Source organism: Papaver somniferum, chromosome 7 (assembly GCF_003573695.1).
Source record: "Papaver somniferum cultivar HN1 chromosome 7, ASM357369v1, whole genome shotgun sequence".
In the NCBI taxonomy this organism is placed as follows: Eukaryota; Viridiplantae; Streptophyta; class Magnoliopsida; order Ranunculales; family Papaveraceae; genus Papaver; species Papaver somniferum.
The window spans coordinates 228,574,973-228,646,374 of record NC_039364.1 but is presented as its reverse complement, the minus strand read 5'-3'; the positions used below and the strand labels follow the sequence as shown (position 1 = coordinate 228,646,374).

Here is a 71,402-nt window from a genome sequence, read left to right as displayed (position 1 = left end):
AGGAAATACTACATCGTCTAAAACGAGGGTATCTCTAGTCAAATCCTCGTCCTTTTGAATAGGTGAATAATTATTAAAATTATTTGGATTTGAACTAGAAATAATATTATCATTGTAAAGCTCAATTGGAGTAACCATTTCCTGATTACTATTCCTACATAAGTATGATTCTCTATCAACACTATCCTCATCATAATAACATGAAAAAGATCGAACCTCATCAAAACAAGTAGTGTTACCAATTCTAACCTCGTCATCTTGATTATGCAAATAACTATCCTCATTTTTAAGGGTATTATTGGAAAAACTATATTGGAAAGTAAGATTATTTCGAGCAAGTCTTTCGTTCGTCTCAGCCATCAGCTTGAGGGATTCCTCTATAGAAAGTTCACTCATAATTGTAGTTCTTTCGTCTATAATTACACTATTCATCTCAGCTAACTTACGCGTCGACTCAGCTAACTCCCTGAGGGACTCTTCTAAAGTAGGAATAGGAACAGAGGGATCATAAAAAGGACTACTTTTCAATAGTTTGATTGTATCCTCTAGAGACGAAGAACTAGTACTATAATCTTCTTGCTCGTAAGACTGATGCATGTGTGGATAGTAATTGGGCTCACCAGGGTATGACCCATATCCTTCCAAAGGATGGCGTTCCCAACCACTATTCCCAACATGGTCATAAAAAGGATGACGTCCATATTCAAATTCAGGTCGATACTCATTGTATTGGCTTCTATCATACCAGTTCGACATTCTTATTTTCAAGGGAATTCTATACAATCACAAACAAGGCTGACTCGACCAAATCAAACCTATAAAATCTAGCAAACAACAAGCATGATGGCTCCACTTAGATTGTTTCTAGACTTGCTTCTATCTCTCGAAGGGGAATTCGTTACAATTTAAGCAAACCCCTCTGGAATCAATCCGAGTCAAAGTAAGTTGAATTGAGGCGAGGGAAGCTCAGTGGAGCTTTGATACCCAAGGCATCACCGCTATCACAAGGCGGCGCAGTCACGCATTCAACTCACAGAAACCATTATGAACTTCAAGGTGTGCTTAAGAAAGTAACCAATATCCTTCGAAAATTTTTCCTAATAAGCGCATTACCCTATCTGTCTCGTTCTATTCCAAATTTTAAAGCTTGGGTTCGCGTTAGGTTTTGTTTTCCTAAGGCGGGAAAGAAGGGAGCGGTGATGAAATCCGAACCCTTATCTTGTATTGTCCAGGCCTTTCCCTTTACTAGGAATTTAAAAACAGTCCAAATTCGTCCCCAATCAATGAATCACCTTAAGGAATACAGTAACTCGCTTACAGGAGATTCGCGAGTGTTTCGATGGACTTACCTCCCGTACCAGACGGGGGATGAACCGTTGAAGTCGACTCGGGCCACGACTCCTATGTCGTGTACGAACCCGAGGAGCCGAGACGATATAGTAATCGTCGTCCTTCCCTGCACACAGTTTATATAATTATTTTTTTTAATAATACCCTTCTGTAGGGTTAAAAAAGAATAAAGTCCAATTGTTTAAAGTCCAAAGTCCAAAATAAATAAATAAATAAAAATTACAGTTTTCCTCACACACTCTAAAAAAATTAAAAATTAAAAATTAAATCCTAAAATTGTCCTTTTTTCTTCTCTTTTCGCTTTTCGCTTTAAGCTTTTTCCTCTCCAAGTCCTTAGTGCTCCACTTCGAACCTGTAAATCAAAGAAAAAAAAAAAGTAAAAAGGAACAAATAATAAAAAAAAAAACTAAAAAACTAAATAAAAATAAATCTATAAACAAGTCCGCGTCGGCGGCGCCATTTTGTTTTAGTAGTTTTAATGCGGTAAATAAGAGTTCGTTGCTCGGACTTGTAAAGATTTAAAAATAAAGATATACAGAAAATATGTCACAAGATCAAGAGGAACCAGGACTCAGGATTCCAATGTGTTTCATATTCAAGTGGCTCAGAAAATAATCCTAGGCGATTATAGCTCAAAATAAAACAAATATTAACTCTATCTTTGCCAAATTAGATTCCAGAAAATATTACTTGTATATTATAAGCATGGCACATCAAGAATCCCTAGGACTAAGCATGTTCCATCAAACAAAATCACAAGTAATTAATTGAAATCATAAATCAATTAAAATCGGTGCAAAAAGTGAATTAAGAATTATTTAAATAACCACATGGCTGAAAAACAGCTTCCTCCATCATCCCAGTATTGGGGTTTAGCTACTCATAATAATCATGTTCTCAAAATACATACTTGATGCTCAAAATATGATTAAAAGAGTGAAAAATATAAAACTGTGAAACTACGACCCTCTATAAGCGTCCAGAGAAGAACGATACCAGGGAACTGCAGTAAAGTAACGATACTCCGCTGCTGTTGTTGATGCTGCGGAAAATAAGACTGCTCTGTGCAGTCTGTTCTTCGTGATCTTCAAGGTCCTCTAATGGCAGCAGCAGGCGGGAATTGCTGCTAATCCTTCTTTTTCGCTCCTCTGCGTCCCAAACCTTCCCCAAACTCTTGATAAAGCTTCTCTGAACTCCCACAGGACTTTTTATACTCGACAGGCCCAAAAATCCCTTGGTTTAATCCCGAATATCTTCTATTATTCTTCACGGCCTCGTCCGTTATTTCTTTCCCTGTGGACTCTGATTTCTCGTTAATAGCAGATATTTGGTTTTTAATAACTTTCCAAACTTTGTTAAGATAGGATAGAAGCAAATCTTATGATATCTTCTGCTGATTAATCACCATATCTTCGAAATATGTTCACGCTCTTGCTGTTGACGCTGTCTTCCTCCAACAGATTATCCAGCCCATTTTGATTAGTTAAACTGCCCAAACTAACTTTGTTTGATCAATACAAGTCCAGCCCAATCATTTACAGCGATTGAATCTCGTTAAAACATACCGAGAATTCAACTCCAAAATCTGCAGCGTCTTCATTAAGTATTCCCGCCAAAACCAAATTCAAACAAAGAAGATGACCTCCCCCTATCCAGTTCAGGGGTGCGAATAGCAAGTGGTCACCCCTTATCAAGTGGGTGCCCCTTATCCAAAGCAGAGAATCCGAATAACAAATGTCCTCCGGGGATGCTCCGCATAATTTTTCGAGCCGATTTTTCCAAAATTATTTATTTCCAAAAAAATACCTACAAACACACAAAACACCATAATAAGGACGAAAATGAGTACTAACAAAATACACAAAAGAGATGAAAATAGACACATAAATGCGTCTATCAACATGTCCATAGGATCGGTTCCCCTTTGCCTAAAAACGTGTTGCACATGTCCATAGGATCGGTTCCCCTTTCTACTAATAACTTGTTGCACCTCATACAAGGATCGATTCCCCTTTGTGATAGTTTGCACCTCTTACTAGGATCGGTTCCCCTTTACCCAGAGTCGGTCATACTAATAACACAAAATCGATCATACCATCTCAGGTGATTACTTAAGATCGGTTTCACTAATAAAAGTCATACCAATACAAAAGTCAGGCCTTTGTGAATAGTTTTACCAAGAACATAAACAAGTCATGAGCGGTTATACTAATCAGACATATTGGTAGTTCAAAAGATATGCAATGAATAACAATACAAATAACGCCTGACGATTTCTCTTTCTATTCACAAAACAAGTTCATGAATTTACTTCCTTAAAAAAAATGTAAAACATTGTTTCCTAGGATGAAATCTTCACCTTATACCCATACATAATCACAACAACATCCAAACGATTATGTCGATGTCTTATCTACAAAGTTTAATGGTTAAGCAATAAACCTCGTATTGTATTCCTTAATACTATGTCTAACCAGAGTATAATCATTCATGCTTCACAGTTTTGTTTTCAATATGCATGACTTGAAAGATACGTTTGGGAATGAAACAGTTCAAGTCAAATATCACTAACCTCAAGTGGAAGGATGATGTTGTCGTTGTAGCTCCTTACTTCTTCACTTCTTCAAGTCATGGAAATAATTATAATGTCTCATATCCTAATACTTTCAAGCTAACCTATACGAAATTGACTCTAGTACATAATCAGGCGACTCTTAAATGAGTTTTGTCTCACTAAAATATGACAACCAAACTTGACATACCAACGCTTGGTGGGTTCAACCGAGCTATGCTCTAACAAAGGTTACACGATTCTAAACTCTTTATTTCAATCATTGAAACATTATTCTATAACGACAATAGTCGTTTTCACACACTATTAGCATCAAAGCAATTTTCAAGGTATTGAAATAATCATTATCGAAACATTCCAAGTCTTACACCAAATGATTGTATCACACAAACCATGTAAGATGTTACTTGGAAATTTCTCATGATATAAGATGAAATTGGTCGAAGCGAAATCTTACCAACACATATTTCGAGAAATATGTAAGCGAGATATACTCAGCTCGAAATCTCAAATGTGTATATAGAAAATTATATCGTAATACGACTTATGTCTCAATATAGGAGATATAGTAGAAATAGACTTTCCAAGTGATAGATGAGTTTAAGTCTCCACGTACCTTTTGTCGATGAAGTTCCACAAGCTCTCCTTAGTAGTTATTCGTATTCAAGTGATAACTGCCGTGAAGTCTAAGCTCAACTACACAAACTATGTCCTAGTCCGAGATATCTATAAATAGGCTAGAAATCAATACTTATAGTTTTGATCACTAATATTGACAAACATGCTTGAGATAGCAACGCATGCGAGTTCGACCGAGCAGTGCTCTAACAGGTTAGATACCAAGGAATTAGTTGGGTTATCTCTAACTACATGATTCCATGTATCTTTTATGGTTTTTACACAAGAGTCTTCCTTTTGCCAAGTGTCATTAAATTTGAATGTGGCTTCACATTTTACAAAGCTATTATCTAGGTTTAGAGCAATGAGACTATGGTCAGATCCCACTGCAACTAGGTGAGTAATTTCTGCTTTTTGGAATTGAAGATTCCACTCAGCATTCACAACTGAATGTTAGCTTCATCTTTCCTATGATTGTTCTAAGTGAATTCATGACCTATAAATCCCAGGTCATAAAGACCTACACAATTTAGATCTTTTGATAGTATGCACAATCAGATTTCTTAAAAGGAAGACCCCCTATTTTTTGATCTTGACTGTAGATCATGTTCATGTCTCCTAGTAAGATCCAGGGGACAAAATTTATGTCTACATATTCAGAAATCTTTGTAATGTAGTCCCAAGCTATGTTTCTAGTTTAAGGATATGGACTACCATAGAAACAGGTTAGCAACCATTTCTTGGATTCTGTATTTGTTTGAACTAGAATGTTAATCATGTTAATATTTCATCTTTCAACTCATCATAAGAGAACTCCCCTTGAATACTATCTAAAAGATTAAGAGAGACTGAAAATCAGAGAGTTAAGAAACCGAGCTATCAATGCCTAGAGAAAGGATTAGAAGAAATTTTATCATCAAATAGTTTATAGAGGGTCTTCGGAAAGACGATATCTTAGATGTGAATCTACAACGTTAACTAGCAACTCAAGATCAGAAATACCATATTAGTTATTACCTGTTTCTACAAAACCAGCAGGACTATTCTTTGCATGTTTCTATTTTCGGCAAAACTTTAATTAGATTCAAAATAGATCTTAGAGAGGGGATTTTTGTAAAAAAACATTAAAATAGGATCAAGAAGAAATGATACTGAGCTCTTACAGTTTTTTTTATCCCTCTATTGTTATGCATCTGCTTTGAAACAAGAATGAAATGGAATACTAGAATAAAGACATTAATGCTTGAAATCTATAAATTGTTTCTTTGAGATTTGGCTGTGTAGAACATGAATCAGTTTGGGCTACATGTCCTTTTCCAGTAGAGTTACAATTTAACAGATCAACTACTTTTCTGGACATCTGTAAGGATTGGCTAGGAAAACTTAACCCAATTATTCCCTTAGAAATAATTATGACAAAAATTTGGTTTATATGGAAGGAAAGATGTAACATAACTTTTGAAAAGAAACAACAATCGTACATACAACTAGGTCTAGAAATACAGAGGCACTTGACCTTCTGGCATAAGGAGAAGTATCAAGTTACAAATAACTCAGACAGCCTCTCTGGCAAACCTAAGACTCTATGGAAGGCTCACAGGACTTCACAAAACAAAATCAATTTAGATGCAGCCTGGATTTCAATAAATGCACCAGCAAGTTTTTCCTTAATCCTCGGAAATGATGCAGGGAGCTTTGAACAAGGTAGAGTAGGACCAATCTCAGCATCAACCCCAGAAGAAGCAGAAGCTTTAGGGATTCTACGAGCAGCTAAATGGGCAAAAGAAGAAGGCTTTTCAAATTTAAGTGTAGAGGGAGACTGCAAGAAACTTTTTGATTTTACTATTATGGAGGAAGTAAAGCATGATTTTAATCTCTGTCAATTTTTTCTGGGTTTTTTTATGTATCAGCAAGCAATGTGGTGGACATCTTAGGTGAGGAAGCTAAACCTTTAAAACTGTTAACAATTGGAAGAATGAACCCCCGACTTGTATTATACAAGCTCTAAAAATAGATAAATCTAATGTTCGGGTTGAACCTAACATCCCAACATCCGATGGCTCTATTCATTTTGGTGTAACGGTTGCTAACTCCCCAAGTTAGCAAAACAAAAAAAAAAACAAAAAAAAAAACAAACAACAAATCGAAATATCCAAAATGCCCCCATGTAGTACAACCACGACAACTTCCCCGGCCACCCACATTAAAACAAAAGCAAAACAATGGCAAAATACGTAAAATTGTCGTAGTATACGAAATAAAAAAGATCAATAAAAAAGCTCCATCGAAAATGGGAATTCTGTCCCAGTCTCGAGTAGTGTTCTTCAACTTCAACAACAATTTTCTCACAAAAAACCCCTTAAATTCTCAACATCGACGACCATTTTCAATCATGGCCGGAAGTAGCAGCAGTAATGATGATTTTGTCAAAGGAAGAGTTCACCCCAATGGAGTTGCAATTATCACTCTTGATCGTCCTAAAGCTCTCAACGCTATGAATTTAGGTTATTATCCTTCTTCTTTCACTCAAATACTAAGATATTGAAAACCCATGTGTAATTCAATTACTACACTAGTCTAGAAGTCTGAATTCATCGTTGCTTACTAAAATGTAATTTAGGGTTTAATTGCGGTTAGCTCGATTTGTTCACTTATACTTGATGCTTATACAGATATGGATATTAAATACAAAAATTATCTTGATGAATGGGAAAATGATCCCAGAGTCAAGTGTGTGTTGGTTGAGAGCAGTTCATCTCGTGCATTCTCAGCAGGTAATACTCGAATAAATTGGTTCATTTCATTTTAATATTGGTTTCCGAAATGTATTTATATTTACAGTTTTACATAGATTAGTTCAGTTTTTTTTTTCTTTTTGTATTTTTTTCTGTATGGGGTTTGTTTTTAATCCATGGTGGCCGGTTGTATTGTTCTTGATCCATGCAGGAATGGATATTAAGGGGGTTGTTGCCGAAATCCAAAAGGACAAGAGTACACCAATTGTGCAGAAGGTCTAAATCATCTCTTATGGTACACGCATTAGATGCATGGTTGGTTGTATGCTCGATTCATATTCTTTTTTATGAGTCCAGCGTTGATATGGGTTTGTGGTGGTTCTTCTTGATTGTTATTCGAGATTAATATGATTCTCCATTTGTTGTTCGTTTGTCACCATTTTGTTTATTTTTTTTTGCCCCAATCGCATTAGTTCATACTCATCTAGTTGGGTATCTATGTTCCCTTAATGTTAATTTATTAAGTTATTTTTATTCATTTAGTTTTTCATGTTGTATTGATCATTTGCTATTTGGTGAACATAGTAGATCAAAAAACTGATCCCTGCATTAGAAGAAGACTAGGCCCCCGATTTTCCACCAGGATGGTATTTCAGCAGCTAAAGTTGGCCCACCCTACTTGTCTTGTCTATATCACACATTTTCCACCACGTTAGGCGCTATAACTTTTACGTGCATGTTGGATTTCCAATTTTAAATGCGCCCAAGTCAAATGCAGCTTTTATTCAAATCTTTACTGCGTCGTATGTGGTCTATCCTGGCTCTTGCTTGATCTGGTAGCTGGTGGCAACTACGTTTAATTTTAATGAAGAATGTGATGCACACTTCAGTGAACATAATTCGTATTAGCAAACCAATTAGTATATGCAGGAAATATTGCAGAAAATAGCTTTTCCAATTGTTGTAGGTAGTGTTATTTTTCTTAGCATCAGTTGATAGACACGTACGGGTAACCAAATATGGAGTTGCTTGTGTTTATGTCTAGTTTTTCAATATGGCAACAAAGCATGTTAGGTTCATAGAACTATCTGTGTGTTGGTCTTTAATTGGGCAGTACCAAGATAACTTTGGTACAACTTCATATATAATACATCCATAGAAAATTCACAAGGCCAAAAAAGCTATTTTTCGCAATATTTCTTGTCACACATTTTCCACCACCTAATGGGCTATGACTTCTATGTGCATGCTGGATTTCCAGTTTTGTACATGCCTTAGTCAAATGCAGCTTTTATATTCAAATTCGTTGTAGATGTTGGGAAATGTTTGACCTAATCCCACTGATGATACCAACTATTGGCAGGTTTTTGGCGCCGAATATTCTCTCATATGTAAAATTTCCTACTACAAAAAGCCATACATTAGCTTTATGGATGGGTTTACAATGGGTTTTGGAATTGGCCTATCTGGACATGGTCGTTACCGGATTGTAACTGAGGTACAATTGCGATCCTTCTGAAACTTTACTATAGATCACATCATTATGTCACACACTTGACCCATTAATAGCGTGCCACTAGCATCCTGACCGATGAGTACTAATGTTTCAGAGAACCGTTCTAGCTATGCCAGAAAATGGAATTGGCTTATTTCCGGATGTTGGATTTTCTTACATAGCGGCACATAGCCCAGGAGGAGGGTCCCTAGGTATGTTTTGAAGTTCGTCATACACGTGTATATGTAATTATTCTCATCCTGTATCGTGTTTTCAAGATGACATTGTTAGGCTATGATTCTTATGAGGCGTCTATTATTCGAGTTTCTACTGTCTTTTAGTGTTTCTGGTCGTTATGCAAGTGCTCCACTTAGTTTTCCACGCTGCTATTTCTTGATATCGTTTTTTAATGCCTATTATGCCTTAAATATTTGTGGAATGCGATCTTTGAATACCGTTTGCAACTTATCCCCATGCTGGAGTTGATACTATGTGTCCCAAGGGTTTTTTCTTCAGCTTCATGTGAGGCGAAATCTTACTTCACATATGTTTTTGATGTTGTACATGCCAATCCCTTGTCAACTCTATCATGATAGAGATTCGTCACTACATCAGACTAAGTTATACTTCGTCAACCATTTGGTAAGGGCCTTAGTTTTATATTGGTATGGTGGTTAGTGTTAGATGCTCATTGGAGGTTGCAAGCTAACACTCTTTATTTTTAATGTTATGGCAATTCCCTAACTGTCTAGGACTGACCTTCTGTCCAGAAAATACACAATAAAATATTTCACTGGTCATTTTATGTTTAAATGTAGCTAATTGCTCAATTTTTGCAGAAATTGCCTCATTTTAGCCTATTCAACTACATTTCAACAAAATAAAAAAAATGTAATACCTTCAACTTGTAGATTGACACACCTAAATTAAACAGAACCTGTTATGAAGTTCTAATATTTGCATCTTCTTGTCGTTTCTTATCCATACAAGACGTCTTGATCTTAGTTCACGATAGCATAATTTGTTTCCTTCCCCATATCTGACACCTCGGCCAAATTCACCTGCTATCGACTCAATCACTCTTACTCTTGTTACTCACATTAGTGACTAAGCTACGGTTACGGTAGGGTGCTAGTTGCTCTTTCTTTCAGTTTTGTCTCAGCAAGCATTGCCCATATGGCTATGTCATTGGGCTTCAAGCCTTCAACTATTTCTGGCATGCTATTTCTTTTCCTATTGAAAATAAAAATGTCTTTAGTCATGGTAGGAGTGCCGATATATAGAATACTGGGTAATCATCTTGGGTGAGATGTTTCTGAATCTTCAAGACTGACTTTTATGGATAGAAATCAAAGTATGGTTTGCAACTCTGCATACCTATGTCAAATTGTTTGAAAAACTTGGTATGACATTTTTACTCAAGTTATGAAGGTTTAACCATGATTGATAAAGCTTCCAGCCAAAGAGGTTTTCTATCAAACTGATTGGACAGTCACTTGTGGCACATAATGTTGATCTTGCTATAATGATTTAAAATATTTGTTAGTTTTTCTACCAAAAAAAAAAAAACGAATAAGGAAAAATTATATATTCCTTTTCTTTCTTTTTTTGCTTCCTGAAACGTGTTTTTTTTTTTCTTTTTCTCAAGGTGCTTATCTTGGACTAACTGGTAAAAGGATTTCATCCCCTGCCGATGCACTATTTGCGGGTCTTGGGACTCACTATGTGCCGTCGGGAAACTTGGGCTCATTAAAGAAGTCACTTCTTGAGTTTACCTTGTACGTCTTATCTCCATTATTGAAACTTGAAATTTTAATTGCTCTCTTTCTTGCTAATTATTGAGATGCAGATCTGTTAAACTTTTGTTATACCTGTTGTGTAAACAGTTCCAATGACCCAGATAACGATGTTAAGGCACTGGTTCAAGACTTCAGCAAGGCACCTGAATCAGAAGCCCAATTGAAGGGTCTTTTACCTGATATAGTTTCATCCTTTGACTCGCGTAAATCGGTCATTGAGATCATAGAAGAACTAAAGAAGCATCAACTGAGTACTGAATCTGCAGGTATGTTGGTTACGTTAAACTGCTTACTGTGTGCTCACGACAAAGTAAGAAAGTAAAAATAGAGTACAGTACACTGGCAATTTATCTTTAGTGGTTGTAAGATGATGAAATCTATGAGCATCTCTGCTTTCTGCCTTTGTGGACATTTAAGCTACTACTACATATCTCTTCCATGTTCTCAGAGCTTACATAGTTAACATTTTTAGTCCTCAGAAGAGAATATACTCCATTTGCTTTACGAACTTGCTCCCCTAGTGCTATGTGGCCCTATATGGGAAAGAACTTTTATTTTCTGCAAGCGCTTACTAAGATAGTAGTATAAGCAGTATTACCAGATCTAACAAGCTTCCAATAAGGAACTTGTGCTGGTTGATCGGCATAGTCAGAAAGAACTAGAGTACTCTTGAATTTGGGAGGTTCATTAAATTATAGTATACCTCCTGAAGAATGCCTACATCAACTTTTGTAGACTAGTAACACAGAAATTAAAAATCTGTACCTTGTTAGTTGTGTCTGGTGCTGTTCCCTTGTACAAATCCGCACATCATGGATGGTGGCATAAAAATGATATAGATGGATTGTGCATAAATCAACCCACACCTTTAATTTGATTAGAAATTATCCCATACATGCCTTTGTATGCAGGATGGTTGATTATTTTATTTTGTTTTTATGCAACTTGTACCAGTTTTCAACCAGTTCGCTGTTTATTATTTTGCAGTGGCGGAATGGGCAAATGAGGCACTTCAAGGGCTTGGGAAAGGGGCACCCTTTTCTCTCTGCGTCACAAATAACTATTTTTCTAGAGTTGCATCTGCAGTAGGAAAAAGAGACAACAGTTTATCTGAAGTGAGTTTTTAGTTTTTTACTCTAGTTTTCCTGTTCATCGTTGTGATTCATGCGAGAGCTCCAAACATTTTGAAGTATGTGATTTTGGATTTATTTTCCTTTAATTTGATTTTGCAGTTAAACGGTGTCATGAAAGCTGAATACCGCATCGCAGTAAGATCTGCACTCCGAAGTGATTTTGCTGAAGGTGTCCGCGCAGTTTTGGTGGACAAGGACCAGGTATTTTTTTCTCTGTGTTATCGCTTCATTACCATAAGTTGTTGATTGAATTAGAAGCATCCTTCCTTGCTCTAGATTCGATAGGTAATCTTGTACTTGTACAGGTTTCAGTATCAATTGAGATCCTAAATGATACTTGAAGGGTCTTATGAAGAGTTTCCATTTTCCCCAAGTCTGTATGTGTGTTTCTGTATTACATACTTGATAGGTTTATGTGCATCAGATATAAATGACTTTAGCATTCTTGCTCTGACATCTTTTGCAGAAACCAAATTGGAAGCCTTCGAGGGTTGAGGACGTTGATCCAAGTGAGGTGGAGGCTCTCTTTAAGCCATTCCACCAAGAACAAGAGGAACTAAAGGTATGATCGACATCATTACATCACAAAATCTAAGGACCAAGCCAAGAAGATAACAGCACATTGAGTTGGAAGCTGCTCAACATAGAGAAACAGAAATAAGACATGGGAAATGTTGCTCGTCAGTTCTCTCAAATAATTTGGATCTTGAACTTTTTAAAATCGTTCCTCGCCTCTGTAAATATTTTAATCCAATTGAAGTATTGAACTTGGCAAGCTTCAGTAGTCTATGTTACTTTTGCCAGTGTAAAATTGTCCGACACATGTAGTCAAATAATCATTTCAGTGAGTGTGATGAAGCAATTATAGTTTAAGCTGAACAATAACTTACATGGCCTCAAATTCCTTTTGTTCTCGTGCAACAAAAATCAGATCCCAGTCCATGACAGGACATGTGGTTGTTAATTAGCTGCAGATAAAATTTTCAATCAACTCTACATGAAAGGCTTTGGTGGAATCATACGGTATATTAGGTTGGAGTAGGAAGAACCAGAAGAGTTTGAATGGTAGCTAAGATTTTGGTGCAATTTCGATTTTGTGAGTTCATCTCTGGTCTTTTGTTTTAGATTTTCCAAACCTTATTCTAGTACCAAATAACAACCGCTCCTAAAAACCACAAAATATGATGACGTACTGTACTTGTATTCAAGGTCCTTACATATTGGCGACTCAACCAAATCATTCAACTACAGTAGCATTTAAAAAAGAGCTCATATCAGCACGTTCTCTTCAGAGAAATCTGAAAGTTGTGGGAACCCTATCCACATCGTGCTTATCATATCATTGCTCGATTGATACTTCGCTCCTGGAGATATTTAAACAAAGAAGTTTATCCTAACTGATGAATGTGGGACTATAGAATTTAAGATTGGATCTTTTGAAGTTCTATATATGTAATGACTCAAATCTTTCTGATTGTTTTGTTGTTGATCCTCTTTAAAATTTCATGAAGCAAGAAATGGATTAAAAGAAGAAATTTGATGAAACCTGTTGTATATGTGTGGGACCAGTAAAGAAGCTGCAGTCAATAGAAATGGAATTTATGGGGAAGTTGCGCTTCAAGATTTGCAATCAAAACCTGTTAGTGGCCGAACATGGACTGAAATTGGATTGTTAAATTAAAAGTTTCAAGGATAAAACAGTTTTCTGAATTTGAACGCCCCCGTCCTGTTGGTAAAAGTATTAGTTTTGAGAGAGAAAGGCTTTCACTATTCAGTGTGTTCTTACTGTTGCACGGAATGAAGCTATATCGAGAAAGCTCTGCAAGCTGGAGAACAACTTGTTCGCGTTACCCAGGAAACAAGTTTAAGCTTTATGGCTTTAGATTATGTGCGCACACCTGCTAACCAAGCAATTTTACCCATTCAATGTCAAATTGAACATAGATTTAGGGCAGTTTTTGTTTTCTGAAAGATTTGTTGGAATCCATACACAAAATCTTTCTGCATAAATGATACTGTCTGCCGATTAGAGCATGAACTATTTTTTATGATTCCTATTTACAAAAAAAATCCAATCGACCATGTTCTAATTTCTAACAATCCAGCTTTTTGCATAGAGGGCAGTGTTTCCTGTGTCTAAAACAATAACAGATCATTAGAATTTGTTGATTCAGATGGCTGGGAAGTAATTGCCATTGAGAAACACATATCAGTGAGCATGGTTCAAGTGCCGGCTCAGAAGAAGGTAGTGGAGTTTGAGGAAGAGAATAAGGACGGCAAAATCTTGTTTTTGATCGCATCGACGGTCTTCTCTGCGGAAAAAGCTCAAGCAAATTTTTTTAAGTGCATGTACCAGCTGCAACTTGCTGGCACCATTGTACGGCTGCTGAGTCCCACCTCTCGCCACAAGAAATACGTACTGAATATATATTTATTTATTTTTTCCTTTTACAGTGTTTGAATTTCTAATATGTTCACTTCACTAATCAGATGATCATTTAATTAATTCTGTTGTAGATACTCTTTCCGAGGAGGCAAAACACTACGCAGAATCAGTGCATCCGTAACATTCACATCCGAGACGTTACACATGCTCACTCTTTGGGAAATAAGCAACGGTCGGTCTCTCTTGTATCTCTCTTCTATCCAGTGTCTCCATTATCTAGGCATTTTGTTATGGGTGTTGTAATGAACGTCCACTAAAGTATCGAGACGTATGTATTGGTATATATGTGAGACATGTTATAAAAGTTTAATCTTAACAACAATGATTTTTCCCTCTCTTGCGAACTATATATCGAGCAAATAAAACCTGCCAATTTCTCAGTATTGTTACTGATACAAACCGAATCCGAGACTCAGCCTCCTTTTGTGATTCCGTATCTCCAAAAATCATATGCTTTAAAATTAGCGAACTAAAATGTGAGTCCACCTCCTAGGCAACTGTCATATAATAACTTTTGACAATCAAATTTGCATAAAATTGAAAAGTAGCATTACAGGTGACAATTGAATCTGCATAAACTACTTTAGCTTGCAGGAAAAATACTCTTCTATTGGCTCCACTCTAGGAAATTTAAGCGCAACAAAAAGAAGATGCATGAAAAGTGAACAATCACTCAAACAGTTTATGGCGTTGCTACCAAAACAGAGCACACAAATGCAATATCATGCCCAAAACTCAGACGGACTTCCAAAACTTTCCCAACCATTGCATATTAGACCACAGAACACAAACTCAATATTAACAACAACGATACTTGATCAAAATTTTATAAAATCTCCCTGACCTGTTGCGGGAAGTCCTCGAGCCCTATGTCCATACTCCCTTTGCTGCTTAGGAGCATGATTTCAAGCCTTTGCATAATTTCGGTAGGGGTGCGCCAGGCCTTGTGCAATTCAAAGGCGACCCACGAGAACCCCAGGCATTTACAGAAGTCTAAATAGTCTTTGCAGTATTGCAACGCCTTTAATAATCAAAATGCCCTTTGCAATAGTCAAACTTCAAAGATGCCAGGCCTTTGCCGTAGTAAAAATTTAAAGATTAGAACTGGTGGGGGTGCGCCAGGCCTTTGCAGTAGTGCAACGCAGAGGCGACACGTGAGAACCACAGCAGCAAGCTGCTGTGATAGGAACTCTCCCATGAAAAAAATTAATTTAATACCGTGCCATCCGATGGATGGCATATCAGATATTAAACTGATAAGAACAGATACTACACTTGATCTTAGCCAAAAGGCCGAGAAAGGTATGCTTCTTCCCCTTGACAACTTCGCCTTTTATACTGCCCAGTTTCCTTCAGCCCTCTGAAGTTAACCACTATGGGACTAAATTTTAAGCGCCCTCTACCTTGGATTAGTCATGGCCTTCCACGTTATCTTTTGACTTCACACAGAAACAACGAGGTTCACATAGCTTAAAATTCAACCAGATATAATTTGTAGGATGGTGGGACTGGTAAGAATACTCCTAGTGCAGATAACTTAGGTGTTCCGTTGTTAAAAAGATATTTGAAAAAGAAGAGTAAAAGCATAGCGGAAACTTTTTCCTTTTACTGCTGCATATCAGAAGACCAATGACCTTAAACCAGCTTGATCAATAGAGTGAGTTGAAGCTCTGGTGGATTGAAGAGAAGAGTTTCCAGAGAAACTTTTAAAACAACTCCCTATCAGATTGATAAAGAATGCTTCTGCAGAGACCTTCCAGCGGCGAAATTGCGAAAACCAGGACATCAGTAACTCTACAGTTCACAAAGAACTAAGCCTCTCCATGGAGTTCACAAAGGTGGAGTTAAAAAAGAACATCATTAACTCTACATGGTTTTAGAGAGTTACGAACTTCGAGTGACAAACTCCAAGGGTGGTAAGTTTCTTTTACAAGTCTTTTTCAAGGAGAAACATGAAATTACATTAGTCACTACTATACAGTAATCAACTGATTATATTCTCTTCATACCTGCAATGGAAGTAAAAAGTCTAGAATTTTGAGAATGGTCAAAGACCACAGTGAAATAATTTACGTTCTTGAGTTAAGACGTGTTAGTGCAAATGTTAATGCCAATGGATGGAGTGATTTTTTTCGCCTGATGAATACCACCATGCTCAAAAATGGCACGAAGCAATATATATGTTTCTTTTATGAATGTAGGAGTAACCAATGAAGATATCAAGGCATGCCGTGATTACATCTCTTTCTCTTTCTTAGCTTATCCTTTGGAAGTGGCCTAACACCTGTTGTTTGCATTCTCATTCAGGAGCTATATATTTTCTGAGATGGGAACTATGAACTGAAGAGGTACTCGGGCTGCGGTGCACTATTATCCCTTTTTCCATCAGGTCTGTATGATGTTTTTCTCAAAATAATATACTGACGGTCGCTTTTCAGAACTCTATCATATGAAGTAAGTAAGATTTCCTAATCATAAACTAAGTTCTTTTTCAAGTAATAAAATAAATCTAAACTGTACTAGGAATTCAAAGTCGGTTCAGTATTAGGGAATCCGTCCTAACAGAAGCCAACTTCTGTAAGCCTATAAATACTCAACCACACCTCTCTTAAAGTCTCATACCAAATATTCCCTGTCTCAATCTTTTTCTCTCTCAAACTTCTCAGATTTTTTTCTCCAAAATCTCTTTTCTCAAGCTCAAGAATGGCAGCCAGGATGTTCCGCTTTTGTCTGACTATATCTTTCTTGTTGCTTTTGGGTACATCTTTAAGTGTTAACGCTGATGATAGCGAGGATACTACCATGGTGATAGGGTGTCCCTTCACCTCCATATACAACTTTGATACACTGTCAAAGGTTACTGGAAATTATGAGGTGGTAGATTACATATCCTCAGCGTTTCGTCTTCCATCTCTGAAACCATATTCAGGAAACGAGAAAGATGACAAGTTTTTTTATGGAGCAGACTTCGCAGTAGAAGTTTCAACTGCGCTCGACACGTATTTTACAACCAACAATTCTCTCAGTAAACAAGTTGATCAGTTTGTGACGCATCTATCATCTATCTGCTCCAACCGTCAGGAGTGTTGGGAGAAGCTTCGTCATGCAGTTTTCTTGGTGGAGGAATTTGGAATCAGAGACTACTTTCATGCACTCTCAGAGGGTATAAATGTGAGGGAGGTGGAAGAGGCTCTCGTACCTAAAGTTTTTGAATCGATCATAAATTCAGTAAACAGATTGATTCATGTCGGTGCTAGAAACATCATGGTTCATGGAAGTTTACCATTTGGATGCCAACCAAATTACTTGCAGAAGTTCCACGACAAAAGTCCATTGAGCAAGGTTCACTCATACAGGTGTCTAAGAAGTTTCAACAGTCTCTCTGACCTTCACAACAACCGTCTAAACCAGGCACTTACGGAGCTAAGCAGCCAGCACCCTCATGCTCAGGTTGTATTTGCAGATTACTATAAGGCGTTTATAGCTCTCCTCAAGAGTCTAAGGAAAACTTGTGGTGGAAGTAAAGGTGGTGATGCTACTGCAGTATGTTCTGATCCTAAAAAATACATTCACTCAGACGAGAATCATCTGACTCAAGAGGCTAACAAATTTTTGGCAGAAGCGATCGTCACTGCTGGAAGTGGAAGTTTCGTGTATCCCCAACTCAACCTATCTTATAGATTGCATTGTGTGATGTAGGCAGACTCAAGATATGTCGTGCAAGAACAGACTGATCAAGTAAAAAGATGAATGAAGGGTGTGTTTCTAGATTCTAAGCGGCGTTGTTCTAAATTGATGTTCCTTGTACTTCTTATGTCAGTAAATAGTTTATCATATTAGTTACATAACATTCTTTGTGATGTATTTGTTCTCACTCTTTAACGTAATTGTGTTTTTATTCATAACGATTATGATATTAGTTAAATAGCATTCTGTGAAGAATGATTAATATTCATATCCAGGTGCCAAGGAGGCACAACGATTCATTATTTTTTGGTATTGTTAAAAGAAAGATTGTTAATTTTGCAAGGGGAAGCTGTTTCTTCTTTTTCACATTACCGACCTAAACTAGATACGACGAAGACTTGCACCACAAGTGTAAGTATCAAGTTATTGGGCACTCAAAGCAGAAGCTTCAATTAGATCTTAACCAATGGCCACGACAAGGCCAAGCGCTAGCCAAAATGAAGAGTTTCTTATGCTTGAATGCGTCTAAAAAAACTTACAAATAGCACTATTGGAATGTTCGCGCAGTTGTTGGTACCATTGGGTGTCCCAACATAACCTTTCTAATTCTTATAAATGGTTGTTGGAGGGCCATGTTTGTTAAATCTCAACCCTTATTGTCAAACGCGTTAGGCTTTTGATAATGCTTGCAAGAAGCATTCTTGGAAACTTCAAGCATTTGTTTAGTCTTTGTTTGACACTCCACTCTACCCATTCCCATATCTTACTTATTGTGCAGTCTATACACTCAAATGTCCATAGAAAGTAGTATCCTTACCGGCCAAGACTTGAGTTTTGAGAGGAAAAAAAAAAGGCTTTTGACCGCCCCCCACTTTCTCACGCCCAGCTTCCCTTAGTCCCTCCTATGCTCAAAATTCACTTGGTCCCGTCCCAAGACTCTAATTCTTAAGTCACAACACCAGTCCACTCTAATTCTGTTCACTGAAGAAAACAATCAAACACAAAACAGTAATTCTAATCGGACTTTCACAGTGTTTAAATCTTTCTTAAACAACCATCACACCCAGAATGAAACAAAACCCAAACGGTAACTCTGTACAGAAGAGAGAGTTCCTCAATCAATTTTCATTTTTTCTCCATAACTTTCTCTCAAGATTCAAACTGTTCATGGAAATTGTTCTTCAATCTTCACGGAATTCATGAATATATAAGGTTTGATCTTTGATTCTACCGTGAACCCATGTTTCGAATCATCTAAAAAGAACTTGTATTTGGATTGAAATTTTTGAAAATCAATCATCAGGAAAAGCGTGTTCATGCCAACATAGGAGCATAGTGATGCATCAACGAAGGATATAAAATCGAGTTTTTTGTTGTTTCAAAACCCATAATAATCTCTTTCTGAAACCAGAAGTCTTATAACTTCGACGAATTGATTGGTTTGACGTTGATGATGATGAAGGATTAATTCTTGGTTTTGCCATCGGATGAAACGAAAGAAGAGGAGGAAATTAGGATTTTTTTTCTGGAGGAGTTGTTGGAAGAAAAACTCAACAACGATGACGGTTTTATATCCGGTTTCGGATGTGGTCGTAGTGGGTCCCACATTGATACCGATGGACCGCTCGTTTTCCATATCGATTCAAAAATTAGTGTTTTTATAAGGCTAAGTCTTATGGGTTAGATGTAGCCGTTAGATTGACCAAAAAGTATTGCAAATCAAAAAAAAAAAATGAGGAAAAAATATTAACACTACTTCTGTCTACTTCTCTCTCCTAACAAGTGCTCTCAATTCAAGTAGCAACGAGATTGAAACACTGAATCATTCAGCGCTGAAAAAGTGACATAAACGTTGAACTATTCAGCGCTAAGTGTTTTAATCTTTTTGTTCAAAAAAAATGTTTTAATTTTTTTAATATTCGTTTTTGTTATAATATTATATTCCAATCACGTACAATACTAGCTGAGTCATTTTCTCACTCTAGGTCATGTCATATTCCTACTCTAAACAGTTGATTCATTTTCCCACTTTCTGTTTGCATAATTTTCAATTTTTATAGTCCTCCCTAGTTACACCGTCATCTCCATAATCCTGTCCCCTATCCTCTTCGATCCCCACATTTAAAATCACAGCTGTTAATTGCAATTGAAGAGTACAAACACCTCAGGTGAAAAAAGCACTTTCTTGCACTGTTTTGTGTCCGATGATGATAATTATTCAGTGTCAGGTTTTGGATAGAAACTTTGCGGAAATGAAATTTTTAGGCGTTGTTTGGTTCAACGTCCGGCGTTGCTTTATTCTGCGTTTCGCTGCTAGATTCGTCATGCCATAGAATTTAGGAGGTTATCCTAACTGATGTGGATGACCAATCTAACTGCTAGATATCTAGTCCATAGAGATTAGCCTAATGAGCAGGACGAGACACCGGAGCATCTGTTGCTTCATTGTCACAGAACAAGAACAATTTTGTTTGCCTCGGGGATATAAGGATCAAGACAGAAGAGTTAATCAATATTCGCAACTTGATAGCAAGTTGGCTACTAGTGAAGGATAAATTTGAGACTAGGGCCAATCTATTATGGGAATTTGGAATTTTGGGAAATCTGAAATCTTATAAGAACCATAATGGTAATGTGGGTGATGATATTTGTGACCTGAGTTCGAAACTAGTTACCACCAAATTATTTACCGATTAAAAAAGAAAATGAATCTGATGACAAACATATATGGTGCAGGATAAGGAATGTTGCAGTGCAGGTTAAGATTGTTTTAAACTGTATTTTCCCTCTCACGTGTGCTAGCTGTCTCACGTGAATATGTCGGTCAGGTGCACGTTAGTCTGTTATAAATACACGCACAATGTGTTGTGTCTGTAAGATTGATTGTATCTTCTCTGTAAGAAACTCTGTGTGTTTCCTGTGATTGATACAATGTCGTTATGGTATCAGACAGGGTAAGTTAGGGTTTTTCTCCTCTCCATTTTCGATCCTGCTTCTCAAATTTCTAGATTTGTTCTTCAATTTTAGTTACGGATCCTTATTCAGTATCAATCAAAGAAGATTTGAAGTGTTTTTAATCTTGTTTGCTTTCAAGATTTTCAAGATCTACTGATCTTTTATTTGGTTTCTTAATTTATTTTCATCACAATCTTAATACCTTTTCTTTAAATTTGTGTTTTGTTTTCTTCATCGTCCTCAATGGAGAATCCTACTTCAAACTCTTTTTCTGCAATTCCACTCAATCAATTAACTAATTTCGTTCATCTCAAATTGAAAGATGATAATTTCATCACCTGGCGTAACCTAATGAATCTTGTTATTGTCAAGTATAAACTCATGAAATTTCTTGATGGATCTCATGAATGTCCACCTCAATTCACAAATCTTCGCAATCAGCAAAACGGCATTGAGAATCTGCTTTACACCGACTGGATGGATGAAGATTTCACAATCATAATGTGGATTAACCCAACGATCTCAGACTCTGTCATTGCCTACTTCTGAAGATCTACTTCCTCTCATCAACTCTGGACTAGCATTGAAGATCGATTTGCTAGAGCTTCATCAACTCATTCTATTCAGCTTCACACCAAGCTACTCTCGCTAACTCAAGGTGATCGATCTATTCCATCTCTCATAAATGAAATTAAATCTCTATCAGATCAATTAGCAGCAGCAGGAGAAATTATTTCTGACAAAGAACTTGTAGTCATTACACTTACAACACTCAATTCAGACTACATTCCATTTGCTACATCTATGAGACTCAGGAATCCACCTATTACTAGCATTGAATTACATAACAATTTGTTGAGTGAAGAGGCAGTAGTTAGTGAAAGACTCAAAATTTCAAAAGAAACAACTGAAGCAATAACTTTTGTAGCTAATAGAGGTTCCTATAGAGGTGGTTATTATCACAATAATAGAGGAAATTATAGGAGAAGAGGTTACTCTAGTCCAACCGGTGGCAGATATCCAAATCCATCTATATTCAGTAGAAATCCTTCAAGTAGACGTTATACTACAGCAGCTAAACCACCTCCATGTCAGATTTGTCTCTCTACTGAACATCTAGCTCCTAACTGCAATCAAAGGCTTAACTTCTCATATCAAGGCAGAAGTCCACCAGCAAATCTCAGTGTTATGCTAGCAGTTGCAGATATTTTTGATACTTTAGAAGAATGGATTGCAGACAGTGGTGCAAATAATCACATTGCTTCAGCTAAAGATGATTTTCAGGAAATTACACCATATGGTGGCTCAGAATTCATCTAAACTGCTAGTGGTGAAGGTATGTGCATCACTCATAAAGATAACTTTAGTAGAATTACTAATAATCATTCATTCAAACTTAATGATGTTCTTATTTTCCCTCAATCATCACATAACCTTTTGTCCATACATAAATTTACTACAAATAATAATTGCTCATTAACTCTTGATTCCAATGGATTTTGTGTGAAGGATCTCAACTCTGGGAAGCTTCTTTTCCAAGGTCCACATAAAAATGGATTTTATCCCATTTCATTCATCTCCAATCATCATGCTCTCACCTCCATACTTCATGATCCATCTTTAGTTCATAGAATATTTGGACATCCATCTTTTCAGACTCTTCAAAAACTATGTAATAAACTGAAATTGTCCAATATATCTAATAAACCCTTCTTTTGTACTGAATGCAAATTATGCAGATGTCATAAATTACCATTTCAACTTTCTAGTTTTGTAGCTACTAAACCTTTAGAACTATTGCATATAGACCTTTGGGGTCCTTGTCATGTAGATTCTACTTCAGGTACTTTGTATTATGCAAATGTAGTAGATGAATTTACCAAATATTGTTGGGTTTTACCTCTTATTTCCAAAGCAGATTTCAAACATGCTTTCACTAATTAAATAGAAAAATTATCGTCACATTCTGTTGTCACCATAAGAACTGATAATGGTGGTGAGTTTCTTAACAAGTTTCTTCTCACTTTTTGTGAATCAAAAGGCATCAGTCATGAACTTTCTTGTCCTCACACACCAGAACAGAATGGTGTTGCTGAAGTGAAACATAAACATCTTCTAGGCATCACGAGAACTCTATTATATCAAGCTGTCCTGCCAAATTCCTTTTGGGTAGAAGCACTTCAGACTGCAAACTATCTCATCAATAGACTGCCAACTAGAGCTATCTCTTTTCAATACCCTTTTGAAGTTCTTTTTCATAAACAACCTGATTATAAATTTCTAAAATCCTTTGGATGTGCATGTTTTCCCTGGCTCAAACCATACACCTCAACAAAATAGAACCAAGAAGTAAATATTGTATTTTTCTTGGTTATAGTCTAAATAAAAAAGGATACAAGTGTTATGATCCTATCTCAGGTAATATTTACATCTCAAGACATGTTTCTTTTAATGAATCATCATTTCCTTATCAAAATCTTGTCTATGAGACTTCAATTATGCCTCTTGCTTCATTGCCAGTTGTTGAGCCTTCGATGTCTTCTTTTGTGCCTATTGCTCCACTAATTCATGATCAGCCTCTTGTATCTTCCTCTTCTGTTTTACCTCCTTCTCCTACACTAACTTTGAATGATCATAGCATGACTACTAGGGGTAAAAGAGGAATTTACAAGACAAAGTCTTATTTTGCTACTAAACACCCATTGCCTATATTTTTTTTTTATATACAACTCCTACTTGTATAACTGCTGCTAACAAAGTGGTTGTTTGGAGAGTTGCTTCTGTGAATGAGTATATTGTTCTGCAGAATGCTGGTACTTGGTCTTTGGTGCCACCTGAAGATGGTCAAAGTATCATTGGATGCAAGTGGGTCTTTAGAGTCAAATACAATCCTGATGGTAGTATTGATAAACACAAGGCAAGGCTTGTTGCAAAAGGATATCATCAACAACAGGGACTTGATTTTGAAGACACATTCAGTCCAGTAGCTAAGCCTACAAATATCGGGATTATTCTATCTATGGTTGTGCAGTTTAATTGGCCAATACATCAACTGGATGTAAGCAATGCTTTTCTCCATGGTGACTTAAAGGAGACAGTTTATATGGGCCAACCACCTGGTTTTGTGGATCCTGACAAACCTGATCATGTGTGTCTATTGCATAAAGCCATTTATGGCCTCAAGCATGCACCTAGAGCATGGCGTGATAAACTCAGTAATGCTCTGCTCTTTTTGAAGTTTGTCAATTCAGTGTCAGATTATTCACTATTTGTTCACAAAGAAGGCTCCCAGATTACTGTTGCTCTTGTCTATGTTGATGACATCATGCTTACTGGCTCCTCTTCAGCTTTTCTACTTCATGTCATTGCTCAGTTGCAGTTTCCCATCAAGGATTTGGGTCCTCTGCATTATTTTCTATGACTTGAGGTTCATAGGAATTCTGATTCTTTGTTCTTGTCTCAAACCAAGTATGCGGTGGATCTACTTAACAAATTTTATATGGAAGGCTCTAAATATTTTAAAACTCCTATTGCTGCTTCAGAAAAGTTATCCAAGGATGATGGAATTCTTGTAGAAAATCCAACAGAATATAGATCACTGGTGGGTGCACTGCATTATCTTACATGGACAAAACCTGAAATTGGCTTTGCAGTTAACATGGTGTGTCAGCACAGGCAACATCCCAGAACTACACATTTGGTTGCTGCTAAGAGGATATTGAGATACATTAAGGGCACTCTTGGCTATGGAATTCATTTCACTAAAGGCAGTTCCTTTTTGTTGGGTTTCTTTGATGCTGACTGGGCTGGCTGTGTTGATGACAGGAGATCCACAAGAGGGTATTGTATTTTTCTAGGACCCAACATCATTTCCTGGTCCTCCAAGAAGCAAACAACAGTGGCACGCTCCAGAACTGAAGCAAAATATAGGACTCTGGCCCATAGTGCTGCTGAACTGGTTTGGATATGCTTTGTTCTCAAAGATCTTCATTTGCTGCTACCTGGTGTACCTAAACTAGCTTGTGATAATCTCAGCTCTCTATCCTTGGCATCAAATACTGTGATGCACTCAAGAATGAAACATGTTCTTTTGGATTATCACTTCATTAGGGAACTGGTGCAATCCAAGGCTTTGGATGTATTTTATGTTAGCACCATTGATCAGATTGCAGACATATTTACGAAGGGTCTCCATGCTCCAAGATTCATTATGCTGCGATCCAAGCTTAATGTCAGCTCACTGCGCTTAAGCTTGAGGGGGAATAATGACACACATATAGTGGTGCAGGATAAGGAATGTTGCAGTACAGGTTAAGATTATTTTAAACTGTATTTTCCCTCTCATGTGTGCTAGCTGTCTCACGTGCATATGCCGGTCAGGTGTACGTTAGTCTGTTATAAATACACACATACACAATGTGTTGTGTCTATAAGATTTATTTTATCTTCTCTGTAAGAAACTCTGTGTTTCCTGTGATTGATACAATGTATTTAGAATCAACCTCAGTCTATTCAGGTCGTACTTTTTTTTGTTGATAAGACGGACTGAAAACAAACCTAAGCAACAATACTCAAAACTAGTCGAGGTGTAGTAACACCCATAACATCAAAATTAAACAAAAAAAATAAAAAAATCTGGTAGTATTCCAATCCAACTGCCTTCATGCTTCCTATAAGCTCCATCTTTAGCCAATCTGTCAGCAATGTAATTGGCTTCTCTGTATCTTTGAGTAAACTTCACTTGATTGAAACAAGACTTGCAGTTCAGAGATTTCTTTGACAAGCCCATGGGTGTCCCATTGAGGTTGAACTTCGACATTGCATAGTTGAACAACATAGCAAGAGTCACTCTCCACTTCCAAATCATGTATTCCCATATGCACAGCCAGACGTAAACCATCTCTGATTGCCCAGACCTCATCCACATTGTTGTTGTTCTTAAAAATGTGTTTCCCATAACAAGCAACAAAGGCTCCAGAGTCGTCCCGAATAATTCCACCAATCCCTGCAAAACCATTACCATCAGAAGATCCATCAGTATTCAACTTAAAAGAATTATGATGTGGAGCCTGTCAAGCAATAAAAATATCCTCCTTATGTACTCTTCCATTATCCGTTGTATTATTGATCTGGTGATATTTCCTTGACATTCTCAAAGCCTCAGCCAACACCCATCAAGCATTGAAGTTCTTATTCTCAAATACACACTTGTTCCTGTGAAACCAAATACCCCATAGAATAAAAGGACATAAATCCTTCCATTTCAGGTTGTCAAGAATACCATCATAAGAACACAGACTTTTGAGAAACTTTGGTGACAGCGTGTCTAAGTTGACCTGCATACCAGTCCAGTCTCTTAATTCCCTTCATATTGGGGCAACAGTACGACATCCAAAAAACAAATAAAGACAAGTTTCTATATCATTATTGCACAGTTTACAACCAGGATGGTCAGTAATGCCTTTCCTGTATAGTGACTCATTTACATGAAGTTTATTGTGGCAAAGTTGCAAAAGGAAAAACTTATATTTAAAAGGGGCATTTTAATGCCCAAAGAAACTTCCAATCATTGTCTTGATGTTGACTACCATGTTTTTCAATTTGCAAATACTTGTAAGCTTCACTTACGGTAACATTTCCAGATTTGCTAGCCGACCATATGGGTCTATCACTAACCTCAGGACTATTGCAAATAGGAATAGAATTAATGGACTCAGTTATGTCAGAACTAACACAATTATCAATCTTATTAAAATCCCAATCTCTGGACATAGTATCTAAGTAGGAACTCACAGTCTCATGAGGCAAGTTATAATTGTTGGCTGTTGGAACAATTGCTGAATTATGCCTGCACAAAAAATAAAATCAAACACAAAACAAATAACGTTATGGCTGAGTTGCGGACTAGGTCGCTTTCTTTAAGACGTTTCGCGGCTCTGTCCAAAATTGTGCAAGCTGTTCTTTAATTGCGCGTCGTCCCCAGGATAAAACAACCGAGATCAATCTCTTACACAATCGCTCTTGCACGGTGAGAGGATGTGAAACTTCTACACTTCATTTTTGCTCGGAAACTCTTTAGAAAAACTAAGCATGATCACACACTTGTTTTTCTTTCTCACAAAAATTCATTTTCTAATAAGCTCAAGAGACATAATAGAAAACTCTCACATACGAAAAAGGCTTCTACAACTCTCCCAATTCTTTTCATCAAAAAACTAAAACATTAAAGAATATTCATCTCCCTATTTTGTTTTTCCAATCAAAATTCTGAATTATAGTCAAAATTTTCAAAACATTTAAATGTTATTAAAAATGTTATTATGGTGGAGTTAATTAACACCATTACCACAAATATATAACTGTCAAAATTAATGTTAACAAAATTAATTTTTCTTTTATGAAAAACTTAATTGCTATTAAAAATATTTTTTTATTGGGAATTCAATTTATGTTTTGAATATATATATTCCCAACATTGGCGAAGAAAGATTTGTTAGAGGATACAAGCTCAATTGGAATTACGATAGTAATATTGCCAATAACGATAAAAGCTTGGAGTCACGATTCCAGTGATGAAAGACTTAACCGTATATGGAACAACTTATCGGTCGCAATATGGTGGTGCGTATGGAAATGAAGGAACCCTAGAATTTTCAATCACAAAAAGAAAATTTTGGAAAGTACAATAGCGCGTTTGGATACCAGAAGCAAAATTTAGAAGCAAAAACATTTTGCTTCACACAAAATTAACTTTTTTCCTTCTAGAAATTATTCTGAAATTGTATACCCAAACTAATTTCTGACCTTTTTACTTCCACAAAACAAAAAGCAACTTCTGGGTGTATATCCAAACAACTTATTAGAGATATTGAGATTCAAACTTATTTTTGGGCAAGTCAAACACTAAAATATTGGCTTTAATAGACAACATGGAGATAACTTATGAAACTTGAATTTCTATCGGCCGCTTTGAGTTGGATATGAGAAGATTGGTGTATTTTTTTGATTAAATTTACTTTACTCCTTGTTGTTGCTTTTATTCTTTTTGGTGGCCGATTCCAAACTCTTGATGAATTTTTTTTTATTATGTTGGTTGTATATTTATCAGGTTGAGGTACCCCTAAACTGAATGAATCCATTTCTATTTACCGATCCAAAAGAAAGAAAACGGATGCATTGCGCTAGTGGACACATCTAACTAGATCGTCTTATCGACGGATACGAACTGATACAAAGATAAAGACAAATATCTTCAGTGCCATTTGAGTCTCTCTAGCAACTGCCGTCCCCTGCCATTCTTCGAAATGGTCTAATAATCTAACGCCCCATCATTCCATTTTTCTCTTCGTTAGATTTTAAGGGTTTAAACTTTAAACCTTGTATCCTGCCCTGATTCCTTCTCTGTGATACGAATCTGAAGTGAAGTGCTTCTTTCTCTACACCAAGGTTTGTAATCTCTCGATCTCCCCTCTCTCTCTGTCAGTTTCTATTCTATGTCTGCCCCTTTCAATATCGATTGCCCTGAAAATGAGTTTCTGGTTGTACTTGAATCTGAAGAAAAAGTAGTATTTGTTATTGTAGGGTTTTCTAATTTCTGATTGCAATTAAGATACGATCGAATATGGTATGAACTTATTTCGATTAGAGAGCATGATTTAGGGTTTTGTAAAACATTGTTATGATATAGTTAGGGTTTATAAAAGGTAGTATTTTTAGCAACAATTTGAAACAAATTTGAGTATTTTTCTCGGATGTGCTTATTTAGAATCTAGATTTAGAGTGATTTATAACAGTGTTATGTGTACTTTTTTCTTAAGTTTGCATAAGTTTCATTGAGAGACTATTGAGTGATACCGGCAAGGGTTGGAATTTGGCAAAATAGTGTACAACTCACATGATAGGTGTCTAGAATTAGCTATGAAGCGATATACATCTGCGGAGCATTCATTTACAATAGCATTTCTTTGTTAGACTTGTATGTTTTCGTCATGATAACGAATTTCAAGTACATTTGTACTTCTAATGTGATACAGTGAATCAATGGACTCAAGTCATACTGCTTAGGATCATTACTCGAGTGGTCAAAAATCTTAAACACTGTCATGTTTACTTCACCAGATGCCACTTCTACATTTCCTCCGGTCGAAGATCTAATCGTTTGGACAAACAGGAAAATAGAGCCAATAGAATGCCTTGTCAGACCTAATTAGTACATACATATGCCTGTTATACTACCTATTATCTAGTTGAGTATTTTCGTCGTGTCACTCAGTCTGTCCTTTGAGGGAGCTTTCACAAATCTCCCCCTCCTTTTAATGCCAACAAGCAAACTGAAAATTGCTAAGTTTTTTTCGTCTGCCGCACGTATTTTTGGTGTACCTCCGTACTTTTCGTACCAAACGTATCTTTCACCAAACAGGGTTTTTTACGTCTTCCGTTGGGTTGTCTTCACCTCGAACCACAGCCGTTCAATACGACTACTCTATAAACAGAAAGCACCTCTTAAGTCTTTACATACACAGAACAACCGTTTGTTTTCTTTCTCTTCCATCCTCTTTTTTTTTCTCATCGATCTTCTCCCGGCAGTATCGAATGATTAATTCAACTCGATTTTGATCTCATCTTCTCCCCCAAATCGAGTTTTGACTGATTTCATTTTCTCCCCCAAACTTTTTCTAGGGAAGCAACAAATCAGTTGATAACTTTAATCACCACCCAAATCGAGTTCCAATTTCAGTTCACTAATTCATCACCATTATCATCAGGTTAGTGTTCACTGTGGAAAAATTACATTGCTTCGTCTTTTAGTTAATGAAACAAGAAACTTTGTTAATTATGTATACGGAATCGAGGTCATTGAGATTGATACTTTGCTTCCCATTTGTAACGACGAAACTTAGCTATAATTGCTGATGTTGTTGAACGATCAAAATAGAGTTTTCGTTGTTTCAAAAAATTGTTTTCATTATTTGGGGAAATCAAAATACGTTTTTTTAGGTCACTCATAGTCATAGATTCATCATTAGGTTTAAAATTTGTGGTTCCTGATGATAGGGGAACTTTTAGGGGGATTGTGGAATTGTGTTGGTTATTTTGAAATTTTAATCACTGAAGTAGTAGCTCAGAGATTAACAGTTTCAATTATTTTAATTAATCTGAATTTTTATGAATTATTTCAAGAAATTAACAGAAGCTCAAGAAATTACTGTCTCATTTTGAGTAGTATTCCCGGTGGCTGCTATCCAATATTTAAAAGTTATGGGTTCGAAGTAATAAAGATTATGTTTATTCCTTGGAGTGTCTCGCCAATGTGATTTTTCTCTGCCTTTTCCATTCTATTTTATGTTCTTATTCTTATTGGAAATTTTGTGTTCGTTTGTTGTAACATGTTTATGAAGTTGGGAATTCAGGGAGAACAATTTGATGTTTAGATGGAAATTACTAAATTGGTTTTCTTTTTTAGAAATTGGATGTACAAGGATTGACATGGTTTCTACCAGAACATTCTTTTTTATAAGAAGCAGTTGTAACAATGAGGAAACAAAACATTTCCAGAGCAGTTCTTATTGATTATTATCAAGGTCAAAATTCAGCTGTAGTTCGTACTCTCGCTTTGTGTTGTGACGTCATTATGTACACCGAGCAAGAACTATATTATTCACTAATAACACCTTGACATTACACACTGTATTAATATAGTGATATTAATGTCTCATATCTATAAAGACATTATCACACTGTATAAACCACTACTCGAATCCTCATTAGGAGGAGGTGGAGAAGGCAAGAGTAGTTGCAATCTTTTGATTCCGGGTACTCATCAGGGGGACACACCAAGGTCGTACTGCTCAGTACGGTTTGGTGCTTTTGGATGTCTGACATACTATACGAGCAAAACCTACTAGCATCACACATCTGTGTAGGGCCTTAGCGTTTTTCTTTGGATGATTTTGGGTTCTTAAACCAAGGTTGTTTGAAATGGGATCTCTAATTGCTCATTTATATGTGATGGATCTGGGTCATTTCTACTTAGATTCATTTAGCATTTTTTGGTTTTAAATTCCATTTTCATGATTAATTCCTATAAAACAATAGGAAGCGCTGGAGAAGCTTACAACATTTTTGTTTGTTTATTAGTTAATCCTCAACAGAACAATTGTTATTCAAGGTATCGAAACTTCTTCATATATCTGTTATTTGTATTGTGCAGAGGATTTGTTAGCGTTTGCGTTTTTGTTTTAAATACGCTGCTCATTTAGGGATGAGTTTTGACATATGGCATTGCTGAAATTCAGTGCATATGAAGATAAACCCTGCTAATTTTTTTGCACCTGCATATTATATATATCTTTTAGGCCTAGCTTGGTGAATCATAACTGAATTGGTGGAATTGGTTTTGCGAAAGTCGCAAATTCGAGTGGACACTAAGGTTTGCCGGCGTGCAACGCACGTGCTCACTACTTGTTCCTTTTAATTATGCAGAAATCCTGTGCTGCTTAACCATTAGGTAGGAAACAATGTGGTTACCTGTCCATACTGCGTTGTTAGGGATGCTTGCATTTTGGGTCTTACAGAAGTTGCTTAATTACAGATAGTTCAGCCAACTTTCTTTATCGTGCTTTTATTTTGTTTACATTGGCCCACTGTCCAAATTTGTGTTGCTTAAGTCAGTATGTAATACAGATTAAACACTGTGATACTCATTCATTTCATTGTGTACTGGTATAGGCTTATTTCCTTTGAGTGAGCTGTCCCAAATTCATAATATGCTGTTCTATTGGATTCAGGTACCAGTTTTGTGGCTGTTGCTTCTGAAGGCTTGAGGCTACTAGTGTTGTTCTGTAAATCTGTAAACGACGTAAAAAATGGCCATGGCTCTCTCCAGGAAGATTATAAAGTCACTTGGATCTTCTTCGTCATCTTTTTTGTCTTGCTTTGAATCCTCCTCTAAATCTTCATTCCAATCTTCTTGCGGCATGGGTTTTTCTTTTTCTCTACCTTTATTCAATGTTCAAAGTTCTTATGTCTAATATCCTCACAATTCTTCTTTTTTCTGTCCCTTTTAAACAGCTCTCAAAGAATCTGCTTTTGATTCTTCACAAATTTGCAAGGTTTGGTATTCCTCCTTACATTTCAGTCTTTCGTTTATCCTTTCTAAAATCTGAAAAATACTTTTTAGGGTTTTAAGATCATCACCTTTTTTTCTGTATATTTTTGTAGGGAATGATTTCCTCTTTTATCGCGAATAGAAGGTTTTCTACTACCATTTCGACTCCTCAATCATGTGAGGCTCCTATTCCAGCTCAGTTGTTGACCAGTAAATCTGTGTTGACCTCAGATCACAAACAAGGTAAGAATAAAGAAACCTAAACCCCAAAGGTGTCTTTATGAGTCATTAACTTTGCAAAGAAATTTTAGAACTGGTGGTGTGCATGTCCCTTGCAACATTGAACTTTGTTAGAGAAATGCAAAACCATGGCATATTTCATGCTTATAAGTTACAGAATTGATAATCTGATCTGTTTTTCACTAGTACATTTGGGTCATTTGCCCATCAGAAACTGTAGCATATTTCTTATTCAAGTTATCGACAGTATACAAACTAAAGAATAAATGTTTTCTATCTCATCAAAAATACATTTATGTTTTAGGATTGTACCAGGACTGTTTATTTCCAGTGACAAATTTCCACAACGAAGAGAAGGGCTTCATGCGTCTGGCTGGTGATGTTTTCGATGTCCCAATCAGGAAAGATATTGTTCATCGTGTTGTGAAATGGCAGCTTGCGAATAGAAGACAGGTATTACTTTGTATTTCCACAATGTAAGGTCCAAAACCATATGCCATAAGCAGGTGTATTTTATAGACATGTTTATGTAGGTTGCTATTTTCATCAACTTTTGCTCAGAGCTGGTTCCTATTTTGTTAGTCTTTTTCATGTAAACATCTCCTCTCCTTTTGCTGGCATACTGGCACATGATAGATGTTTCTCTGTGATTACTCTCTAGGTCTGTTAGATAATTTTTATTTTGCTATGATTCTTGTCTTGCAATGCCATGAACCTTTTCTATAGATTTGAACTGCTGATAACTAAAAATGGAGATGTGGTGCCAACTTTCTGTTCATGGGGAATAACAGTGGAGTCACATATTTTCCTCGGTGTATGCCAGTGTATTTTGCACTTATAGTCTGTAATCTTGTGCAGGGTACACATTCAACAAAAACTATTAGTGAAGTTAGTGGCACAGGGAGAAAACCATGGCCACAAAAGGGAACTGGGCGAGCAAGACATGGGTCATTACGTGGTCCACAGGTGATTTAGAGTTCTGAAATTATTTTTCATTGCCTGATGCTTATTTATTTCATGTTATTAATGAAAGGGATACTTCAACAGTTTAGACATGGTGCTACTATGCATGGCCCCAAGCCACGAAGTTATGCAATGAAACTCCAAAAGAAAGTTAGGCGTCTTGGGCTGAAATGTGCCTTGTCAGCTCGTATGGCCGAAGGCAAGGCAAGTTATCTGTCTATTATGATTATTAGCATGGATTCACACACCATTTTAAATTTAATCGTTGTGTTACTCATATTAAAAATTAAATATGTGTTGAATTTAAATAAGTGCCGATTTGGTGTAACATACTCAATAATGCTAAATTAAAGAGAATTCTTCTACTCTTTGAGTAGGACGCACTTTTACCAGATTTCTTATAGAGCAAGTTGATTGGGGCCATATGGTAAAGATTTACTTACTTCAAGATATTATTACCATATTAGATTAGCTGGCGTACGATATAGTCTCATCAAGCATTGGAGTAGTTTGTATTGACTGAAATATGCATTTGGGTCACACTCCTGAGATGATTCAACTGGAGGAACGGTAGATAAGGACCTTACACTTTATTTATTGGTAACTATCAACTCCTACAAGTCTAATCAAGTGCAGGCTTTTAGTCAACAAGATTTGGATTTTGAACAGAAAATGAGTTAATGAGGTCAAAATTTATTAGGTTAATTTTCTGTGCTGAATTCTTTGCTTTAGACGTCTGTCTGCTACATCCTTCCGTAAGATTAAGCTGTATCCTGCAGGAAGAGAAATAGTAGAGTTCCCAATTGATTGTTTATCTAGGTGGACCACTCTATAAATCTAAGTAAAAACTTGTTAAAATCTAGTTCCTTGTTGGTTGATTTCCTGTACGAAACAGATTGTGTTGCATATTACCATTATGAAGGGCAAAAACATTGCCGCTAATGTCATTGCGCAAGTATGTACGATGTTTGTGCTCCTTGTATCCTGTAAATTCTCAGTTATCGTATTCTCGGTCCCCTTTTTGTTTACTTAGTTTAACACAGATTTATCTTTGATGAACAGCTACTGGTATTTGATGATCTGGAAATTCCTACCCACAAAACTAAGCACATTGTTAATTGCGTCCAGCAAATGGAGAACAGCCAAAAAGTTCTAATTGTTGATGGAGGTCCCATAGATGAGAAGCTCAAGTTGGCTACTCAGAATCTTCACTATGTCAATGTACTCCCGTCCATTGTAAGTATTTACTACTGTTTCTAGTTTCTTGTGTTCGTATTTTTTTTAGCTTCAGTTGCTAGATTTTCTTAAGTCGGCCAAACGAAGAAAATCCGTATTTCATATGAATCTAGAGGGTGCACGCCCATTCCACGCTAGTTGCTCACATCTATGGTGGCGTGCATACGGTCATTCTAGATTTCTGAAATGGTTAAACCCGTTTGGGTTAATACCATGATCCAAGGGTGGAGGTCATGCCACACATATGTAGCGTGGATTGAGCGTGTCTCCTATGGTTTCTCATGAATCTAGTCGCCCAAGCAAACAAAACTATCTCGACTCTATGTTTGAAATGAATCTTTGGTTTGAATATTTGGAGCCACTATTTTATTCATTTGGTAATCAGTTGGTTATATTTGCAGGGTCTTAATGTGTACAGCATTTTGCAACATGATACTCTAGTGATGTCGCGTGATGCTGTTGATAGAATTGTAGAGAGAATGCACACACCAATCAACCGATAATGATGCATTCTGCTTTATGCCAATTCCGGTTCCTAAGTACTACTTTTTGGAAATTGTTTTCACGTCCATCGTGATAGCTAAAGGGGCGCAAATATGTTTTTTGCTCAGTATTTAAAGAAGATTCTCTTCTTGTTTAATTTTTCAATGTATGTAGGCGTAGGCTTAGATGGAGAACAGCCCAGTGTAGATGGAGATCATAACATCATAAAAACCTATATGTTTAACTAATCCTATTATAAAGTAGGTCAGTCTTTTTGTAATTCAGGGTATTAAACAAATAAAATTCTGTGGAAAGTAACTTTTTAAACATTATCTTGGGTGATTTGAAAAAATTGGGAAGTTGGCATATAGATTTTAGACCATAGTCAAAGGCAAATGGTGGAATTTCAGCAAAGAAATGGCAGACCATTGGTACGATGAACATATGACAATATGCAGGTAAACTTTTATTCCAGAGATCTTCATAGAACTCTTAAGATTTGGTTATAAAATGTACATCATGCACTGAATCTTCTGTGAAGTAAAATTGCCTGTAGGATGTGTAGAGCAATTACTCTTTAGAATCTCATAGTCTTTAAGGCAATGCCCACCTTAAATACTGAAAGAATTCCACACGAAAGAGAGCCAATGTAGGTGTTTGTTTGCACTTATTTTTCTTCTAAGCTCAAGGTTAACATCAAAGCAATCCTTCTCTTTAGTGATCCAAATATGCAGAAGGAATTTCTTAAGCCACCAAATTGCAACCTAGGTGGTAAAGGTTGCAGGTGTGGCATGCCTAGTTGTACTTCTTTGATAAGAAAGTGCTGTATGGCAGGGCTAAATTATCATTGCCTTCGAATCGAAAAAAGAAGAAAAAAAATGGTTACAGAAGAGTTTTGCGGAAGCTATATAGTCTCGAATTCGATTCCAACTTATGAACCAATTAGCATTCCAACTAAAGGTTGGTATTATGCACGAGTGGTTATGGCCCTTGTGGGATTCTTTAATTCTAGTTTTGCTAGATATAATGTAGCTCGTAATGAGGTTGATATTGTTGGCTGTGAATTTAATAAATATCGATTATTTTTTCATACTAATCTTAGGTGTTGTTTCTGTTTTACTGTTGCAGAGGGTTTCATGAGGAAGGTAGATTCCTGTATTCACTGGTTGATGGATTCTAAAGGCAAATGGAATTCTCATCACCAGGTTCAGTGGTGCATAGACATGGGAAACCATAACAAGAACTCACAAGTTGGAGACAGTCTAGATGACTGAAGGACCAAGGTCATGTAGTCTTGGGAGTGTCACCAAGTTCTCAAGGAATGAAGATGTAGGTTCCCCAAGAAGGTCTCTGGTTCCTGGTGAAGCAATTCTACAAGACTTTGTTGAAGAAGGAGTGGGTGAATCAAGTACAACGTTGATTTGCCAAGGGTTTTATTCAAGGTAAATTATATGCATCTATACCTGAAAGTAGCGCGGAGGTTGATATATGGAGTCTGGTTTTTCATTCCAATCTGGCTAAAAAGATCAAGAAAAAAATTCAAAAAGATTAAGAATGTATTCTTACATCAACAGTGAAGATTTGGAAATTGCCACAACTTCACTGTTGCTATCATTTGCTTCCCATCCAACATTGGAGGATAATCGTGGCGTGCTGGTGGATGCCACAGTGAACGAGAACTCAGCGTCAGTTTTTGAGGAGTTCCTGACTTACCAAGCATTGGGTGGTCACCAAGCTTTGCCATGGAAAGCGAAGGGTTGTTTTGCCATGGACGATACTGCCGAACATCAATCTTCCGAAAGAAATGGTGATGTCAATTTTGGTCGAGGATTTTCGCTACTGGGCAAGCACTTGGTGGCCACATGAGGCGACATACGTAGAGAGTCAAAGAAACCACGTCCGCACAGGACTTCAATTGCACTACAGTCTTGCAAAAGATACTAGTGCATTTCGTGATGTATAAGTTCACCATCTGCCAGGGGTGAACGTAACTATGCGGGGTGGTGTGAGCACCCAGATTTTAGCGCGGTCCTTCTCAAAGGGGAGGCAAGAATCTCCCAAGTACGTACACAGTGCAATTCTTCATGCCTGCTAATAGGGGTTACCCATTTACTTCGGAGTGTACTAAGTCGCATATATAAGACGTGGTAAAAAAATGTTGTCTTGTATAAAATTATAAAATTTAGTATACTCCCAAATAAATTGGTACCCCTTATAAATATTTTTTTTAGTATCTGATGCAGCACCAAGTCAGGAACAGAATAGCGACACCGACTAGCTTACATTGGGCTGATAAGTACAGAACCCACCACTTTTAGGCTACGAAAATGAAGAACACGGTGATGTTGTTAACTGATTTGGTTGATGAGTTTGTGCCTACTTTTAAATTGTCTCATCCTGTAAAGAACTAATTTCCTTGATATCATGTTTAATAACGGTATATCAAGAATTAACCAAGCCAAGTAAAAATATTTGCATTATTAATTACTGTCTTCAAGAAGTAAAAATAAAAAAGGAACTCCAAATCTGTCATACTAGCACCTATCTGAATAACACTTAAATGTATATGAAGCCACATATCTTAATCAAGTCTTAAATTGCCAACATGAATACAGAATTTTATTTTAAATAAAATTTGTGATTTCACCTGTTTATGGGCTTAAATGCTAAATAAGCCCACCATCTCGAAGTTTTTTTTGAATGATTTTTTTTAGGGACCATGGTTTTATTAGTCCACCTTCCCTATAATGATAAGGGGTGTCCTAAAACGTTGAAATGACTAACCTATCCTTAACCTAATTTAATTTAAAACCAACCTAATAACCACCTATATATATAACCAACATCTCCTTCCACCGATTACCACCACCACCAACCACCGATTACCACCACCACCTCCTCCCACCACCACCACCACCGCCTATTTAAGAAATGTAACAACATCAATGCAATCACAATTAAGTTCGGTTACATAATAATTTTATCGAGTATAAAAGACGTCAGCCGCAACCTGATTCTGCCATGGGACCACTCCGGAGGTATTTTCCAACAAACTCTTCACTTTAATTTGATTTTGATTGCTTCAATCGAATAGAAATCATCAAAATAGGGTTTTAGTAGGAGTTACAGAGCCATGTTCGGTTAGGCCGATTTTCCAAAAAACCCTAGTTTACTAACCGAACTTCTTGAAAATGAAAAACACGAAAAACAGTTCGGTTCTATTGGATTTAAAACTAAGTCACCGAACTCTCTGTTCGGTTGTTTCGCAAAAATTTTTAAAACTACAAAGTAACCGAACTCCACCCTTAGAACCGAAAAAAAAAACAAATCCAGTCTAACCGAACTGTGTTGTTGTGGCCACTATCTTGAGTTCCAAAATAACCGAACTTAGCCAATGGAGTTCGGTTTTTTCGCAAAAAATTTTAAAACTACAAAGTAACCGAACTTAGCCAATAGAGTTCGGTTGATTCGCAAAAAATACTTTTAACGAACTCCTTGTATTAGAACAACAGAAGTCCATAAGTTTGGTTCCTTCGCAAAATAAGGATATCACCGAACTTTAGTTTACGAAAATAATGAAAAGTCCACAAGTTCGGTTCGTTCGCAAAAATGTTAAGTTTTCTTTGTAACCGAACTCTACCTTTGAAACTTCGTAACCGAACTCTACCTAATTCGCCAAGAAATAAATTTCGTAGTAACCGAACGTTTGCCTAATTGCATATATGCATATATAAGCCCAGTTCGGTTGATTCGCAAAATATGTTGAAGTTTGCGAACCAACCGAACTTCTAACACTAGGTTACTTTTAACCTGCAGTTCGGTTGGGAACTTGGTTGCGTTGAAGTTTGCGAACTAACCGAACACACAAGATGTACCCAAATAAATTGTTAAGTTCAAAGTTCGGTTACCTACCATTTTATCCTAGGTAACCGAACATTACACTGTACGACCAAAACCTCCATTAACGAGCGAGTTCGGTAGCCTGCGTGTTTGGAAAACATAACCGAACTACACTTTCAGGTGTGTTCCGTTACATGTTCTTGACATATGGTAACCGAACTGACCCAAATCTACATAAAAATTTTCATTTTTTTTGAAAGTTTGGATCAATTCAACCAACATTATCTAAGTTTGAAGCACACCTGGGTACCTGAATACCCTTCCTACGGTTGTGGTTGGTAAAATCCATCATTTTTCATGTTTTCCTTCTTCATCTTCTCTAACTTTACTCTCTCAATAATTCTACTTCTTTAAAAAAAAAAAACCATCTGATTTTTTAATCTCACTAATTATCTTTAACTTAATCATCCCACTAATCATTACACTAACTATTATTAACACTAACTGATCATCACCCAAAATTAATCAGGAAGGTAATTTAGGTGTATTAAGATAAATATCCAAATAAGGGGTGACCTAGATTTACTTCTAATGTCTTTACCCAAAATAAAACCATGGTCCCAAAAATAAACCATGGTCCCCAAAAAAATGGTTCTTTTTTTTTTTTGTGCAGCAGATTGTAATGACTACTGACTAATTGAATTTATTTGACATTTACACGTAACAGAATCAAATATGAGACTTAACATAGTGTTTCTAGCATGTACAAGAACTATCACTGTCATTTTTCTTGTTCATGAGACTGCTTAGTTATGATTTTTGGTGATAATATTTGTCGAGGAGCTTCTCGGAATACTCTCCAAACGTTAATGTTCCGTCCGGTGGAATTAACTGCAGAGTTTTCAGTAAAACCATTATCAACCACAATGTTAAACACTTTGCGGATCTGTCTGTCACCAAGGGACACATCTAGTCATCATTTAGGTCTCGAATAATACTAGAAGTCCAGAACATAAAAATTGTCAGCTTAAGCCAGTTTACTGAGAGTTTATATGGCAATTGCTGGTGCTGAAGAAGTATAATTAGGTTAAAGAGCTTACCTCTTTGTGAAGATGCACCTCTTCAGGAAATTTGAGATTCTCGTCCCTGCAAAATAACAGTATGAAATTAGTATCCGCTGTAAATACTTGCACAAATACATTTTATAGACGTCCAACAATAATTTAGAAAAATTGAAGGACACTGCATATTTAGTTAATATATTGCAAATCCTCCGACAAACTACATATTTTGAGTAGACAGCTCATGCCAATATATTGCGGCAATCTAGTTAATCATAATTAACAGAGCAGCACAGGTAAAGATTATGGACATACCAATCCGGTTGCATGAACATTGCAAAAGTAGAACGATCCACACCCAGGGTGTTATCTCCTTTAGGTGCCTAACAAATACATTAGTGATGTCAGGATATTTAAAAGACAACTCTTTATATTTGTATAGGGAACACTAAATTAAGCTTTAGAATGTGATACAATACTTTTTATCTTCATAGCTAGCAACTACATTGTCTAACTTATTCCGTAGTTGTAAGCATCCGCTAAGCAGAACCAAACACTGGAAATGCATGAGAAATATCAACCCAAGTCTATGCTACTGCTTTACAGCTTTGCCCGTTGAAGGTGTAACCTAGTTTTCTCTTTCAGAAACTCATTCCTATTTAAAGGTTGTAAAGTCGAACGACAAATAATCAGTAACTATCTATGATGTTCAAAATTATCTGAGAGAGTATTTGTATGGCTTTTGTATGAAACTTAGACAAATCAATGGTGTTCTAATGAAGATCACTACACCTGCTAGAGTTGAACTTCGGTTGGCAATACAGAGCTGACAGACAAGAAAAATAAGTTGAACTTGAACAGTTGAAAAAACCTAGAACGATATCAATATATTAATATTACACTGAGGTGCTAACATGATTCATGGAACACCATAGGTCCCCTGATGCTGCCAAACTTACCACAAAACCGATGTCCATAACTTGATACATAGTAAGATCACTCACCCGTACACAATGTGGTGTCGCACATAGACTACCTCTGGAAAGTATTTCAGTTGTTTCACCAATTTGGTAAGCTATCTCGTCTTCCCCAAAGACAACCTAATGCATCAAGTGAATTAGTAACTATCAATGTCAAATCTCTTCTGTTAAAATAAGCATATCATGGATTTAGAATGAAGCTCGAAAAGCCTTTCAAGAAAGTATACCTTCACAATCTGACCGGCTCGTGTTTTGATATATAGACCAGCAGTTTTATCAGGGCAAGGTATTTCAACGGCATTTCTCGTAAACATTCCACAGGTGAGACCTACACGGGAAATTCACCACAAAATCAAAAACTAGGAGTTAATAGAACCAGCATATTTATGAATACAATAATAATAGAAAGAAAAAAAGCATGGGATGAAATATTGTCTATGAGCCTGCTATGTTTACAAGGAAAGTACCACAATTCTTCGAAACCTCCCATTTTACCATATTTCATCCAGTGAAACTGGATACTGTCGCGTAACATTCTCTCAGAGGAGAAAACAAATTTATCATGAAAAATAAAGTTATTGATTGTTTTATAAAGTAGAGAACAAGTTGGTTGCATTTAAGGGGAAAATGATTGCAAAAGTAACAGAAGTTGAATAGAGAAAAATGATTGTCTTGCCACATTTAGCGAAGTACAGTGAAACCTCTCAATTTCCTAGGTTCGACAATAAGTAGTGTCAACGTGATTGAAAATATGCAAGGTTATCTATCTGCCGTGCCTTATTGAAAGTGGTTAATCAAATTATAGATTACTAGAATTTCAGCACAAACCCTAGCGGCCTTTTTTCAGTTAACTGTATAGAACATAACCAGGAAAAAATATCATCCGCCAATTAAAACAATCTAAACTTGAAATACAGGGAATGCTGATGTGTATTGCTAACGGAGTAACAGGTTTTTCTTAGACATTCAGGTCACAAAATATTGAGCAAACTTATCTCCTATGAAAAACTCTATATGGATTGGAATAATAGATAAGTCACCTGTGAGAGAACCATGGTCTGTATGCCATCCACACCATGAAGAAATGTTGTCGGCTTCTTGTAGGGATTCACTGCTGAATCAGAATTAAATCATGAAGAACGGTTAGAAGTTACAAAATAGAATCAAAAAAGCTATATGAGCATGGGATTTCTGAAGTAAAAGAAATACTATAGGAAGATGTCACCTAGAAAAGATCTTTTATTAGTTTTAACAGAATCTCATTTGGTTAAGTAACTGAGAACAAATGACCAAAAATCGATCATTATGATGAAAAGAGAAAGCAGTGACTCGAACATCACTTAATGATATTCTAACACAAGGCCTACAATCACCTTTTCTGCTCTGGAAAATAATACAGAAGACGACCTTTGTGACATCGAGAACGCAAAAGTATCTGTTCAAGGCCTTCATCATCCTTCACTGTCATGCACCTGGATACTAATCATAAACACGAAAATTCGATGAACCTTACAATTGCAGCTTGAATCAAAGGAAAAATGTAAGGCATCTACATTGATGAGCCAAAGTAGCTTGCATGTGGTAAACATTTATACCAACTATACACGTAATAACTGAAGCATAAGAATCAGGTCAGCACATTTTCATACGGTTCCTTATTTGATACAGACTATGTAACAAGCATATACCATATCGATCGCAATGATATGCCAAAATCAAGCCAACGTCCACCATCAGCTTCCCAAGGGCTTTAAAAGCTACAAAGGTACAAATACGGCCAATTTGATTAGACAACCCCACATAACATCGTGATTCCTGCTAAGAAATCAGTAACTGCATGAGGTCAACATACCAGGTTCAACTTCTGGTAAGGCATCACCGGGCCATATATTTGCCTGACAATAGGATGGATACCTAGTAAGAAAGAGAAAACTGTACGATTAGACAATTATTCCTTACTCAACAACAAAACATAACTACCAATTGCAATACGCCATTTTTATTTATACATGAAATGCACAACATTGAGCTTCTAGCATACTATTTTACTTTTACCGCTGGATAAGGGAATCATCTTCTGTGGGTCTGTCTAACACTGGATTTGCATAATAAGAGCCTTTCATCATATCTGCAGAGGTAATATCAAGAATAGTGTTAGATGCGCATCAAATGTACTTGGTTGTAAAACATTACCAAGTTCATTGTGTGTAAATTGTGAAACACAATTTGCTGATGAATTTACATTCAAAGTAACTTTTGGCACTAACCAGGTTTGCCAGATTCTAGCTTCTCTTTCCCATGACTCCACCCAAAGTTATACCTAAAGCAGAGAAATAGTCATTTCAACACTTCCCTGATAGTAATTTTGATGCCTAAACCATCAGCATTTTAAGAAGATTTACACTAGAAACCATATAAACCATCAGAAGCAAAAGATTACAGCTTCAACCAAACATATAATGCGTACAAAGAATTAACAAAAAAAAAAAGAAACGAGAAAAATATGTACTGTTATAGTTCAACGCCGAGGCAAAATTAATCCCATTCTTATTAATAGTCGCTAAAGTCCAGGCACACATTCTTCCTAATTTCAAGAGTATATTGATATGGGAAAAATCTGCATCCTGATCAGAGCTCTTTTCCTCACTAAATTCAACGACATTATATGTAAGTTAATAATGTTCCTTCCATTCGACAAATATATCATAAACAAATGAAACTACCATAGGTTTATGATTAACCATCCGCACGTCACTCTACAACTTCTTGCCTAAAGTGTACTTAACGAAGCTGGTTACTTGCCAGATAATCATGCATAAGCAATCACTACCAAATTAATTCCCCCTAGACAAGTAACCAATCCAACTAGAAATAAATTTGCTCATATGTCCTGTAGATATGACTAGGATTAAGGCCGTCATTTATCAAATTAACCACCACCTGGTCACTCCACAACTTCTTGTTGATGCCCGTGTACTTAACAAAGCTGGTTTGTTATTGGATAATCATGCATAGATACCCATTAACCTAATCCCACCTTGTCCAGTAACCAATCTAACTAGAGAGTAGAAACAAATTCGCTCCTACTTTCTAAATCTATAACTTGAAACACAGGCAGTCATTTATCTCCACACCAAATTAACCATACTGGCAAGAATTAACATGTATCTACAAATATATGCAAACACGGTCTTGTTTTCTGATCAGAAATTGCTGAAAAAAAATCAAATAATTAAAATTGCTAGAGTTGAATGAACATCACTGTTGTTTTGGTTTAAACCAGTAAGTGTCATATTTGTTTAAGATACACAGCAATATATGAAACATGTATCTTTTTCTCCTGACAGGTAGTAATAGAAAATCAAACAACTTAAGTATAGTAGTTACCGGCTGTGAGGATCTTCAAGTTCCTTCTTCACCTCTTCAGGTAGGCTTGCTAACCTAATAAAATAGAAGATTACATAAAATGAAAAAAAAAAAACAAAAAAAAACTGATTTTCCTCATGCAACTACATATACACATGCCAGACAAAGAAAATACAGCATATCCGTCTAAAGGCTGATACCTAGGAGCAAGACGCAGGAGATTTTGACGCAGTGAGGGAAGTTCAGGTACCTATTGCAAGAGAGACACAAGAAAATAACACCGAAATCATGACAAAATTGGGAAAAGATGAATATGCATACATTTTACAGCAAATTGTAAAGGCTTGCCAAGCAAAATATTAGGACAGACATGAAATTAGTATGATCAAGTTCGGAATGAGAATCAAACATTAAACAATTACCAAAACTTTGAGCACCTGACAGATGAAGTTATGTTGAACCTTAGAACTGTAAGGCTCTTAAAAAATTACAACAAAAGTAAAATCTCATAAAAAAACTAAATACACAGCCTTAAAACATTAACATTTGAAGGACTAGAAACATTTCCAAAAAAGTAAACATGCACGTATGGGAATAGGTGTGCTTTAGGGCAGTTTAGGCAGTGAAGCTTATCTCCTAGCATTTGTCAACAACATGTCTTTATCGAGGGTTGCATCAATTCAATCAACCAAAAAATAAACCTATCCCTTCAATTCAGAAAATCAAAACCCTAGAATCAAAGATAGACAGAATAAACAGTTACTGGTAGACTCAATCCAATATCACCAATCATCATACTATTCTTCTGATTAAAACAAATTCTAAGTAAGAAATTAAAATCTTACATTTGAAATCGATAGAATTCCCAATCCATTAGGTCCAAAACCTTGTTCAATCTTCATCGATAAATCCGCATGTTTATCCTATCAAAATCAAAATCAAACAAAATTCTCAAAATTCAAATCAAAAGGGAAAAAAAACAACAACAAATACTTAAACAAGTGAGATAAGGATGATGCTTAATATGAGTTCAGGATAAGAGATAGTGACAGTTCTGATTGTTGGAGAAGAAGAAGAGTTTCCGATGGAACAAGTCATCTTCCGGATAAAGTCCGGCGGGAAAAACTGTGATTGAATGAATAAGAGGTAGGGAAAATAGGATTAGGAAGGGGAGAAGAGAGTTTAGGTAGAGTTAGGGTTTCGGGAGAGATCGGAAGTTTATTAAGCGGGAAACTCATTTATAATCTTTGGAGTCCACGATGAACTTAACAACACGCCAGACTGGACTTTGATGGTAGAAATTTCAACATTTATACCGTTGACGGATCAATAGGATAATAATAATGTACCGGAAATGTTCAGCCGTTTTCGATAAAAAGATCCCAAGAAAATAGATATATCGACTATAAATGCTTTATACCCAAGTCCCCTGGGGCAACTTCTTGTGCGGCAGCAGTGCTTGTGGCGTTTAGGTGGTGATTGGAACAGTGTTTGCTGGCAGTTGGATTGGTGCCTTAGTGGTGGTCGTGGTGTCAATTGTGTCCTCTGGCCTCCAACCCATATAACGCATCATCATTATTTGAAGAAACGAAGTGGAAAATGGAGTACAGAGATTTAACGCTTTCCCAGTTCATTGCAAATAAGGAATTCAACAATTATCAGTAACACAGCCAAGTAATAGACCATAAGGAGGCGAACCTTTAATTATGTAGGTACAAATCAAGAGAAGGAGATGGGATCTACCGGAAGCTGCTGAGATCAACATTGCATGGGAAGAAATTGATACAATAATCTGCTGGAGTAACATGATTTAGAGTCCGCTGAAAGTGGATGAGCTGGAAATTACTCTAGTGAATGAGTTTTTGCCAATCTTTGCAAACCCGACAAAATTCTCACAGAAGACTACCAAGGGACACTCTAGTTAAGATCTCAAGTATTATAACTTCATATAACAAACTTTGCATAGACTGCACAATGTGATATTAGTGTTCTTCACCAAAAGTCTGAACGGGAACTATTAGAACATATTAGTCTCTTCTTTAACCCCATATTGCTGGAACTGAACTGCAGGTTTATATTGCTGGAGCTGAACTCCAGGTTTTTTGTGCTTCATCCGTGTTATTGAGGCTCACCTGCGAACAATGTGTATATCTATAGTTTAAGAAACTCATATTCATTGATATTTGAAATTTTACATGCATAACTATTAATAATTTGGCTCGAATATTATTTGGTCTTTTAGAACAAGTTTTTGGTACCCCGAATATTTTGGTCCAACGGGGAAAACTGCTTGGAATTCCTTAAGACAACCCAGTTTAGATTCTGTAATTCTAAGACGCTTATGCTGCGTACAAGTGAAGTGGGGATAGCTCAAACCAGTGGTGGAATGAACCACCAAACCAGTTGAAATTACATTTAGAGATTCCTAATCAGATATTTCAATTCTAGTTAAGCTGGTCCTATTATCTTTATCATGCATCAGAAGTTTTGTTTACTAATGAATTCACAAAACTGTTTATGGAACCAATTTCGTATAGATTTGACTGTATTCTGGATTTTCCCAATGGGTTTTGATACACGTACCGAGCAGGAGTACCGAGATGGACACCGAGAGGGGATCGGACGGTCCTGGCATGCCTCTCAACATTGGGATGGGAGAGTGGGGCAGGAGTGGGGCCCACCCCCTTCTCACACGGTACCAGCTCGGTACAATTTGCTCGGTGTACCCATCATTTTCGTTTCCCAATTCAGCAAAAGATTGAATGGCTTGAATCAAAATTCTATGTACTGCAAATTAGAAAAAGATTAAGAAGAAGATAAAAGAGCAAAAATGAAGCAGAAGCACTAACCTACCGTGGGAAGTCGCTATGTTGAGATTAACAACAGATATAGCCAGACCCCTCTATGCTGCCTTTGGGACCCAGATGTCGCTACCAAGTAAATATATCTAGTCAAGTCCAAACCGATATTAATGGGGATATACTACTGATCCTGAATTATACTGTTCTCATCAAAAGCAGGTAATTCTATTGTTCAGAATCCATCATTTGTGAATCACAACAAAAACCAATCATTAATTTGATTCCAGATGGGTATTAAAGCCCCACAAAGGTATTTACCAACTCGTGATGTCTTCAGTGTACGCCATCTGCAGTGTCTTAGTAAGAAGTCCACTTTGAGTCATCAATTCAGACATGTTTTAGCAGCTGCCTACCCAAATTCTTCGCCACGAGGAAGGCACTTGATTCTCAGGGTAATAATGAACTTTGTGTTGTATGTTCAATATTTTGCAGGAAATCAGCAATCACTGAATAACTTCAGAAAATTGAATGCACAGCCAAGCATTAGGTTACACGTACAACTGCGGCCTTTGTAGAAGTTTTCATTTGTAGCCAATCTACTTTCTTCTTAAACTTGTGCTCATACGTTTCTGACTTGCGGCGAAACGCCTCGCCATAGAAGGATTATAGAAGCCTCTCATATACTCTGAAAGTCTATGGATGCCTTGGAGATCACCTGTTTCTGAGAGCTTCATCAGCAAAGAATCAAATTTCCTATATGGCAGCTGCATCCCTTTGTTCACAACATTTCCCAAAAGAAAACAAGCATCTTCTGTCTTGCCACAACCAAATAAACCTTCAATCATCACGCAATAAGTATCTATATCCGGTTTGCAGCCCCTTTTTTCCATCTCATCCCATGCCTCAAATGCCCCATCTGGTTGACCCATCTCGAAGAACATTGCGATCATCATATTAAAAGTATGGACACTAGGAATACATCCCACCTCAGTCATTCTTCCATATAGTTTAAGAGTTTCTTCTGCATTCTTAAGGTCACAAAGAACCTTAAGAAAACAATTGTAGGTAACAATATCCGCTGGGTAACCTTTATTACCCATTTCTTCCAGAAACTTATATGCTTCCTCAAACTTCCCAGCTAGACAAAGTCCCTCAATGACTTCCTTATACGTTGAAACATCGGGTAAGCAACCACAAGCTATCATATCCATTATAAGCTTAAAGCACTCATCCATTCTATCATAATTAGCAAATGCTACAATCATAATAGCATAAGTTTTTGCAGTAGGAGAAGACATTGTAGAACCTTTTGTTCTCATGAAATCAAAAAGTGCAGCCGCCTCTGACAATAACCCCGCTCTGCAATATGCATCAATGGCAGTAGTATAAGTAAAATTCTCAGGTTTATGACCCATACCAATCATCTCCTCCAATACCTTCATTCCTCTACTCGGGTTTCTCACTCTACACCACCCAAAAAACAATATGTTATATGTAGTTGCATCAGGAGTAACCTTCTTTTTTAACCTCGTAAACAAGGTTTCAGCTTCCTCAACTAAGCAACACTTGCATAAAGAATCCAATAACAAGTTAAAGGCATTGATCTCAGGTTGTGTTCTCACTCTCACTTTCTTCTTCTTTCTACACTTCTGAACTCGACTTAAGTATTTTTCAGTATATTTTCTCAAAATATCAATTAGAATCTCAACCGGCACCGAATTCCTACCCTTTCTCTTCATATATTCAAGTAAATCACAAACAATTCTAAACTGCTTAACTTTATATTTAGTACTAGATAGTATATCAATCATTTCATCATAAGTCTTACTTTCATGCATATAACCTTCTTGTTTACCAGCCCATGTGAAGAATCTGAATGCTATTTTCTCCTCGTACCAAAGCTTCGACAGAATGTCGCCGACTAATTCAGCAGTTAACCTAACATCGAGCACCTCAAGAGCACTTTCCATACTTTTATCTGCATTACAATTCTCCACAATCACATTATATATTTGTTCTGAATCCACATTTTGGGTCAGTTCTTGAGTTCCTGTAGAAGATGGACAGGTAGAGCAATACCGGGTCGAGGACGGGAAATGCAATACACATAGATTAGAAACTGGAATTGGAAAAACTACATTCTCTGAACCTGGAGTATATTGATGTGGTGATGAATTTAAGCTTGGGTTTATCAAGGAAGTAGATAAATGAATCAAAAATGGAGCTTTTACAAGACTCGAAGATTTCCTAATTGCAGAAATGAATGAAATTCGAGGCATTGGAAAATTCTACAGAAATCTCAAAAAAGAAAAAGAAAAATGAGAACAAAAATGGACTACAGAAACTACAAATTGGGTTTCGGTTAGACGGTATTCTTAAGAGAATGACAGAATATTTTGCCGGCTAATCGGAATTTCCCTCCGATTGTTCTTTAGATCTATCTGCTTTTTGTAAAGGCTGTTACTGGGTTGGAAAAAAAGAACCCTAAAAAATCATTATAATGGCTAGACCGCTGGAGCAGTTGATCTTGTTCCAGTTTTCAAGTGGAAATTATAGACGCCCCCTAAAGTAACTCGTGTCAGTCAATATCACTCTTCCAAAAAGTTGGCAAGCCCTAAACGTTTAATACCCCGAAAATTGTTTTGTTCAAAGCTTCGAGCCTTCGTGACTCATGAGTGACCGATTCGATTCTGAAATCTCTGCAATCACCCCCCTCTAAATTCCTGAGATCCTGTTTTTGATCACCCTATCTATCTGCATAGTGGAGAAACCAAAGCTTCTGATCGATGGAATTGAAGCAATCTGTGGGAGATAAGGACGAAGATGAATGTCAAGTAGTAGTACAGGAAATTGAAAAGTTGCCATCTGATGCAATTTATGAGATTTTAATCAGAGTAAATTTGGGTAACCTCCTACGCCAATGTCAATGGGTTTGCAAAGATTGGCATAAACTCATCGTCTGTGATCAAAAGTTTCAACAAATCCATTCCCAGAGAACTACCGCATCAGGTTACATCATTGAGTGCGTAGACAGGCAGAACTGTTGCACTTTCCGGTTCATCCCCAACATCGATGATCAAAATCAGCAACACGCGCCTCAAATTGCATCTCCTTCTCTTGATTTCTTACCGACAACAGAATATATCCATATCGGATGTTCATCTCAATATGGTTCATTATTTTGTTGTATCGGTAAAGCTATCAATTCCGGCCGGCGCCGGGTTCCAACTTGCCGGATTCCAGTTTACTATGTTTGTGAACCAGCAACACGAGAATGGAGAATTTGTCTAACAAGCTACAATCAAGTATTTGTCTATCATGTTGATCAGGATAAATGGGCAGTCATCAAAATCACAGAGGAGATGAAAAAAATTAACAGAGGAGCACTCTAGCTTTGCAGTGGATTGCAATGGAGAGCTTGGAATTCTGTATTCGACGAAGAAATCTATGGAAATCTGGACATTGGAGAATTACTCCACCACCGATCCAATTTGGAAAAGGAAATATTACAATGATGCATCAAAATGGTAGAGGTGGTTATCCAGTTCATATGTGGTCTGGTGATACTGTTACGTTTATGAATGTTCGTGAACCATCTGGTTCAATTGCAACACCAATACTTTTGCCGCTACTAAGTTTCCATGGAAGGGATGTATGGCGGACCAACCTTATGCATTTCATCCCAACTTTAGTTACTTTTAGCTGCCTTGAATGTCTCAGAGTCTCATGTGTTCTTCGTTTTCGGTTTTCTTTTTTCTTTTCTAAACCAAGATTAATATTTGGGATCACAAAAGGGCTTTTTAGAGGGAAAGGAAAGTTACACACCATCACAGTCGTCACCTGTCTAAAGGTCCGTATTGTTGATGATGTGACACTCCATATTATTATTATTAGGGTGTCACATTCCATTAGAGGGGTTTCACTTGGATTTTTAGTGTCCAAAAATGTGGTTATGGGTTATCTTAACACCAAAACAAAATATCTAAATTATCCTTGAATTAAAATAAAAACTTAAAAACCTAATTTTTTCTATTTTAATTCAACAAAAAAACTGCTCCTCTTCATCTTTCTTCTCTTCCTCTGCTCCAAGCATCTCAAGAATCACAATTTCAAACTCCACAACAACAATCCATGGTGTATGTTAGGTAATAATTGTTCAAACCCATCTTTGTTTACTTTTTTTTGTGCTTAAAATAGGTTAGATTGAATGAAATCGGAGTAAAATTAGGTTTCAGTTATTCATCTGCTCGTGTTGCGTCTGGGTTCGGGTCTAGGTTTTTAAACGTAAAAATTAAAATTGAAGAACTTACGTCTAGGTTGAATTCAATCCAACCGTAAAATAGGATTTGCATGTAGTCTTACGTCTAGGTTTTGTTTGAATTAAACCGTCCAATGTTGTATTACGTCTAGGTTAGTTTACTAAATTTTGCTTTTGTAAACCTAGACGTAATTTTAATTTTACGGTTTGTATTTCTATAGGATCAACCTGGACGTAATTCTTCCTGTATGTTTTATAAAATAAGTTTTAAATTGGATTACGTCTAGGTTCGTGGTGCAGCTTTACCAGACGTAATCTTCTACGTCTAGGTTCGCTAAGTAACTTTTTCAGACGTAACCTCCTACGTCCAGGTTTGCAAAATAAATTTTCCAGACGTAATATACTACGTCTAGGTTCGTGAATTTTTTTTCAGACGTATTCTCCCACGTCTGGGTTTTTGAAGTGTTTTTTCCAGACGCTAACCTAACCTAGACGTAAAACAAGTAATAAATACCCATGCAAAAACTATTTACGGCTGGGTTTGGATGAAAAATCTAACCTAGATGTAATTCAGGTTTTGTCCTATTGGAAACCAGTTACGGTTTGGAGTTCTTCCAAATCCAGACGTAAAATTGAATTACGGTTGACAACGAAGCTCAACCCAACCGTAATTTTCCATGAAAGTCTAAAATCTCAAACTTTTTACGTACTTAAGCTAGTTTTGAGTGAAATTGAACCCATGGGAGATAGTTTAGAGGTGTACCTGTTGATTTTCAACCATTGGTTCTTCACTTTGTTGATTTATTTCTTCAATTGGTTGAGATTCATCATCACTTTATGTTAAACCCTCTCTATCATCTAACAAAATTCATCTTCTTAATTGAATTATTATCTAATTAAATTAAAAGTAACTACATAAGGGTTGTTTGGTCATTACAAAATTATTTGAGATAAGGGATTTTTGATATTACTTGTGGGTGACCCATTTTTGTCTTATTAGGTGACGCCCCTCTAATGGAATGTGACGCCCCAATAATAGCATTTTTTGGTCCATATTATTAGTTCACATAGTCTCTTTTTTTTTTGAGCAAAGAAGGGAATTTTATTGAAAGAGAAACATGTACAAACAGACCAGCAGGACTAACAAGCAAACCAAGAACAACTGACTGACAGAACACACAACAAAGAAAAAACACTAGAGCTAACTCGAAATCCTGCCTTCAGCTGCTAATATACTAGCAATTACATTTGGAGGCTCTTCCAGCCAAATTTGAGATTTGACACTAGTTATAGCATGTTTTGCTAGTTTATCTGCTGCATTGTTGCAAGATCTTTTCTTGAAAGTAACTTGACATGACTCTAGCTTGTGCAGGATCTCTTGGCAATCTCGGATAATGTTTTGATCCTCCCACATAAAGCTTTCAACACTACCATTACAACTACTAATAACTGACCTATTATCCCCTTCAATGATTACATTTTGGAACTGCATTTCTTTAATCCAAAGAAGAGCTCTGAGAAGCACCAAGGTTTCAACTTGATTCACATCTCTGGATCTTGATGAGTAGGCCATTGCTGCCAAGAACTTTCCTGCAGAATCACGAGCAATTAAAGTAAACCCATCATTAGTATTACTAGATATAAAAGAAGCATCAATGTTAATTTTTATCCAATTTTCAAGAGGTTTCCTCCATGTCTCTTGATGACTGATGCAAATTCTATCAATGTTATTATGCTGATTTTCAGAGAAGTGCATGTTTATGCTATTGATATAAGTTATAATTTTATGCACTATATTCCTAGGGTGATAGGACTTGTTTTCATGCACTTTTTTCACATCTGGCCTTCCATAGATGTCATAAAGTGCAAGCAGCTAAGCAAGCAAGATATCTGTGGTTAGCTTCCAGAGATTGATTATCAGCAAACCAAGATATAACCCAATCCTTGGTTGAGGCATGCAAATTTTTAGAATGATGAAGAGCTTCAGAAATGCCAAACCAGACTGCATCTGGAAATCTGCAACTGCAAAGAAAATGTGTGCTAGTTTCTTCATCCTCATTACAGAAACTACATAGACTGCTGACATCCTTCTTGTATTTGCTGACTTTCATGTTTACTGGAAGTATGTCATAGTAGCATTTCCATAGAAATTGTTGTACTTTGTAGGGGACCTCCAAGTGCCATAACTTTAACCACTGAGATTCTTGCATTGGGTTTATTTGTTGATGTTGGTTTTGATTTTCAGTTTTCATAATTTCTCTGTAGATAGAATTTGAAGTAAATCTGCCACACTTGTTCAGAGTCCACCTCAACTTATCTTTGCCATCACTGGGAATTCTGATGAGAAGTATTTCTTGAATCTGCTCATGTGAGAATTGATCTTGCAACTTGTTTATATTCCAACTCTTTGTATCTTTGTCAATGAGATTTGACAGTAAGATGTTTTCCATGTGCTGAGAGTTGTGAGTTGAATGTGGATATTCTCTTGTGTTAAACCATCTGTGATTGTGAGCACTAACTGAATTACCATCACCTATTTCCCATCTGTAATGAGCCTTTATAATTTTGAGACCTTGTTGAATACTCTGCCAAATCCAGGAGCTTCTCTTTTTTGAAGTATCATCTGATAATAAGTCCTTTCCCTTAAAGTATCTTGCTTCCAAAATCTTGTACCACATAGTATCTTTTTCATAAAGTAATCTACATGCTAATTTAGCTAGAAGAGATAAATTCACAGCTCTCAAGTTTTTAATACCCAGTCCTCCATATCTTTTTGGTTTGTTTATTTTTTCCAAGAGATGTTATTTACACCTTTATTATTCTTCTTACTCCAGAAATAATTTGAATTCTTTCAATTCTTGTGATTGTTTTATTTGGTACCTCAAATAGACCCATTTGATAATTAGTTGTAGAACTAAGAGAGGCTTGAATTTGTGTAGTTCTGCTAGCTTGAGAAGTTAACTTTCCTTGCCATCTGTAATCTACTTCCCACTTTATCCACCGCTGGATCAAATAATTTGTCTTTGCTAATTGGGGTTTGCAGAATAGTTCCCAAATACTTTTCTTTGTCTTCCATTTGCTCCATCTGCAACATTTCTATGAAGTCTGAACATTCCTCTTTGCTCATGTTTTTGCTGAAAAAAACACTAGACTTATCCAAGTTGACCATCTGACCCGAAGAAGAAGTAAATTTCTGAATTAAAATCTTCAAGTTGTTGATAGATCTTTTTGTGGCTTTAGTGAACAAAATGCAGTCATCTGCAAACAATAAGTGGGATATAGTTGGTCCTGTTTTTGCTGGGGTGACTGGTTCAATAATATTCTCTGTAGCTGCATTTGTGAGAAGCCTGCTAAATCCTTCCATACAAGAATGAAAAGATATGGAGATATTGCATCACCTTTTCTGAGCCCTCTTGTAGGAGAGAAGAAATCCATAGGAGTTCCATTAACCAAGATTGATATTTTTGCTGTGCTGATGCAGTGATGAATCAGTTGACACCATTTCTGAGAAAAACCCAAACTACTCATGATTGCTTGCAAGAAGTCCCATTCAATTCTGTCAAATGCTTTGGCCATATCCCACTTAATTCCTACCACTCCAAAATTAGCTTTAGTAGTCTTCATATATTGCATCATCTCATATGCAATGATCACATTATCATGGATATTCCTTCCTGGTACATAAGCTTCCTTCCATGGTGAGATGATTTTGTGAAGAATTGGTTTTAATCTGACTGCTAAGATTTTGGTGATGGTTTTATAAGTAATGTTACACAGGCTTATGGGTCTTAGATCATTTGGCTTTATGACTATTTATTTTTTTGGGATAAGGACTTTAAATGTTTCATTTATTGAGCTGGGAAAGAAACCATATTTGAAATTTTTTTGAATCATTTATGTTACCTCCTTTCCTACTATACTCCAAGTGCGTTTATAAAAACCTGCGTGGTATCCATCTGGTCCTGGTGCATCCCAAGCATTGATGCTAAACATTGCTTCCTTATAAGGAAAGATAGTCTCGATTTGACTTATAAAGAAAAATCACTCATTGACTCAAGCTTAGGCCTATTCCTATGGGTATGGCAAACTCAAAATATATATGCACCCACTATGCACTCACTGTGGGTATGTTAAAGTGCCAAATTTATATGCCCATATACCAATTATAACATACACGACAGACTTTCCAGCAAGTGATGGGATAAATATCATTTGCTGGTCATTCTAGTGCCAGCGCTAGTCAGTATGTCACTCGCTGTTTTGATCATCGCTAATCAACTCCTCATCCAACAACTACAATTTTTTCGCTCTATAAATACCCAGTTTTAAACGTTTTTCTCTAATTGTTCCTTCTTTAACAATATTATCAAGAGTACTAATCTTTTCTTGTTGTAGCACATTTTCTTGAGTGAGTCTTTTGATATTGTTTGAGAAGAATTCAATGATCTTATAGAGTTCACGTTCCCGACTAAGAGACTTCTCAAATTCATCCAAGAGTTGTGAATGATTGTGAAGATCAATCGTCTCAGTTGGATTTTTTTTGGTTCTGGTGGTATTCCTTTCTACCTCTGACATCCTGTTAATTGTCTCATTTATTTCTATGGATTCAGAAGAATCAGCTAAGGAATTATCCTTTGAGGAAAAAGCAAGACACTTGACATAGTCAAAAGTATGGGAAGCCATAGACTATGCGTAGATAAGAGATATGACTTTGTCCACAGAATAAGATTGATATAAACACAGACTTGTAAGGTCTTTTAAATGTGTTTGCCTTCTCTGATACCAATTGAAAATGCGAGGGTCTAACAACCTCACCCAATATTTCGATTAGCAATCTGTATGCACAACCTCCAATATACCTTTATGAGAATCAGCTAGACAGTTAGACTCGATCAATAGAAAAGTATATCAAAGAGTTCTTATATCTTTATCTTTTGATTTAAATCTTACTCAAGCAATTTGAGAGTCTCGATTAGATACAAGAGAGATAAACTTGGACGGTACCAAAGACCAATGTCCAAGGATCAATCAATTTCCAATCGACAACCAAAGGTTGGATTTCACTATTGATCGATACAATGCACAACCTGTGATATTTCAATTATATAACAAAATATAATGCGGAATAGAAATAACACAGACACCAGAAGTTTTGTTAACGAGGAAACCGCAAATGCAATAAAACCCCGGGACCTAGTCCAGATAGAACACCACACTGTATTAAGCCACTACAGACACTAGCCTACTGCAAACTAACTTCGGTCTGGACTGCAGTTGAACCCTAATCAATCTCACACTGATTCAAGGTACAGTTGCGCTCCTTACGTCTCTGATCCTAGCAGGATACTACGCACTTGATTCCCTTAGCTGATCTCACCAAAAACTAAGAGTTGCTACGAACCAAAGTCGAAGACTTTAATAAACAAATATGTATCATACAGAAAAGTCTACAAAGATAGATAAATCTGTCTCCTACAGATAAACCTAAAAGTTTTGTTCTGTCTTTTGATAAAAATCAAGGTGAAGAAGAACCAATTGATAAACCGGACTTATATTCCCGAAGAACATCCTAGTATTATCAATCACCTCACAATAATCTAAATCGTATGGTAGCGAAACTAGATATTGCGGAATCACAAACGATGAGACGAAGATGTTTGTGATTTCTTTTTATCTTGCCCTATCGGAGATATAATCTCAAGTCAATTATTCCAATTGAACTCATACGATAGAAATGGCAAGATCAGATCGCTCAACTACAATAAAAGTAGTTTCGTCTGGCTTCACAATCCCAATGAAGTCTTCCATTCATTAATCGACAGGTTCTCGAGAAGAAACCTACGATTAAAGGAGAATCAACTCTAGAAAACCAACCAGTATCACACAGGAGGTTTGGGGATTAGTTTTGCACAGTTGCTAGACGTCTCCTTATATAGTTTTCAAATCAGGGTTTGCAATCCAAGTTAACTTGGTAACAAAGCATTCAATACTCACCGTTAGATGAAAAACCTGATTTATCCAAGCTAATATCTTTCAACCGTTAGATCGAAACTTAACTTGTCACACACAAATGAAATATATTCATTTAGGTTTGAGTAACCATACCAATGGTTAGCCATATGAGTGCTTTCATATCAACCGTATTCATCTTTCTCATTACTAGTTCAAATGACTCATAAGAACTAGTTCAAGAGTTGTTCAATTGCTTAGGTCTTTATACATAGACACAATTGAAACAAAATCGGTTTGATTCATTTGAATCAATTAATGAACAATATACCCACGGTTTGCAAAGATTGCATTCCTTATAATTTATTGGTTTAAGTCCATGAACTACCGATTTGAGAAATAACCATCTTGGGTACGCGTACGGGTATGCGTACCTTAGCTACCGAATTTTGAGTTGGTTTTAGTTTCCAAACTCAGCAGACTTTTTCGGGTGAAAAAGTTCCACCAGTACGCGTACGGGTACACGTACCTAAGGTGATTGGTTTTTGAGTTCGTAAACTTCAAACCCAGCAGAATTTCACGGACGTGAAGTTCCGCCAGTATGCGTACGGGTACGCATACCCAACCTGTCTCCTTAACCAATACCGCATGCACACATATGCACGCACTTGGTTTCCGGCACCTGGATTTATACACAAATGTGCGAACACACTAAATGCTTACATACATAGGTGGTTACATATTCTCAACTCTACATTTCAATCAATGAAACATTCTTCTATAATGTTATAACAATCGTTAGACATAAAGAATCGACTATCGTCATCAAAGCTATTTTCAAGATTGAAACTTCATCATGACTTTCGTCACGGGTAAAGATGAAGATGGTTAAAACAAAATCTTATCAACACGTATTTCGAGAAAAAGATAGGCGAGTAAACTCGGCTCGAAATAACAAGCGTGTATGTATGAAAACTTTCATACTTATACGACTGTTGTCTCAAGAGTAGGAGATAGAGTAGATAGACTTTTGAGTGACAATATGAGTTCAAGTCTCCACATACCTTTTAGTCGGATGAATTTCCACCGGTTCTTTGAGTAGTTCTTCGTCTTTGCAAGATAATCACCATGGAGTCTGGAGCTCAACTATTCCTAACTATCCTAGACCGAGACTTAGTCTAGTATAGTAGAAATCAAGACATATAGTTTTGATCACTAATATTGACAAACATGCTTTATATAGCAATGCATGCGAGTTCGACCGAGCAATGCTCTAACAAATACGTATCCGTGAAGGGAGTAAGCCATTTGAGTAAAGTATTCGATAAAGAAGGGAGGGAATGGAAATGAAAACTCGAAACTGATGATCGGATTGGAAGCCCGATGTTACTATATAAAGGAAGAAGCATCATAAATGATGTGGCAGCCGCCCCGTTCCCAGCGACACGTGGCGCATAAAGATGTAAAAGAATTTGACTATTAGATCATCTGATAATTAACCCAATAATCAGGAAACTAATGTTGATACATGAAAAAATATCCCTTAGCAGGCTTGGGATGCCCTTAAGAATAGAGAGATGTGTTTGGCATAAGGTATGGGCGCTTGGGGACTGAACCCAAATCCAAATGGAAAATACCCATGAGGAAGGAAGGACAAAGAAGGAAGTAATAAAGAAGAAGGAGGTTATATTAAGGAATGACACTAAGAGTAATTAAGAGAGATTAGGACATGTGTCATGATGTAGTAAAAAGGACTTTTAGGAAAGCCTATATAAGAAAGGACAAAGTACAACATAATGACAACTCTCTCTTACTATTCTTGGTATTGTGAGGCCAATTGGTGTGGCTAGGACGGGTAGGATCTAAACACGAATTTACCTTTCAACAGTTAGCTAGCATCTAGTGAACAAAAGTTTAACGTAATGAAATAATACCGATAAATAGTACTACTTTCTTCGAATCGTTCCTCCCGTGTTTTCACCATCATTTAGCGCAGCTTCGAGCATGGGTTCTTTAATGCGGATAACGATGTTTTGAGAGTCCAACAAACTTGCACATGGTTCCTTTTGGAGTTCTTTCGCGACCGCTATTCTTCTAGACCAGACACAATAAAGAGCCTCATTAATATCAACTGCTTCATTCTTACCCCCATAGGCAAGTTTAGGAACCATATCCTGCCATAAACCTAATGAAATTTAACCAAACATCTTATACCAATATAATGAAAAGAGGTATTTTGGTTGGCCATAAAAAGAAAAAATAGCTTGGCGTGACCTTGATACAGTAAAAACTCCATATATTAATAAACTATATATATTAATTAAAATCATAGTCCCAACTTGGACCAGTTACAAATAGTAATAACCTCCATATTTTAATATTAATAGATTTTCTAGTCCCGCGCCATAAGGAATTTACCTCCATATATTAATATAATCCTCATTACTGGAAACTTATAGATCTTGTAATTCGAAATTCAATATGAAATAAAATACTAATCTATAGTTGTTTGAGAAAATGATGTAAGATTTTGGATTGTTATGGCATCTTTGCAGATGCGTAAGACCCCAATATTATGGGCACTTTCTTCTTGAAGCCAAAATATTTCCAACTTGTCGAGAATGTTTAAAGCTTCTTGGCATGTTTAAATTTTTGGTATATACGACTTGTTTCTCATTTGAATGATGAAGGAAGACATCCATATCCATTATCTTTTACATACTTTGAATTAGCAAAAAAAATCATTTCTTTTGGTATGCCTCCCTATATTAATAAACTCCATACATTTATAATTTTTTGAAATCCTAGGACTATTAATATATTGAGTTTTTACTGTATCACTAATTTGTCCTTCAATATCAATTATCACTTCACATATATTGTAGGGAAAAAATGTACATCAAACCAATATTTACATACCCAACCTTACATGTTTACATATTAACAAAAATGCCATTGTTTTAAAAAATATATCAAAAATATTAAAAAGCGTGATATTTTTTATAATGCACACCAGATATTTGTAAAATTAACATGTACGGGATGCTTGTTGAATTACCCACGTAATGAGTACAAATAAGAGTATTAAATTTTGTTTTACCAAAAAAAAAATTGTCATCAAATCTGGTGTTGTTAAAAGAATAAAATTCAAACATGTGCATCGCACGTGTGGTCTCACTAGTTGAAAATAAAGAAGAGGTTATGATTTACAAATAGAAGTTTAAACACCGAGATAATTCCACATTCTTCCTTACACGTGTCTTGGGATAAAGCTCTTGGTCGCAAAGATGATTTCACATTCTTCCTTCTTGGGATCAAAGAACTCAGGCAGTTCAAGTCCTGCTTTGCAATGATAATTTTCAACATTCTGAGAATCATGAGTGTGTTCGGCACATTGCATATGTGTTAATATATTCCCCAACATCTGAAACATACAATACAAAAGTTAAAATTTGAACCATAAAACACAAATCTTGATAAAAATGAAAACACAAAAGTAATTTTTATCCGCAAATCCGCAACAACGGGTCTAACCCAACCGATGTTCCCACACCATGCTCCTAGCATATTATTTGGATCTCCAAGTTCTAAAGTTTTGTCGACGCATTCCTTGTGTAGAACTCCACTCGACAAACACTCGGTCTTGGTTGTTAATCCATCACATGCTACAAACGTCCCCGCGAAATTTTTGACACCTAAAATAGTTGTGTCGTGAAGCACAAAGGTGGTATCCTGCAATCATGGATGTATATGTTTATGAGCCCATCAAAAAACGTTATAAACTAAAAGCTAGCACTGTAAATGAATTTGTGGATCAACTATAGCTAGTTGTTATGATTAAAGGCCAAGTCTTCACAATCTTCCTCAAATACCCATACATACATAACTCATGATCTTAAAAAAGTGTAAATTGCACATTAAAAACATATATATCAGGACAAAAGAGTTTTCCATCAAAAAAAGGAAAAAAATTATTATGAAGAAAAAAATAAAATACACACAATTTTTCCAATCAAAGAACTAGATGTTTTTAATACAAAAATATTCGAAAATAGTGAAGAAGAAGTTCCTATGTAAATGTAGTTTCCAACCAACTCAAAAATTGTTGTACTAAGTGTACTTAATAAAAATTCGAAACACTTATGCTAAAGACAACTTTTATTTTCTAGAAACTACTTAAATTGAAAAAAAAAAAAATTATCTACAAGTTATATTTCCAGCTTCGAACTATCATTAGTCCGTTACTCAAGTTTATTAGTCAAGTTTTTATTACTCAACTCCAGCTAGCTAACACATACAAAAAAAAAACAAACAAACTTAACAAATACTAAACAGGAAAAGTAAATAAAAAAAACTTCACTAACATACTTTACTTTAAGATCATGAAAGTCATGTACAAATATAATGAAGTGCAACAAAGAATAAAGAATAGGTAAAATATTTACAAATAAGGGGGTGTTGCTCATCTTGTGCTTCTTTTACACTAACATTAATGCCAGAAACAAAAAGGAGAGAAAATGAAAGAGGGATATTGCTTAAAACTTTTCTGAGAGAAAAGAAAAAAAAAAGAAAAATCAATTTTAAGCTGTTTGTTGTTATGACAATTAAACCCTTACATTTGTGTACAAGTGTCAACGTTATTCAAACCTTTTCAGGGGACTATCGAATATAAAATGGCGTTGCAACCAAGATTTTACTTTCAAGGATACATTTCTGATTCTTCTTTCAGTTTTATGATTTTTTTTATTGCAACAACATCCTTGAAGTATTAGGCGTATGGCTTTGCATCATATCAGGAGGAAGCACATCTGAGTTTATTAGTGATTTCTATGCTTTTGTTGCTGTTCACTTAAATTACTACCATCTTAAATGATCTTAACAAGAACCTGAAATCAGACCCGTGGTCCGTCTATATGTTGGAACCGAACCATAGGTTTGGGAACTGGACCTCCGAAGTCCATGCCTCCAACATGCCGATTATGTACCACGAACACCATCACAAGTAACACACTCACACTCCGTAATATGCATATGGTTCGAGTCGAATGTTCCCTAAAATGGATTACAAAATACTAATAAAACGATTCATTTCCAACTTGCGTACGAATACCTTAAGCAGTAAATGCTGGTGCTAACGAGTGTTGATGGTGGCTTTTAGTTCAAGGTTAAATTTGTAAAATCCTGCATTTAATGTGTCATCACTCTGCAAAGAGACAAAACCATGTAAAGTTACGAGTGTTCAACCTCTCCACTGGCGCATTTATTGAGTAACTCAATATATCCGCATGAAATTTATCCAGAATGGTGCATGTAGCAACAATCCCAGATATTCTGTAAATTTTGGCATCTTGCCTGTATTATTCAGTTAATATAAGTTTCTTTGAATGCTTTCTGTGCTATGTTCCCCGACTGAACCCTTAATATTGATATAACATGACAACTTAAGCTAACTCACAGCAGAGTAGCACGAATTTCCAAGTATCAAGGTTAGGGTCCTTGCATAAAAGTACTCAATCGGAAAGCATACTGCTCCCTGGTAATAAACTTAAAAGAACTTTGTGAATTCAATCAATTTTGTGATAATTCACAAGATTAAGATATTACCCTAACTAATTTGCAAAAATTAGGGTTTTGCGCCCTGCGCAGTATATTAGACCTCACCTGTCGAAATTAAGCCTAGGCGAACTAGGAAATCAATCTGCCATGGATTAGTAGGTGCAAAATCCTACCCACAATCAGAAAACAAGGAATAAAAGGAGCCGCGAAATAGGAGCAACAATAAAGGGAGGTGCGGCAATGCCATAGGCCAGCCGGCGCCACTTACAAGTGGCCACACCCCATGCTGCTCGACCGTCCCCTATTTCCCGTCGACCAATCAGGTCGCCTTAAACCCGCCACACGCACATGAGTTGTGGATGGGCCCATACTTGTCGGCCATATTTCCCGTCGACCAATCAGGTCGCTTTAAATCCGCCGCACGCACACTAGAAGTGTGGCCACGCCCACGTTTGGTCGACCCCCTTTTATTAACCAATCAGGTCGCTCTAAACCTGCCACGGTATTAAAAGAGGCAAATTGTGCCAGATGGTCACAATGCCAAATTGGCTTTCCAAAAGCCGCGCCAACATGCTAATTGACATGCCAAACATGCCAAAAACATGCATGCCAAACGTGTCATTCCGCTCTGGCATGCTAGTGACATGATGAACATGACATGCCGAGCCAATACGCTAATTGGCATATGCCAAATGTGCCACTTTGCCGCAGTAGCATGCCAAACATGCCAAACATGCCAAACGTGCCACTTCGCCGCAGTAGCATGCTGAACGTGTCAACATGCCATAAATAGCGCGCCAACGTGCTAACCCACTTATGCTACTTTTGCCCTAAAACATGCCACTTTGGCTTAGTGGCATTAGTTGAAACCCTAATTTCCAGTCGTGGCCCAATTATGCCACTTTGGCCCTACAACATGCCACGAGCCATGTGGGACCCCACAAACCCTAAAAATGGCGACATTCTATAATCACCCGTGGTCATCCTTGCGCCTGTGGTTATTCTCATATTTTGGCATGCCATAATTCCTTTAATGTGGCCATGGCACCAATTGCATAAAGCGCCACCGTGCCGCGGCCATGCCACATGTGCTAATTAGGGTTTCGATATGCCAAACCCTAATTTAGCTAACGTTGCCACACCAACTAGGTCAAGTAATTCTTCAAAGGCATTAAGTTTGATATAGCAACAGGGGCAATGTTTTCGGAGCCATATTTGAGTCTAATACCAAGATGCCAAAATAGTTACTATGGCTACGCTAGGAGCCACTACGCCACTGGGATGCCGCCATATGCCACTACGCCATTGGCATGAGTCAATGATGCCACTGTGCTACCATCAGGCGCCAACAGAATGTGGCCATAATCAATGGCCACCCTTTCTCATGAGTTACGATCTCAGCCGTCCAAATACGCCACAGAATTGACAGGCATGTGACAAGTTTTGGGCGGCCAACTAAGACAAGCCTAATAGCATCACATGATATTCTCCTGTGGCAAGTCTCCTGACTTTGAATTACCACACATATCAATCTGCTACATGTTTTCCATGAAAACACGCGAGACATCAAACATGTCATCAACTGGGGGATGCTCATCAGGGTATTGGTATGGCGGTTTACAGTGTGCGGCGTGCAACACGCCCATTATAAGAAAGTGTTAGAAAGCAGGGCAGTTAGTGGCGATAAGAAGTAGTGGGTGTAAACTAACCAGTTTCCTCCATGGTGGGAACGTGGTCTCTGGCATTTACACATGACCCCACTTCTCCATTACTCAATAAATCCCACTTTCTACGAGATCAGGGTGCGTTCAATATGACTTTTATAAATAGGTTTTACCTAGTTCAACAAAACAACAAGTTTTGGTGAGAATATCAACACATTATCCAGAAAAATACCAAAGAACTGATAGCTTTCATTCCGCAAGTCAGTTCCAAATTCGGATACAAGTCATAAAATAACCACACCTTCAGAATTAACCATTCTGGTCTCAACACCTTCTTCGCTTCCCTCCCTAAGACCAACCCTTCTCCTTAACTTTGTGACCGAAGCAAGACTGGAACGACCATTTCTTGGTTTAGTCCAGGATTGTACAAATTGATCTCTCGAATCTAAAGTACTCCCGTGCAGTGCATTTGTTTAAGGTTTAGGCTCGTTTCTCATTAGCACACCCAAATTTACAACTAGCGGAAACAATATTTAACCATAAACCACGAGTTTCGAACTCAAGTCATTGATATCATCAGTCAGTGATTTTTACCATTGTACTACAGTGACATCAGCAATGCACTTATTTATTACACCAAGGATTTATTGAATCTCTTCCAATATTGGCTAATTAGTAGGATGGACATGTATGTGATATGCGTGCAGAAAATCCGTACATATCCATCAACAACATTTTTTATTTATTGTCTCACTGCAATTCCAAAGAGAATTTTGGGCCATGAATAAAATTTTAGTTCGCTATACCATTTTTGGAACATGGAGCTTATTTTCAATCACATACCGGAATCCATTGAGTAATTTTAGAATTCGAGAGCGACTAAAATTTGATCATGATCATCAAAAAGTTCCAGAAAGTACGAATATCGAACGCTTGACGTGTTTATCAATTTAAGAAGTATGTGCATCAATTATGATGCCAAAAAATGTTATTCTTTTCTTATAAATTTAAGTTAGTTGGTTCAGTAGTTCAATTTTGGATGATTGTAGTAATTTATCATAAAATTTCCGGTTATCTAAAGTTAACTATGTTATGAGAAATTTTAATTTTATGATAATTAATGCTGCAAAGTGTCAAACACAGTCTAACCTCCATAAATAAATGTTTCAGGGACCAAAAAAGAATATCCGATTAGCGAGGTTATTTATTTACCAAAAAATAAATATCATTAAATGAATATCTATAAATTTAGAGAGTAGTTTTAGTTTTTAACAAATATAATTTTAATATTTCTGAACCAGAAGTTGGTTAACTAGAAGAAGATATTCAAGAATTAACTTTGATGTTATTTTTAACTTACGTTACAGAATTGTGATGGATGTCATACTGTAGATGGGGGAAAACGATTTGATGGTTTTTAAATAATTGAGGAGACGACCGTACGGAGGAGACTCCTCGAACCGAGCGAAATGTTAAACCTCACACAGATGCACCGCTGCAAATGGGGTGCTTTAGATTCGAGAGATCAATCTGTAGTACTCCGGCCTAGATCAAGGCAATGACCGTTCCAGAGTAAATTCGGTCACAAGAGAGGATGGGTTGATCTGTAGGAGGGAAGCTAGGAAATGTGTGGAATCAATGGTAATCAAAGATTGTGGGTTTGTGAATTCTGAATATGATAAGCGTTGAATGATTGAAATTGCTCAATTGATGAGTTGATGATCTCATGTTGTCGATGAGACGTGAGATTGATGATACTGTTGATGCTGATGATTCAATCATGATTCAGAGACTTATTTATATTGCTGGAATTTTAGACACCATGATCCCATGAAGTGTGACAGTTGATGGAATCAAGGAATGGGGAAGTGGAGATCGTGTTTGAAATCAGTTGCTCAACGTGTGGAGACTTGGTCGATTTTCCACCCACTACCTCATGAATTCCTTCAACTGATTGCATGACTTGCTCACATTCCATCGTGTGTTTGAACACACGTGCCGTAGACCGCCAGACCAATACCCTAAGTGATATCCCCCAAAGTGACACGATTGACGTCTCGTGGTATGTTAGTCAATTGATGACTTCATGGTTTGATGGGACGATGAGTCCATGTAGTTGCTGAGTTGAACATGATGTTCTGAAACTCATGAGTTGAACATGTCATGAGACAGAGGTATAGTTCTTACGATGAAGCGAGCAAGTATTGCTCATTCGATGGATCGTTGAATATTGATTGTTGAACCAATATTCCTTGGTTTGAGCAAATTTATCGCAAGTGTTGCTCATGTGATGAATTGTTGAATATTTGATCGTCTGAGCATGTGTTGCTCATCTGATGGATTATTGGCAGCGTACCAAAAATATTAATTAGAATACTGGTCGTTGAACCGAGCATAATTAATAAAATTAATGACCATGAGATCGTCGTAAAATTATTAAGGTTGGAATCTGGAATGACGATCCCTGGATTCAGAAACCCTAATTTGATCAATTGATGATCAATTCATGGTTCGTCAGAATTTTAACCATGGGACGAAGGAGGGAGCGACTACATGGTACCGTGGATCAACCATGTTGTTTCCATATGCTCACGTGAGCAAATACAAAGAACTCCTGAAGAGTTGACGATTTGTTGGTGAAAGAATGATTAAATGCTGGTTTAATCATTTATTCGAAAATGCTCATCTGAGCCTTAGGTGAGAAAACCTAATTAGTTATGACGGAGTGAGGGATCGACCATGGGGTCATGAAACCGGACCTGGGTAGTCACGTGACCGCCCGATGATCACTTCATGAAAATCCAAAGTGTTTGGAAGAGTCTTGGACCTAATACACGCAATTGTGCAAATTAGGTCAAAACCGTGAAACTTGATGGGACCGGCTTCTGTAAGCCAAAGATCTAATCTTGGTCGGTCAAGATAGTGTGCTCGTGTCCCCAAGGCGTCCGCGTCTCAGTCCTGAGAATTTTGATATTTTCTAGCGTGCAATTGAGCATCCATTCGAGAAAATATGCCAAAATTAGGGTTTCGACGAAACTGGGGAAAACACCATGATATGATGAAAAATAATTATAAAATAAGGAATAAGGAGGCGTGGGACCGCCGAGGCCAAGGCATGGTCGTCCGGTCGTGGCCACGGTCCCGTGGTGCCTTTTCCTTAATTTTATAATATTTTGACGATTTTATGAAAAATATCATGGATTTAAAGAGTTTTGATGAATTTAGGGAGTTTTCCTGAAGTGAAGGAGTTTCATGAGTTCAAGGAAGCCAAAAATATTAAAATAATAAAAAAAAGGGCGTGTGGGGCCGTGGGAGGCATGGCCGGCCGGCTAGGGCCCGTCCCACAAGTTTTCATAATTTTTAATATTTTTTAGGTATCTTTTCATGATTTGAGGGAATTTTTCCTAATTTGAGAGAAATACCATGAAATCAAGGAATTTGATAAATTCAAGGAAGATATAATAATAATAAAATAAAGGGGCGTGTGGGACCGGCTAGGGACCGGTCCAACAGGTTTTTCATAATTTTATATTATTTATTTCCTAACTTTTGCAAAATACCATGAAATCAAGGATTTTTTTCATGAAATCAAAGAAATAATGATAATAATAATAAAATAATGAGTAACCATGAGGTGTGGGGCCGGCTGGAACCAAGGCATGGCCGGTTGGCCAATGGTCACGCCCCACACTATTTTTTCTTAATTTTATATTATTTTCATGGGTTTATGAAAACACCATGAAGTCGAGGAGTTTCCTCGAGACGAAGGAGATTTGATAAAACGAGAGAATTTTCATCAAATCATGGAAAATAATAAAAATGCATTAAAAATATAAAACTAGCGTGGGATTGACCACGACACGGTCGGTTGGTCGTGTGTCCGTGCTCCCAGCATCCTGGTCAATATTTTTAATTATTTATTATTTCTTCACTATTTTGCATAGGTTCATCGTTTCGTTGTATTTTGAAATACTCGTTCGTGTGGTGACTGTTAGTGCATTGTCGTTGAATACACTTTCACCATATAAATCGGGGCTTACTTAGAGGTAGCTTAGACGCCCGGTTGTTGATTATTTATTACTAATTGTGGAATTCAGTGGAGAATAATTCACAAAACTGAGTAATAAGATGTTTATTATTAATTCATAGGATCAACTGAGGATTTGACTACGAATTCAGAATAATAAAGCGAGCATTACCATTCCATGGAATCGTAGATTCGACCATAGAATCGGAGTAATTAAGATTTATATATTACCATTTATGAGACCAGTTGTGGATTCAATCATGAAATCAGAGTAATGAGATAATATAGTTATTGTTATTCTATGAGATCAAGCTGTGGGTTCGATCATAGAATCAGAACAATTGTTATTGCCATTCCATGGGACCAGTCGTGGATTCGACCATGGAATAGGAGCAATAATATATTATTCTGGGAATTCAGTAGTGAATGTCACGGCAAAATTAATCTTAATTAGGAATAATTAACTTTGTGGCTCTATAATAGCAGACCAAGATGTCTAGGAGCATTAATTATCCCGATATGAGCTTGTCGGTAAGTCATATCCTTTATATAGTCAGGGTAAACTCGTTGTTTGTTCCTGAAGACGTTATCGCTCTATACTAGCAGAGAAAGCTGTCTAGGAGCCGTCCATCTCGTGATACTATATAGAAATAATCACTGAAAGTGTTCAGTATTCATGAGATATGCCGTTGTCCAGTCGTGAGACTACATATCTACATGTACTCCGAGAGAAAGTACTCTCCGTTGAGAATTCGATGAGAGACCCGTGTCTCAATACTCACGTCTGATTGCTGGATCAGAGCTTCGTATAATTATGAGTTTGCGATTTTAGCCCTTGTCAAAAATACACCATCTACATTAAGTCCCATGATTACTGAGGAAAGCTTTGTTCCTAAGTTAGCATTAAATGGTGATTTTTCGGCCATAAATAACAATACCAGTAATTGAATTTAGTCGTAAGTTGAGACGTTACCGGATTTAGAGAGTATGAGCAGACCACGACTTGATGAAAGCTCCAATGTCATGATTGAAGTGTCGTTTTGAGCATAAATTGGTGTTGAACCGCTGGTTTGGACGACGAGTCCGTGGTTGGTCAGGATTCGCGGGACGGGCCCAATAAGGAATTCCTTGGAAAACTAGGTTTTGGAAATAAAAAATTGTATAAAAGGAATTAATCCTTTTTTTTAATTTCTCCACGTACAGCTCTCCATCACCTCTCCTCCTCCACGCCAGGAGATTGAAGTTCCGCCGCCACCTGATCGCCGCCGCCGGCAAACTTCCGGCCGACCAGGTGCGTGCGTTTTTTTTTTTTTTTTTTTTTTTTTTTTTTTTTTTTTTTTTTTTATGTTTGCTGATGTTGTGACCTTCATGAGTTGTTCATGTTTTGATCATGATGAAACCATATACATGTGTGTATATATTGGTATGAGTTTTATGAGAACCCTCGTTTTTGAAAACGTATGTTCGTTCGATCGTTAGTTTTGAAAACTAACTATAATCCCTGATTTAGGAGAGATTTTTTTTTAATATATGAACTTAGATCCAGTGATAAAACTTAGTGTATGAGCTTTCATGTGTACCACGGTTTTATCATAAAAGGAGTAAATTTTCACGAAATCGAAATAATCCTTCATTTTAAAGGCAAATTACGACGACTCGAAGGGAAATTCATATGATGAACTTGTGTCCAGTGATAAAATTTTGCTTATGAGCTTTCATGTAAATACAAAACTTTATCATACGTATGAGATGTGAGATTTCACAGTATTTTGAAATAAACCTTCGTTTTAAAGACAAATAACGACGATACGAAGGAAAAATTGTTTTTTTTATATGCAGACGTGACATATATTGTGCAAAATATGATGGTATATTTTATTTGCATGAATTTGTTTTCATTAGATAAAAATCCTTGAGAATTTATATATGCAAGTTGCATTAATTGCTGTTTTGAAAAAAAAATCAAAACGTGTGTTTTGAGGAACCTTCGAAGATAGACAATATATTTATAATGAAATATTTTATTGTTAAAAACTTCATAGGTCAGTTGTGTGAATGTTCACATTATGAAAATTGTGTTCGCGATTTCATGAAAATCAGTCTCGGAAATTAAATAAAGTTTTGTTCGTTTTTGCAGTTTTCGAAGAGGCGAACGATTTTGAGGTGCTAACTCTTATAGCATAACTACTACCATTAGTAGAATTGTAAAGAGGTAAGAGTTCAGAGTTACCATTTTGCTTGTATTTCCTTGATTTATATCTGGACGGCATACTGAAGTAGAATGTAGTGTGAACCTTTTCAGCTACTCAGCAAAGATGACCAATTCCCAAGCTGACGATGCCTCGAGGGAAGAGATGTGCGTTGATGATGGTATCTCCAGAGATGAGACATGCATGTATGAAACTTCCGTTGGGGGAGACGAAGACGAAATCCCTGGGATTAAGAATGTCCCGAACATAGACGATGCATTCGTTGAAAAAGATATTCCAGGAGCTGAGCAACATTTGAAATCCCCAGTGTATCGTCTTTTGATAAATCCCAGAACTGTTACTCAGAAGAAATTGGTGACTCCTAAGACAGTGATTCGATTTTGTCTTGAACGAGGGATCATCACCTCATCAATCATAGAGTTTAAGCTTTCTCGACGACCTTTGGAGAAATTTTCCGGCTGGGCGAGGCATATGTTGGGTTTTCCTCATGTGAGGACTATGCTCGACCAGGCACAGGTGACGAGAGCTATTCAAGCTTCTGGAGAGTTGTTCATTTATCATGACGCAAGTGGTATTGTGTCTCTGTTTTCTCGCTGGTGCATTACCACTCACACTTTTATATGTAGATGGGGAGAGTTTACCATTACCTTGGAGGACGTGGCGGCTATGATGCATCTCCCAATCACGGGAAATCTTCCTGGGGATCTTTCAGATGAGGAGACCGTCGTTTCTCATGTCTTGACAGCTGCAATGGAGAAAGCGAATAAGGCTGGTAGTAAAGGATGCTATGCTTCCTGTTTGACACACTGGTGGCCCAAAGACGAGGTTTCTGATAAACCCATCGACGGTATGTTACTCATTGATGCTTTCT

The 71,402-nt window shown here is 36.8% G+C and overlaps 6 protein-coding genes and 1 non-coding gene across 15 annotated transcripts; 2 read left to right on the top strand and 5 right to left on the bottom strand.

Moving 5' to 3' along the window:
• The first annotated feature begins 6,783 nt into the window (after positions 1-6,783).
• On the top strand, positions 6,784-12,587 carry LOC113299750 (3-hydroxyisobutyryl-CoA hydrolase-like protein 3, mitochondrial). Its single transcript, XM_026548834.1, has 10 exons — positions 6,784-7,044; positions 7,213-7,314; positions 7,487-7,551; positions 8,639-8,773; positions 8,886-8,982; positions 10,419-10,548; positions 10,657-10,835; positions 11,557-11,684; positions 11,802-11,903; positions 12,169-12,587. Exons 1-10 carry the CDS (start codon positions 6,831-6,833, stop codon positions 12,268-12,270), a joined length of 1,254 nt encoding a protein of 417 aa, XP_026404619.1. The 5' UTR covers positions 6,784-6,830; the 3' UTR covers positions 12,271-12,587.
• A 2,669-nt stretch (positions 12,588-15,256) lies between these two features.
• LOC113300853 lies at positions 15,257-15,454 on the bottom strand. Its single transcript, XR_003335962.1, has one exon. It is a non-coding gene; the product is annotated as a U2 spliceosomal RNA (small nuclear RNA).
• A 12,575-nt stretch (positions 15,455-28,029) lies between these two features.
• On the top strand, positions 28,030-35,151 carry LOC113299749 (50S ribosomal protein L4-like). 3 transcript variants are annotated; one of them, XM_026548831.1, is made up of 9 exons: positions 28,030-28,236; positions 31,578-31,770; positions 31,861-31,901; positions 32,011-32,140; positions 32,442-32,590; positions 32,996-33,103; positions 33,185-33,304; positions 34,163-34,336; positions 34,738-35,151. In XM_026548831.1, exons 2-9 carry the CDS (start codon positions 31,656-31,658, stop codon positions 34,837-34,839), a joined length of 939 nt encoding a protein of 312 aa, XP_026404616.1. In that variant the 5' UTR covers positions 28,030-28,236; positions 31,578-31,655; the 3' UTR covers positions 34,840-35,151. The 3 variants fall into 3 exon arrangements, with proteins under 3 accessions (XP_026404616.1, XP_026404618.1, XP_026404617.1); XM_026548833.1 differs by having other exon boundaries at positions 28,031-28,236; positions 31,578-31,764; XM_026548832.1 differs by lacking the exon at positions 28,030-28,236 and adding an exon at positions 31,277-31,297.
• Positions 35,152-39,184: 4,033 nt separating this feature from the next.
• On the bottom strand, positions 39,185-45,617 carry LOC113299748. 4 transcript variants are annotated; one of them, XM_026548830.1, is made up of 15 exons: positions 45,092-45,409; positions 44,912-44,991; positions 44,267-44,316; positions 44,088-44,141; positions 42,968-43,020; positions 42,756-42,828; positions 42,553-42,614; positions 42,389-42,457; positions 42,074-42,179; positions 41,741-41,811; positions 40,928-41,028; positions 40,725-40,820; positions 40,036-40,103; positions 39,760-39,805; positions 39,185-39,550 (listed from the first exon to the last, which is right to left on the bottom strand). In XM_026548830.1, exons 1-15 carry the CDS (start codon positions 45,162-45,164, stop codon positions 39,470-39,472), a joined length of 1,083 nt encoding a protein of 360 aa, XP_026404615.1. In that variant the 5' UTR covers positions 45,165-45,409; the 3' UTR covers positions 39,185-39,469. The 4 variants fall into 4 exon arrangements, with proteins under 4 accessions (XP_026404615.1, XP_026404613.1, XP_026404612.1 ...); XM_026548827.1 differs by lacking the exon at positions 45,092-45,409 and adding an exon at positions 45,487-45,617 and having other exon boundaries at positions 39,312-39,550; positions 41,741-41,814; positions 44,912-44,989; XM_026548828.1 differs by having other exon boundaries at positions 41,741-41,814; positions 44,912-45,409.
• LOC113299747 (pentatricopeptide repeat-containing protein At1g73400, mitochondrial-like) lies at positions 45,548-50,727 on the bottom strand. Of its 4 annotated transcripts, XM_026548824.1 has the most exons (4): positions 46,920-50,727; positions 46,650-46,853; positions 45,810-46,198; positions 45,548-45,686 (listed from the first exon to the last, which is right to left on the bottom strand). In XM_026548824.1, exon 1 carries the CDS (start codon positions 49,144-49,146, stop codon positions 47,464-47,466), a length of 1,683 nt encoding a protein of 560 aa, XP_026404609.1. In that variant the 5' UTR covers positions 49,147-50,727; the 3' UTR covers positions 45,548-45,686; positions 45,810-46,198; positions 46,650-46,853; positions 46,920-47,463. The 4 variants fall into 4 exon arrangements, with proteins under 4 accessions (XP_026404609.1, XP_026404607.1, XP_026404608.1 ...); XM_026548822.1 differs by having other exon boundaries at positions 46,650-50,727; XM_026548823.1 differs by lacking the exon at positions 46,650-46,853 and having other exon boundaries at positions 46,916-50,727.
• A 1,599-nt stretch (positions 50,728-52,326) lies between these two features.
• LOC113296076 lies at positions 52,327-52,881 on the bottom strand. Its single transcript, XM_026544416.1, has one exon. The coding sequence runs from the start codon at positions 52,879-52,881 to the stop codon at positions 52,327-52,329; it is 555 nt and encodes a 184-aa protein (XP_026400201.1).
• A 1,188-nt stretch (positions 52,882-54,069) lies between these two features.
• On the bottom strand, positions 54,070-54,749 carry LOC113296075. Its single transcript, XM_026544415.1, has 2 exons — positions 54,524-54,749; positions 54,070-54,482 (listed from the first exon to the last, which is right to left on the bottom strand). The coding sequence occupies exons 1-2, from the start codon at positions 54,747-54,749 to the stop codon at positions 54,070-54,072; spliced, it is 639 nt and encodes a 212-aa protein (XP_026400200.1).
• Positions 54,750-71,402: the final 16,653 nt, after the last annotated feature.

Coding starts and splice junctions, on each gene's coding strand:
- LOC113299750 (XM_026548834.1), top strand. CDS start 6,831: ATGGGAATTCTGTCCCAGTCTCGAGTAGTGTTCTTCAACTTCAACAAC. Junction 7,552..8,638: donor GTACACCAATTGTGCAGAAG/GTCTAAATCATC, acceptor AACTATTGGCAG/GTTTTTGGCGCCGAATATTC. Junction 10,836..11,556: donor ACTGAGTACTGAATCTGCAG/GTATGTTGGTTA, acceptor ATTATTTTGCAG/TGGCGGAATGGGCAAATGAG.
- LOC113299748 (XM_026548830.1), bottom strand. CDS start 45,164: ATGACTTGTTCCATCGGAAACTCTTCTTCTTCTCCAACAATCAGAACT. Junction 40,821..40,927: donor GAGCCGGTCAGATTGTGAAG/GTATACTTTCTT, acceptor TTGATGCATTAG/GTTGTCTTTGGGGAAGACGA. Junction 40,104..40,724: donor CGACACCACATTGTGTACGG/GTGAGTGATCTT, acceptor TGTATTTGTTAG/GCACCTAAAGGAGATAACAC.
- LOC113296076 (XM_026544416.1), bottom strand. CDS start 52,881: ATGCACTTCTCTGAAAATCAGCATAATAACATTGATAGAATTTGCATC.
- LOC113299747 (XM_026548822.1), bottom strand. CDS start 49,146: ATGCCTCGAATTTCATTCATTTCTGCAATTAGGAAATCTTCGAGTCTT.
- LOC113299749 (XM_026548831.1), top strand. CDS start 31,656: ATGGCCATGGCTCTCTCCAGGAAGATTATAAAGTCACTTGGATCTTCT. Junction 32,591..32,995: donor AGCTTGCGAATAGAAGACAG/GTATTACTTTGT, acceptor AATCTTGTGCAG/GGTACACATTCAACAAAAAC. Junction 33,104..33,184: donor GGTCATTACGTGGTCCACAG/GTGATTTAGAGT, acceptor ATACTTCAACAG/TTTAGACATGGTGCTACTAT.
- LOC113296075 (XM_026544415.1), bottom strand. CDS start 54,749: ATGAAGACTACTAAAGCTAATTTTGGAGTGGTAGGAATTAAGTGGGAT. Junction 54,483..54,523: donor TACAAGAGGGCTCAGAAAAG/GTGATGCAATAT, acceptor CTTGTATGGAAG/GATTTAGCAGGCTTCTCACA.